At 39.4% G+C, this 52,274-nt stretch overlaps 8 protein-coding genes and 1 non-coding gene across 12 annotated transcripts; 6 read left to right on the top strand and 3 right to left on the bottom strand.

Moving 5' to 3' along the window:
• The first annotated feature begins 17,202 nt into the window (after positions 1-17,202).
• LOC132793045 (uncharacterized) lies at positions 17,203-19,125 on the top strand. 2 transcript variants are annotated; one of them, XM_060802642.1, is made up of 4 exons: positions 17,203-17,481; positions 17,945-18,326; positions 18,391-18,527; positions 18,594-19,125. In XM_060802642.1, the coding sequence occupies exons 1-4, from the start codon at positions 17,356-17,358 to the stop codon at positions 18,681-18,683; spliced, it is 735 nt and encodes a 244-aa protein (XP_060658625.1). In that variant the 5' UTR covers positions 17,203-17,355; the 3' UTR covers positions 18,684-19,125. The 2 variants fall into 2 exon arrangements, with proteins under 2 accessions (XP_060658625.1, XP_060658624.1); XM_060802641.1 differs by having other exon boundaries at positions 17,204-17,481; positions 18,591-19,123.
• On the bottom strand, positions 17,565-17,805 carry LOC132794612 (U11 spliceosomal RNA). Its single transcript, XR_009633283.1, has one exon. It is a non-coding gene; the product is annotated as a U11 spliceosomal RNA (small nuclear RNA).
• A 312-nt stretch (positions 19,126-19,437) lies between the features above and the next one.
• LOC132788651 (gustatory and odorant receptor 63a) lies at positions 19,438-21,714 on the bottom strand. Of its 2 annotated transcripts, none has more exons than XM_060796160.1 (4): positions 21,565-21,714; positions 20,971-21,439; positions 20,765-20,914; positions 19,438-20,688 (listed from the first exon to the last, which is right to left on the bottom strand). In XM_060796160.1, exons 2-4 carry the CDS (start codon positions 21,214-21,216, stop codon positions 19,570-19,572), a joined length of 1,515 nt encoding a protein of 504 aa, XP_060652143.1. In that variant the 5' UTR covers positions 21,217-21,439; positions 21,565-21,714; the 3' UTR covers positions 19,438-19,569. The 2 variants fall into 2 exon arrangements, with proteins under 2 accessions (XP_060652143.1, XP_060652142.1); XM_060796159.1 differs by having other exon boundaries at positions 20,971-21,465.
• On the top strand, positions 21,698-23,300 carry LOC132788652 (hsp90 co-chaperone Cdc37). Its single transcript, XM_060796161.1, has 4 exons — positions 21,698-21,851; positions 21,911-22,114; positions 22,182-22,841; positions 22,905-23,300. The coding sequence occupies exons 1-4, from the start codon at positions 21,819-21,821 to the stop codon at positions 23,205-23,207; spliced, it is 1,200 nt and encodes a 399-aa protein (XP_060652144.1). The 5' UTR covers positions 21,698-21,818; the 3' UTR covers positions 23,208-23,300.
• A 149-nt stretch (positions 23,301-23,449) lies between these two features.
• Positions 23,450-24,738, top strand: LOC132788653 (dnaJ homolog subfamily B member 13). Its single transcript, XM_060796162.1, has 2 exons — positions 23,450-24,479; positions 24,536-24,738. The coding sequence occupies exons 1-2, from the start codon at positions 23,495-23,497 to the stop codon at positions 24,649-24,651; spliced, it is 1,101 nt and encodes a 366-aa protein (XP_060652145.1). The 5' UTR covers positions 23,450-23,494; the 3' UTR covers positions 24,652-24,738.
• A 79-nt stretch (positions 24,739-24,817) lies between these two features.
• LOC132788650 (patj homolog) lies at positions 24,818-27,972 on the top strand. Its single transcript, XM_060796157.1, has 3 exons — positions 24,818-24,972; positions 25,037-26,669; positions 26,725-27,972. The coding sequence occupies exons 2-3, from the start codon at positions 25,158-25,160 to the stop codon at positions 27,790-27,792; spliced, it is 2,580 nt and encodes an 859-aa protein (XP_060652140.1). The 5' UTR covers positions 24,818-24,972; positions 25,037-25,157; the 3' UTR covers positions 27,793-27,972.
• Positions 27,973-28,071: 99 nt separating this feature from the next.
• Positions 28,072-28,631, bottom strand: LOC132788654 (protein JTB). Its single transcript, XM_060796163.1, has one exon. The coding sequence runs from the start codon at positions 28,534-28,536 to the stop codon at positions 28,072-28,074; it is 465 nt and encodes a 154-aa protein (XP_060652146.1). The 5' UTR covers positions 28,537-28,631.
• A 400-nt stretch (positions 28,632-29,031) lies between these two features.
• Positions 29,032-32,699, top strand: LOC132791337 (GATA zinc finger domain-containing protein 10). Of its 2 annotated transcripts, none has more exons than XM_060800209.1 (4): positions 29,032-29,273; positions 29,580-29,714; positions 31,430-32,050; positions 32,109-32,699. In XM_060800209.1, the coding sequence occupies exons 1-4, from the start codon at positions 29,156-29,158 to the stop codon at positions 32,510-32,512; spliced, it is 1,278 nt and encodes a 425-aa protein (XP_060656192.1). In that variant the 5' UTR covers positions 29,032-29,155; the 3' UTR covers positions 32,513-32,699. The 2 variants fall into 2 exon arrangements, with proteins under 2 accessions (XP_060656192.1, XP_060656190.1); XM_060800207.1 differs by lacking the exons at positions 31,430-32,050; positions 32,109-32,699 and adding exons at positions 29,994-30,698; positions 30,757-31,358 and having other exon boundaries at positions 29,034-29,273.
• Positions 32,700-35,878: 3,179 nt separating this feature from the next.
• Positions 35,879-50,699, top strand: LOC132792557 (uncharacterized). Its single transcript, XM_060801981.1, has 5 exons — positions 35,879-36,022; positions 38,230-38,303; positions 49,132-49,331; positions 49,395-49,698; positions 50,206-50,699. Exons 2-5 carry the CDS (start codon positions 38,301-38,303, stop codon positions 50,563-50,565), a joined length of 867 nt encoding a protein of 288 aa, XP_060657964.1. The 5' UTR covers positions 35,879-36,022; positions 38,230-38,300; the 3' UTR covers positions 50,566-50,699.
• Positions 50,700-52,274: the final 1,575 nt, after the last annotated feature.

Below are 52,274 nucleotides of genomic sequence, written 5' to 3' on the forward strand. Positions count from 1 at the left end.
ACTGGCGACAAATTGGCGGTGTTAGTGCATATGTGGGTGTTTTCCATGTGGCAAGGATTCGAGTGGAACTAGAAGCAGAGCAGCAGAATGTTGCCTTGCCGCTGCCCATCTGCCGCCTTGTGCGGCATAAATGTTGCACGCGGCGTATGAGCAATTTGAAGTTGCGCTGCAAGCCTTGAATTGACATAGTAAAGAGTTTTGCGGCAACTTTAAAATGGCGCCGTCGACGACAAAATCAATTGAGACACTTATCCACATGGGGTTGAATTTTGTATACGAATTTCAATGTGGCAATGGGGGATGCTTGTTAAAGTAATGGGGTACAAATTATTTGCTCATATAGAAGTGGGCGTATTATACATGACTAAAGTGCAAATAAAGTTGTATATCTGTGTGTATGTTTAAAATGAATAATTCTTGGTCTATTTTTATTATTTTAATGAAATATATAACGAGTTAAATCACTTAAAACTAATTTGGTAAAGTATCGTGAACAAATAAAATCATCATTTAAATGATTTGGATTATCCAAATAATTTTCTTTTATATCTAATTTCACATTGTTCATATTGAAGTTGTCGTATTTATTAACTAATTGAAAATGTGAGTAACTTTCTATTTGTTAATATAACAAAACGAAACTTACTTTTGCACTTTTTTCCTTTTTTTCACAATAGTAAAATAGTATTAGCTAAATATAAAAACAAGTTCTGTCGATTTCTTATTTCTATATATGTAGAAGTGCCCATATTAAAGTAAAAATAAATCGTAAGTAATTAAGTAATAAGTTGCTGTTTTTGAGAGTTTATTTTGATTAATAATCTAATATTCACTTTTGTATGACTTGCTTAAAAATTATTTGGTAAAGTAGCGAAAATATTTCTATTTCTGTATTGAGCTTCTATGTATGTATTTTTAAAAAACATTCTTTGGTTAAGTTTTAAAATTAAATTTTTCAGTTCTCAGCCAAATATTGTATTGATAATTTTCAACAAATTTTAAACTTCCTTAGGATATTCTTGCTGCACTTTATAATCGTCTTTCTGAAGAACAAATGTAGCTGATAATCGAATTGAGCAGTAAGGAATTTATAACCAGTGGGAATTCTCACAATTTAAATTGAATTTCTTAGAATTATTCGCACTTTCAAAGCAACCGTATTCAAGTCCTTTCCCAACGCAGTAATCAAAAGGCGCTACACTTGATCATTCCCCCCCCCCCCCAATTTTCCAACTATATTGTGTTAACATTCGCTCCATAAATACCCACGAAAGTCAAACATGATAACATCATAAAGGCAATATTCAGACTTCATTAGAAGTAAACTGAGTTCAAAGGTGAGAATAGCCAAATCAAATAGAGAGGCTAGAGTAACAAAGCGCCAACTGCAACCAGAAAAGGTCTAAAGCGCCGCCTTCGTCATCGTCATCGTCTTACCCTTCTTCGCCACTCTCACTTCGATCTGCAGGTTAAACTTCAGGCCAGGCGCTAACTGCGAGGTGTGAAAACTGGGCAGAGATTCCCGTGAAAGAGTCCAATCCGTTTAATTGTATTTGTAATTTTCATGCATTTTACGACGCTTTGAACAATTTGACGCCAACTTTTAAATCAAATATGGCGCCGACTGAAGAAAATATAAAAAAAAGTTGCTCAACATATTTTTTGTTTTTGGTTGCTGAAACAAAAGGCAGCCGTCGCTCATTTGCATTGCCGATCGAAAAGGAGTGGAAGTGGGTGGCAACAGAAACCAGGAGGGGAGGGGGAAGGGTTCGGCAACACTAACAGGATACGCCAGTGAAGCACCAATAATCCTTTTAATAAATATGATATCGCAAAGGACCAAAAAAAGCCACAACGGCAACGACAGCAACGACTCTGCCATCTCTCTCAGTTTTATCCCAGTTTTCCCCTCTCACTCGTTTCCTGCTGCTGTGTCGGCATCATTTGCATTTTATGCAAATTTCACAGCAGACAGCAGAACATAGTAAACGTTCCAAAGGATACACAGCCAACAGCAGCAGCAGCAGAAGTAAGAGCAGGAGCAACAGGAGCAGAATCGGAGATAGGAGGCAGTTGGCAGCCTCTCTACAAAGCGAATATGTAAATGGGAAAGTACTGATGTTTTTTAAAAGCTTCCAAAAATAAACAACATAAAAATGCGCAAAATACGAAATGGAAATGGAAAATGGAAAATGTAAAATTCACAAAATGCATATTTGCTCTTTGTTATAGACGATGGCCAAAATGGGGCAGTAACGATTGCCCATCAAACTGGAGACCAGAATATATTCGGTTAAGAGAGAACTGTTTTGGAATATAAATGGGAAAATATATTTATGATTGAAGTTTTGGATTTTAAGTGAGAACTTGATTGTTAAAGTATTGTTTTGCTTAGTAAAATTAAGTACAATATTTAGGAAAGGTGAAGAGCCAATAAAACTAAATATAAATATTTAAAATTTATAAAAATACATAAAACATGGAAGGATTAATTTGAAGGATTAAGCAACATATGTTGCTACTTATGGAATTATTGTTGAAGATATTTACAAAGGTACAAAATATAAAACAGGATTGTAATCTAGAAATTATATAATACTTCCAAATGCAATATAGTCATATAACAATTTAGAAATGAAAGTTAAAGCAACATTAATTTATGCTAAGTTAATTTAATTATTACAATTGTAGCTTAGCGATACAATTTATTTAACTGTTCAAGATTATATATTTTTTTCTTGTTTTTTCATAATTGTAATATATATTATTGTACATGTTTATTAAATTGCTTATGTTGATCTCTACTTTTATTATGTCTTTTGTAAGGATATCTGAAATTTGATATTATTAAATTTCTAATATCAACTTCTTTTATTTCATTGTTTGAATTGCACCTTAGAAATAAATTATACTATTTTCTTATTTCTAATATTTTTCAATTTATTTTTGTTACAGCTTTTCATGTTGCTTGGGATGATCGCTTCTTATACTTAGTTTGATGTAAGGATGTCCGAAATTTCATATTTAATAATTGCTAATACCAAATTTATATAATTTTTATACAAAATTGTGTAATAGCTATTTGATTTTATTCTATGTCCAATTTTTTGTTTAACTTTTTATATTATTTTTCGTTACAGTTTTTATGTTATTAGTTTTGATCTATAAGTCAAGTTAGTTAGGTAAGCATATTCAAAAATTAACATAAATTAATTTCTAATACAATTCAAAAGTGTATTTCATGACTCGTGTTTATTCGACTATTGAATGTTTGCTTTGTTTTTTACTTGTTTGTTGGAAAATATTGTCGAATATTTTGAGAGGCGAAAGCATCACAAGCACACACACACTGCTACCTACATCAAATAGACTCTCACACACATATGCTTACGTAAACACACACACATACACAGAGAAAGCGCAATAGGAAGTATGAAGGAGAGAGTAAGAGAGAGGGGAGCAGGCAGCAAGGGGAAAGACGGAGATAGCTGCAACATTTTGCACATATTTACATGCAAATTGTTTGCTTTAAAATATGCACAAAGTTTTCTTTCACATTTTGCTCGTTTTTATTTCTGTATTTTTTTGATTTCATTTTTCCTGTTTGGCAAATATGAATGACAAACGGAAAGAAAAAATCAAAACTGACAACTCGAGAAAAAGTTTTGCATCGCAAAAAGTTGCGCCACCCTTAGCTACAAAATTTGTGGGGCGTGGCAGTGGCACTTAAATAATTACGCAACCACAACCGCTTTTCCCTTTTCCTCTTTTCCTCTTTCCCTTTTTCCCCCATCCAAAGTGTCGCGACGTCTGCGGGACACCTGCAAAGCGTCACCGCAATCAAAGGCCATTGATCCTGTTGCACAATAATAAATAAATAAATTATAATCATAAAGCTGGCATTTTTTTTATCGCCTAATCAGTAACAACAATTGGCGCAATTTGCCGCAATGATAATCATCGGGCAAACAAATATGCAAAAATTGATAAATTTATGAAAAACCGAAAGTGCAAATGGGCGTAAAGTGGAAAATAAAACTAAATCCGTTCCAGCAAAAAAAAAAGAAAACACAGAAAAAGGGGTTGGTCAAACGGATTGAGTTTGAAACTGCGGCCAGCCACGCGTTAAATTCGATTTGTTAATTTACGAATCCGCAAAACTATTTGAACTGTGTGTGTGTGTGTGTGTGTGTGTGTGTGTGTGTGAGGGTGTTGCCATGGTAGGCGGCAACGAGGCACCAGGAAACGGGACGAGGAATAGTCTGCATTGTGGCAAGCAAGAGGAGAGGAGAGAAAGCGAGTGCAGTCAATTGGACTGGGAGTTACAAGTTGTTATTATTTATGAGGCAAGTTCTCATGTTTCAATTGACAACGACAAAAATATAATTGTGATACATTTCAATTCACAGTTATTTTTTTGTGCAGCAGCCACAGCAACAGCCACAGCAACAACGACAATAAAATCAATTGAAATGTTGGCAAACATGTCAAAATAAATTATATAGCACATGTGTGTAAAAGTGTGGGTTGTTTACCAGTTGGGTGGTATAAAGTACAGAGTGTGTATAAATGTGTGTGTGTGTGTTTGGGTGTTATGCAAGTGGCAACCACAAAAACCGAATTTTAATTTGCACGCTTGCAGCATTTGTTAGTCAAACTGGTTGAAGGTGGTGACGGCATTTCTCATCCCCTCTCCTGCAAAACCGAATTCAATTCAAACCCTAAAACTTCAACTGGCAACACAAAAAAAAAAAAAAAAAAAGAAAACCTCAAACCCTTAGGGATCTAAGCGGCTTACAAAATGCTCAACTCAACGGCAGACAGGAAACGAAACCCACAAAACCAAACTGAGAAGCTGCTCCCGGCATCCCTTTACACTTCGCCTCCTCACCTCCTCCTCCTTCTGCTCCTGCTCGAGAGAATTGCGCAACTTTTACGCCTATTTGCGGGCATAATTAAGTTAAAGCCCAACAAAAGAACAAGCACAAAGCGCACAGGGCAAAAGTCGAGAGTGCACTTTGAAAATCGAGCAAAAAGCGAACGATAGATTTAGAGAGGGAGAGCAATATACTCTATATATAGCCTATCCTCAGACATTGTTCCATTTCCCACAGTTCCAGTTACAGTTTCGACACCTTGCGGGCCGAAGAGCAGCCGAGGAGCAGCCGCGGGTCTCTCGACTTTCGGACATGAGCATAGCATGCTAAGGTAAGGTTAACCCATCATAAATCAACGGGACACGAGAAAGATCATTAAAACCGAATCTCGCTATCATAATAAAGAAATCACACGAGAAAACAAACCTGGGCAAAAGTCTCGTCTTGACTCCAACTCCAACTCCATTCCACTCGACTCGACTTGAGTCTGGGGGCTCTGTTTTTTTTCATTTGATCGCTCAATCAAAATGATAAATGAAAATTAATATTTCTTAATATTGTTTACAAAGTGAGAATTATACACACAGATCCAATGATCTTTGCATTGCCACCAACAACAACGACAAACACAGCTTTAAATGTAAAGTAATGTGCAAAGCTTAGGCACTTTTTTGGGGCATCATTAAAAAATAGATAGAAATGAGTTTGTTGGTGACTACTGAAGTTGGGATACTCTATAAATTGAAAAATGAGTATTATGTTAGAATGGTTTAGGAAGAATGTTTAATCAAATATATATTATATTTTTGATTTATATTTAAAAATGCGGAATACTATATGTTGTGACAAAAAATTGTTACCCTATATTATAATATTCTATTGTAAAATTATTCATAATTTGATGAAATTCAAAATTAGAATATAGAATACATTAAAGGAGCTGTTTTGAAATTATATTTAGAAAAGTAATTTAAAAAATGTAGTAATGCCATTTAAAGAATAGTTTTATTTATTCGAAATTTATGGTTTGTAATTTTGAAAAATACTTAGCTTAAAATACAATATTCCATTCTAAACTCATGTTTAAAGAAATTCGAAATTTAAATATATAATAAATTGCATACTATAAAAAAAATAATAACTATTAATAATAGTAAAACAAACAGATAATTAGATTGACATTATTTCCTACATCATTGTAAATTCCATACTTATATGATATTCATTTTCTAAAAAAAATATTTAAAAAATCTTAATTTTTTAATTCTATTTTATTGAAACTAGGTTCTATCTTCTCTTTTTACTCCTATCCTATATATTTTAGATTGTTTATTTACAACATTATAAAATTCATTTGAAAGCTAGTTTCTAAACATATTATTTAGCAAATGGAATAAATTATTGTTTTAATTTAAAAATGTTTCCCAGATAATAAAAGACATATGTATACAGAAATCAACGCAGAAAGTCAGCTAGCCCTGAGGCAAGTGTATGAGATGGGATTTGGGTAATAAGTATGTAAGTATATGCCATTTGTGGGAAAAGGCGCTGTTGTGGTCAATATTTCATGGTGGGGCCATTGTGTTTGATAAGAATTATTGCAACATATCAATCATGAGGTTAAGTGGATCTCGTTGCGGGCCGTGAAATGTGACGGGGCATGCATCAAGAGGCACGCAAAGGGCGCACAGCACACAGAGAGCGATTGTAAGGGAAAAGTCCAGCCACAAAATGAAAACATTAAAAACAACAGTCCAAAAATTTAACTAAACAACTCGAACAGCAACAACAACAACAATAGCAACAGCAATAATAATAACACCAACAACTGTGGCAACATTCATCAACATCAAAAACAAACAAAAAGGCGCGAGTCAAAGCCAACAAACAAATAAACAGCGAGAGAGCGACAGAGAGAGAGAGCGAGATACTGAGACGAAGATGAAGATAGAGATGGAGATGGAGTGCGGTTGGAAGAGAAGAGTTTTAGCCGCGGACGCTAGAGGAGAGGAGTGAGAGAGCCCAGCCCAGCAATTTATTGCGGCTAGTTGAGACGTCTCGATGTTTGGATAATGTCGGTTACTTTTTGGCTTTTGTTGCATGCTACAACCACGCTGATGGTTTGGCTTTCGTCTTGCGACTACCCGTTGACTTTGACGCCGCGTTTTGGCGGTTGTCGCGGTTTCTCGACTCGTGAGTTATTGCCACGCACTTTGACCGATTAATTGACTTACAGCCGGAATGAACATTACAGCTCAGTACTTAGGCCAAGCAATGGGGTTCCAATTAGAGTTCGCTGGAGATGCAGCTGCAAGTGCGTAAGGTATCAAACAGCTGGGATAGCTACAAAATATTGTTGCATTATAAATCAGAGAACTAAAACAGATAAGTTTTAAGAGTTGTTGTTGAGTTCAGTCAAAACTCACCCTTATTGTGTGTGAACACTCGACTTAAGTAAATTAGCAACAATATCAACAAAAAGTGCTTCGATCCGCATTGACAGCGACTCCTCTCACGCTTGGACGCAGCTTTGTTCGCCTAATCGTGGCACGTGCTTCAACATACATAATCATAGGGCTGACAACAACGAACACAACAACAACAACAACAACAAAATAGAAAATGTAAATAAAAGAGTGGCAAAGGCAAAGGCAAAGGGTCGCTGCTGGAGTGGCAGTCACATAAAGATAATCCAATCTTATGCTGCTAATTTCACAGAGCATCAAATCTCGTGTGTGTGTATGTGTGTCTGTGTATGTGTGTGTGGCAATGTGGTTAGTGGAGGGACTTTGATGGCAACTGGGTCGAGGCACTTGAAACTCTGAAAAACTTTGACAAAAGCAAAACCAGAGCCCAGAATAAATAAATTCGATTATGTGAGCCAGTCGCCGGTTGCTAGTGGGAGTTGTTGCCACCACAGGGTGGCGCTATTGTGCCACTTCTTCCCCTGCCTCATGCTGCGCTGCCTCAAGCTGGCTAATTCTAATTCGTTTATTAAGTTCGTTGCGCCTTTTTTGGCTCGCTTTGCATAGTTGGAAGCGTCCTTTAGCGCACATAAAATATGAAAACTCAATAACGCCGCCAGGCAGTTGCTGCTACTTTTACTCTTGCAACTTAATTGTGCGTCCACGCACCTGTTGGGGTGGCAGCAACAGCAACAACAGCAGCAGCAGCAGCAACAGCGCAGCACGTGCAACAGTGTGGCAACAGCGAGACGCCACGGCAGTCTTTGCCACGCACGAGCTGCATTTGCAAAGTGGGCGTGCATAATTTATGTTAATTCGCCTGAGAAAGCCAACTCAATTCAGCCTTCCAGGCAGCAACACAACTTTTACTGCAACAACTACAAATGCAACATAGTATACATATGTGCTAGTGTGTGTGTGTGTTTGTGTGTGTGTAGTTGCCGCCAAGTCAGCCAGCTAATGAGTGTAAAAATGAGATGCAAATCTAACCGCCGAAACGTAATAAACATGTCTATTTTTTTATGATTTCCTTTAACCAACAATTCCACGAGGTGAAATTTAAATGTCTCAGGTGCTCTTCACCTTAAAGTTTACTACTTACTGTTTTTTAGTAAACTACTTACTATATTATATTTTGTTTTGAGATAGTTAAAAAAGTAATAACAATACAAATTATAGTATGGTCTATTTTAGTATATAGTAACTACATATATACTACTTACTGTTCTATAGTATAAGATAAGATAAGAAGAAAAGAAGAGAAGTAAAGTAATTTACGTACTATAATAAATTATATATTTAATATTTTATAGAAAGTAGCTTACTATTGAACTGTAAGTATAGTATAAATATACTATAGTTTCTATATACTAAAATATACCACAATTTAGTGTAAATACTATTTTATCTCAAGAAAAATAGAATAGTAAAAATGAAAATGTTTTTTAGAAACTTAAGACAACATATTTTGAAAACATTTTAAACTAGTTTTAATTATCCTAATAAAAGAAATGAGTATTAATAAATGCAACCATAGAAAATAAATTATTACCTTTTGTAGTAATATACTATAGTTTATATAGTAATATAGTATACATATGTACATTATGTTTAAATTCTAAACAACATTTAGTTTTAAATTATTTTTAAGTTCTTGTACTCTTCTTTAAGCTTAAACTTCATACTTCACCAAAAAAAACAAACATATTTAAATTCAACAAAATAATAAATTATAAACCATATATAACATAGCAAATATTTTACACATTTTCATATTTACATAAGTTCGGATTATTTAAAAAATATATTAGAATTAATTTTATGTCACTAGAAATAAAATTGAATATTGATATTAGTTTTCTTAAGTAATGAATGTAAAAAACATATCTCTACATATGTATTACTGAAGTGAAAGCCTTAGAAATGGAATAACATCAGTTAGAAGGCGTTCTCTAAATACGAAAATACAGTGCAAAATTATAGATTTAGAAAGATTGTTTGTGCGATTGTTTCTTTCAGAAATTAGAAAAGTTTAATGAGCAAAGACTTACACCAAACCCTTAGAACCATTCAACATGAAATCTGATAGTTTGGTATTATATACATAGTGTTATACTTTCATAGTACACTTCTTAAAGGTATACTATATAACTGAAAATAAGAAACTCTTTGCCTTAGTTGCGAAACCTAAAGTTGATGAGCTGGTCAAAGGGTTGAAAAACCCAACGTTGCACAACGCAACGCAACGCTTCACGGTCTGCGTCGCTTCGCGGCTGTCGTCAATTGGCGGCAACATCATAATTATTATTATATTATGTTATATACGACCATATGCATACGCATGTCAGCGTTGTGGTCTGACAATCAGCCCGAAAGTGATTAAAGTTAATTTTTTAGGTGTTTCTTCTGTATTTTTTTTTTAAAGGGGTTTGCTGTGGCAATTAAAAGATCATTGTGCGGGTCGTGCACTTCATTAAATGTCAATTTGTTGAAGTTCATTGACAGCTCTAATAACTTCATTAGGTGTTTGTTACTTTTTGTTAAAGGGTTGACACATTTTCCCTTAACAAAAAAGTCGAAAGTCGACATTTTGTAATCTAAGCAAAATAACCCGCATGGGAATTATCAAATACCATTCTTTATATTTAAGTTATACAGTTGCCAGCTCCTTGACCGGGGCAATCTATGGTGAAAGAATTGCTCAACACTTGCGCAAAAGTTTGTTGCTGATTTTTTATGAATTTCCTATTTTCAATTTGCTTTTCTTTTTTCGTCGACATTATTCACACTGCAGTGATTTCACAAAAAATACAACGACACACACAAACACACAGCGCTTGAGATACATTCAAAGAGCCACTGAAAAATGTGTAGGAAAAAATGGAAAAGCGGATGGATAAAAAAAAAGGACGAGCGACAAGCATAAACCCCAAAGGACACAGAAAAACTTTGCTGCTTTGTACAAAATTCATAAAACTTCCGCTTGGTCAGATTGGGGGCGCACGTGGGCGTGGCAGCTACAGCTGCCAGCTGGGTCAGCTTGCTAAAGGCGGTGGCGGAGGTGGAAAAGGGGGGTGACTGGGTAAACAACAAAATGGCGCATTTTAAAGCGCAGAACCCCAAGGAAAAGCTCGCAGAGAAAAAGAGATAGAGAAACAGAGCTGAGCATGAAAATTTCCCATGCTAAACAGCTCAGAAATTTTTCCTTTTACTTTGTGCAAACTTGGCGCCCCGTCGCCATTTTTATTTTATTTTACTTTTTCCATGTCGCTCCATCTCTTTCGCTCCGCTGGGGGTTGCATGCGTGCGGCCTGCTCTGCCTCTTCCCTGTCGCCCCTTGCGTGTCATGTGTTTTTTTGGGGGGTTGAAGATGTTGCCTCAAGCAAAAATAAACAAAAATCAAAGTTGCAAATAAGAAGAAACTACAAAGTAAGTTAACATAAAAAGTTCGACGCCTTCGCCTTCGCCTTCGCCTTGTTTTTCCGAAGTTTGCCTCCTCCGTTGTGTGTGTGTGGAGGAGTTTGGGGATGCGGCGGGATACTTAGCTACCCCCAAAAAAAAGAGAGACGCACAATGTGTTGGGAGGGATTCACACAAAAGATTTTGTCGAGCACTTTTGGGCAGCAACAAAAGCCGGAAACAGCACGGGAAGACGCAGCGGCAACGCTGGCAACATCCTCTCAAGTGCTTCCTTCACTCGTGCTGCGGCTCCTTTGCTCAGCATGCAGCCAGCGATGTTGCCGCTCAGTCAAGCGCAAGGACGAGGCAGAGCACGACACAGAACGAGAACGAGAACGAGAACGAGACCAAGAACGACTTAGCTATAGAGCTGCTGGCAAGCAAACCCAAATGCCTGACTGCCTGACTGGCTGCTGACTGCTTCTCCTTGGGCATGCTGATCACGTCTATTTATTGTGCACATAATATGGGCGCACTGTGCTCTGTCCTGTCCTTCAGTTCCTCCCTCCCTCGCTTTAGCTTTCTCTCTGTGTAATCCTCGCTCCTCTCCACTTGCTCCTCCGGCTACGTGCGACGCATGCATCGCTGGACACGCTGCTGCTGGCTCCACTGAGTCGCTTTTCCTCCCTCCCTCCCTTCTCTAAACTTTACTTTTTTTGCGCCCTGTTCCTATTTCTATTCCTTTTTCTGCTCCTGCACAGAAATTCAATTATCGTGAATGCGAATTTTTGCCCGATTCCGATTCCGCTTCGCATGTTTTGTTTCAGCATCGAAGACTCGGCGAACTTTCAGCGTATCAGCATTTTATTTGCTGTTGATTTATGCAACGTTCCACCCGCCTTGCCCTCTCCTTCCCACCTCTTCTTTTGCTCTTTTCCCACCCATCTTCTAAATGTATCCCACCGCCCAACTCCCCGCTGTTCACTCAAACAATCGCTGCCTTTGCTCTGCTTCTATCGCTGCCTCTGCTGCTGCTGCCAGCTCTGTTGAATATTTGCCAAGTATGCTGATTGAATTTTTTCCAGTTGACTAAATGATATCAAGGATATTTGCCCAAGCTAGAGCCCCGGTGACAGCTCCTGAGCCGCACTGGGAGCAATCCTCACAATGCCTTTAAGGTGTCCATCAAGCTCAACTCGAATTTTAGTGACAGTTGTTTCGAGTTTAAACTCAAGTTTAAAAATATCTAAAGACATTGAACAATTTACCCTAAAAATTACATAAATTCATTTAAATATAATACAGGAAAAGTATAGATATTTTCTTTAGTCGTATGAATACAATTATTTATATTTATTGCCTAAAAGATTATCTTAGAAAAATATAATTAGTTTATTTTTCAAATGTAGTTTCAGCTTTTAGATACTCTTAGAAAAATATAATTAAAATTTCGAATTTCATTATAAAACCTAAAGTATTTTTTACTATAATTTGTAAACTAAATTAGCAGGATTGTAAAACTTAAGAATATTTCATTTCCAAACTTCATGAACAAAATTAATCTGGCAACTAAGATTCATCTAGCAAATAAATTTTAAAAATAATAAAAAAAGTTATTAATAAAACAAAGAACCGAAAGCGATTAGAGAAGATTTTCTAATAGTAAGAGATGAAAAATAAAAAAAATAAAAATTAATATGCTTCGAAATAAAAAATACTAAAAATATCATAAAATTGAATTTATATAAAACTAGTAAAAATCTACAATCTCAACAAATTCTTAAATCATTTCTTAACTCCATCTTTTATATGAAGAAAATCATAATTTAACAGTAAAATGAGATATATTACGAAGAACTAATTTATAATATGTACCAAATAAGTTTAGTTAGCAATTAGACTCTGGTAATTGATATTGATACTGCAGCATCTTGGTAAATTTGAATATGAGAATGTAACACGCAAGCCGATGAATACTGGCACTCTCTGTGTTATGTAACAAAGTCTGCCCACATTGATAGTGTGCAATTAAATTGCAATTTGTTGCTTATTCAGCCGCATCACACATCGCAACTGTGTGTGACAAACTATGTTAGGAGAGCCTGAGCATTATCCTGTCTGTCAGTTTGCCGATGGCGATGATGCGACAAACGAGAAGCAGAAGCAGAAGCAGTCCAAGAGATATGCTAGATAAATGCCATGCACACTTGTATTATCAATTTTCAATATTTAGACAGAGACAACTACTACTAATAATCACGTTTGTTGAGCGTAAAGCGAGCATACATTTTGTAAATACATCCTGGGAGAGAGGGGAAGGAAGAGTCGCGTTGGGGTGTAATTAACACTTTGTGCCGTCGAGCAAATCGAGCGAGGCTAAACTCTGACTGACTCTGGCCACCATCATCATCATCACCATCAGCATCATCGAATGTGCAATAATTACTATGCCCAACATGCAGCACAGGAGTGTTGTCCTGTTTTCCTCCTGCCGTCTGTTCTCTGAAGTGGGTGGCGGACACTCGTCGACTCATCGACTCGTTGTTGTGTTGGCGGGGTGCTATAAAAGGCGTTAAATTGACACAATTGAACACACCCTTGAGATTCGAGGGCTACAATTCGCCCCCATCTGTGCTTGTTTGCCATGTTGTTTGTGTTGTTGCTGCCTCAAGAGGGAGCGAGTGCGTTTAATCGGAAATGCTAACATCTTCATCATCATTGCACATAATCGAGCTCACGTTGAAAAACTGACAAGCGACATCCCAAAATCGCGCACTCTTCTCCAATTCACAAAAATTTTCCATATTCGATGCAAACTTCGGGTGACGCATTGTTAGCAACACGCTGCGTTGTTTGTGCCATGCAAATATGTGTAACAATTGATATTGATGGGTGACTCCAAAACGTGACTAACATGAGATATATAGCCTGAAGGCAACACTTGGCTTACACATATGCGTACACTTGGCTTAACATTAGGCATAATTTCTTAGAAAAACACTTAGTAACTTTGATACCAAGTGTAATCCTGAGAGGATGATTGCCCTAAGGTATCGCCAAGATTTGGTGAACAGGTAACTTTATGAGATACATATTCCCAAAAAAAAAAGAATACTCCTTGGAATACATATTTGTTTTTTAAGTATTTGAGAAGCTTACTCATATTTAGTTACACTATTATTAATAAATATAATAGTAATCTTTTATGAACAAATAGAATAAAGTATGTATGATGGAGATACAAGACTTTGGACTGATTTTTCAATGTTCTTCATAAGTCTTATTCGAATAAACTGACTTCTAAGTACAATTTCGTTTCTTCAAGATCAGCTGTTTTCTATACAATTCCCATTCCTTCTGCGGATTTTGTCATTTTTGCCAACGAAAAGCTCTACATAACTTTAAGGGTACATTGAAATACTAGATTTCGGTTTAGAGAATTGAATTGAGCACATATTAGTTAGTCAATATCTTATAAATTACTTTATGGGGAGATTGAAAAATGGTTCCTTAGTCTAAGGCTTACTATAATCATTAAATATTTAAATTAACATGATTAAATTGTACATGATTTGAGAGTTAAATAAAATGAAGTTGTAAAGTGATTGTAAAGTTGTAAAGTAATTTACTTGAATGAAATCATTAAATTAAACTGATCGCATTAAATTATAAAAGTAATAAGTTTCTAAATGTTTAAGGATACTCAAAATTGTGAAATCTCTTAAAGTGAATTAAAAACCTAAGATTTTTTCCAAATCAATAGTTCATAAATTGAATAGTCATAGATGCTCTAAAATTCATTGTCTCTTTTAATAAATTTTCCTTTCATTTCTAGACTTATTTCATTTAAAATTTCTAGTAAGAAAATTTTTAGACTTATAATTTATTATAGTTTTTAAATTTATATGATATATTATTATTTTGCTAGTTTATTTTCTTCTTGAATTTTCTAATCACATAAAATTCATATGCTCTTATATAATAAATCATAATTCGATCGTCGCATCTTTTTTTAATTAAAATCCACTTCGAAATGATTGCTACCAATTCGGTTTTTAGATAAGAACAAAATCGCAGAGCAACTAAATTTGTTTTCGAGTATTTAGAATTTCGTTTAACCGACTACCAGATCGATTTCAATTGCAGCCTGCAGCCTGAGCAACAGACTGTCAAAACAGGCAAACAAATTGTGCAAATAAGTCGAGTAAATGTTATTTATGCTCGAGCGATTGCAGTGATTAAATAACTAAGCAAAACGAAACCCCTAGAGATCGAATTACAAATAGTTAAATGACATGAAAGTGCAGCAGATTCAGTCAGACTGAAGTTGTTGCCAACTTGCAACAGCAACAGTCATCGTTGCTGCTGCAATGTGGTGCATATTAATGGCCCGAAGGTGTGCATGCCAATTGTCATGCGCTGAAATGCTTGTTAACAACAGCGATTGCTTTTCGAATCGGCTCCCACTCGAATGGTCAAGTTTTCAGTTTTCTTTTCCTTTTTTTCATTTTTTAATCAAAGCTTCCTCTTGCAGCTTAAGCTGTTGCTGTTGTGGCTGCAACTGTTGCAGCTCCTCCCCCGTGGCAATAACGCCACACATTTGTAATGTTGCTTCTGTTTCAGCCGTTTAAAGTGGCTCTCAAGTTTTGGCTTGCAACGCTTGCTTAGAAGCATTTTACAAGTTACTTTAAGGCAATCAATTTGTAGCCAAGTTGTTGCTTCTGCTGTTGCTGCTGCTGCTGCAGTTGGGTTGAGAGGGGGGCGAAAAACCAATCAAAAGAGCGTTGCGAACGCAAATTGAACGGCAAATAGCTGGAAGATGATATTTCAATACTTGAAGAGCCGGCCTCTGTTGAGGCCATAAATTATGAACGGGGCGACGCCTGCGCGTAGTTGCTTACTTTTTTGCAGTTATGATTATCGCGCCAAGTTCTTCTCTGCAGTGAAGTCTCGAGTTCAGGTTGCGAGTCAGGTTGAGCTTAACGCATTCAGAACAGCGCGCGTTTGCGTTCGCGTTGTTGTGTGCAAACAAATGTAAAAAATTTTTAATTGACTTTTGGATTTGCGCCACCGCCAGTTGCACTTTTTATGGCCCCTCGCGTGCATGCAGCTTAAAAGTTAATAAAACACGCCCAATGATAACAAGCCGCAAACAACAATGCCAACAACAACACAAAGCAGCAACAACCAGAAGAAAAGAGCAATGCATATTTTGCCCCTGAGGTCTTCATCATCTTCATCATGATGATGGTGGTGCTGGTGGTTGAAACATTGTGAGTGCTCCATCGCATCATCCTCGCCAGCTCGTAGAAAAACAATCAATTAAGCGTGCAAGTAGCTGACACAGGAGGAGCGCCAGTTGCCATTGGCAACAGTCAGTGGCACGACTCCAACTCTTCGACTCTTTTAGACTACGACTCTGATTCTTCTGGCCACAAAGTACCTCATCCAGCAACTGCTTCGTCGGCCTGGCCAATTTTATGGCCTGCTTTGGCAAAATTTATGTTACATTTTTATAGTTCAGTGTAAATTGACTTTTAAAATGTAAAATTTATCATAGCAAACGGCCCGCAGCGGTAGGAACCACATTTTAATTGCTTTATTTCGGATGTGCCGCCAACATCTGGCAACACTGGCCACAACAAAAAAGCTTTTGCGCTAAAAGCTTTGCATTGTCTCACGGCGATAAACATCTGCGCGACTGTAAAGCTTAAAAACAACCCCTAAAAGCTTCGAAAGTTAAAGTGTTTAGTGGTGAACGTTATTGAAATACTCTTCAATTTGGTTAACATACAGATAAATGATATAATTTTATAAATTCAAATGTAAGTTCATAATCCCGAAAATATATTTTTTGTCAGCCAAAAAGATTATCTATCTTTAACCCAAATATCAACTATTAACTCATTAAAAATACATAAAACTACAATATTATTTGCGAGTTCCACTTTAATTTTACCGTGTTTGTTATGTGTTATTAGAAATTGTATACTATATTATAAAATTCTTGTTTTTTTATAGTTTTTAGTTTTCAACGTGATTTGACAAATTTTTATTATAGTAAATCATAGAGTAAATCTTTCTTTAGCCAGTAGCCTTATTAGCTAAGAGATAAAGAATCCGTATCTCATGAATATCAATAATTTGTAACGGTATTTTAAGGCAATTTAACTAAGATAGTTTTCAGTTCAGTATCTATTTTGTGGAGATATACTTTATGATACATTTTTAGCAAGTATTATCACCTCCAGTCTCTACTAAAATTCCAAATCAAACAAATCAGTTCGTATACTTGATATACCCTCGCTGCGAAAGAGTTGTTGCACATGCAAAACAAACATTCGAAAGCTCACCGAATATCAAAACAGACCTTGGGAATGTACGATGCGCCTCCGCCGCGCTTCCGCGAAAAGCTCTCGCAAGTTTCAATTTAATGTACGTACGTGGGAGCCACAAATGAAGCGCCAACCCTTAAGTTGTCATTGGCAATTGGATGACGAAACGATTGCGACGAGTCGCAGCCAGTGGCAAAGTAATATACTTTAGTTGAGTGAAAGAAAAATCCATAAATTGATTAAAAAGTAAACAAATAAGTGGAAAACACACGCGAAATAATGTTGCTGCCAACGGTCAGCACAGGTGGCAAGTGGAGCTGTCGCCGCATCTGGGAAATGATGATGTCCCCCATATCACCGCGTAATCTGCGGACCACAGCATTGCTGACGAGCATCTACCAGCTGGTAAGTGTTGTTATTGCATTGATTGCGACGACGATGATGCACATAAGCTCCCACGCACGCACTTATGTAATGGATTAATCAAGTGGGGCACAGCGCACGGACACAAAACAATGCCATAAAATGTGCAGCCGCAAACCCCAAACAAAAAAAATTATGCACTGGATATGCAAAGCCATACCCCACTGAGCACGTTAGAAACCCATCGAAGGCGGCAATTTAGCGCACGCCCCCGCCCAACAAGGGGCGAATGGATGAGCCAACGGCGCAATGCGTCTGCACTATTGCTCCTGACATTAGAACATGCCAAAGACGAGCGCCCTTTTTAAAGCGCGAGCGTCAAACGTGGCTGGTGTCGTTGTGCACATAGCTTAAACCACTTGCGAATTATTAGCGCCAAAATTGCAAAATATTGTGCAACACTGAAAGTATCCGAAATTCATGCGTGAATTTTAAATCCTTCCAGCTCATCGCGCATTCCATTCTGTTTGTGGTGCTCCTTTGTTTGGCGCATGCAGAACAAATGCGATTGCTGCTTGATCTGGACATTGCGGATCAGAAGGATAGTGGCTTCTACAATATGTCTCCGTTCCACAACGACATGCGTCTCAAGACGGCCGCTCAACTCGCCGATGCTACCGAAAATGCACTTTATGTGCTGGCCAGCATTACAATAGTCTATGCTCTGAGTACCATTGCTCTCTTCTTTGGGGTCTACAAGAATAAGCCGGGCTTGATCATACCTTGGCTGGTTATGGAGTTTCTGGGCGTAATCGCTGCTGGAGTTTTTGTCTTTATGCTAAAGGATACGAAATTACCCATGATATTTGGCGGACAGTGTTTGTACTGTAAGTTCTTATTTCGATTTCAAGTTTTGGTTCAAACTTAAGATCAGCTGGTTACTTTTTGCAGTTGTCGTTAGTTATTCGCTGCTCTGCATGGATGCAGTCAAGTGGTATGTAATGCACAGCTTCTACCAAAGTCTGCGTACAATGAACAAATTGCGAGAGATCGCTACGGTTGCTATTCCTTGTCCAGCTCCAGGCACTGTAAGTCATAACCCAAAACTTAACTTATACAGATTAAAATGCAATATGAACTGTCTTCCATAGCAGATTCCTTATCAGTTCCGTCGTGAGCACATGTACCTGGGCAGCAATGGATACAAACACATTCTAACCGAATCGCCAGATGGACAGTGTTAAGTCCAAGTTAACGCTAATAAAAACGCTTCAAAATACTACGATGATCGATCAGAACCCTAAACCACAACGCCCTCGAACTTCCAGCATCTAAGTGTCTTAAATTCCGTTTGGTTTTTCATTGTAAATTTAAGTTTTTTGGAACGTGTGTGATATGGAATAACCACAGATAACTATTTTATATAGAGAAAATGGATCGAGAGGCAAAGAGATACATAGATAGGAATATGTAAACAAATGGCATATTCTTACGGCAATACAAACAGATAACACGATGATAATTAGCAAATGTGCAATAAATGCGATACATGCATTAACTATTTTCTATATAGCGCTTAAAGTTCCCTTCCCCCATATAAATATATATATATATACATTTAATCTTATCATGTAGTAGTTGTTGAAATTGCAACTTTATTTTAATTTAAATAAATCGAACATAACAAAAATGTTGTTGAATATAATATTAATCAAGTTGACTATTGCTGGATTCGAACCGGAGATCTTTATTGAGTGAAAGCTCGCTACTTTATACACTGCGCCACAGCAGCGAAGGAAGCGTCGAAGACAAAATGTGAAAAAGTAATTCATTGTATGTGCATCTCTTTTGCACTTATTCAAAGCTTATTGGGAATTTGTTGCTCTAATAATTCCAGTCGAATTGCATATAAAAACAAACGAGTTTTAAATTATTTCTTTAACAAAATTAAATCATGTCAATTGGATTTAAAGAATACACACATTTTTGTATTTTTCGTTTATTGTAAAATTTATTCTAAGCAGTTCTAAGTTTAATATTCAATTGTTGCCTAATTTGCTGTGCATTCACTATTTTGTTTGTTTATTCCTATTCCTAGTCGCATCACAAATCGTGCTACCTTGACCCAGTTCAACCCTTTCGACCACGCCCAGATCGGGTAACTGCTGCCACCGTTGTTGTGGTTGGTGGTGCCACAGAGGTGCTGGTGCTGGTGGCAGCCAGCAAGGTCATGTCATTAGACAAACTATCCATCAGCATATCGACGACTGTGACATTCGACGTGGCATCGCCATCGCCCTTGTCCGTTGGAATGCTGATCTGGAACTGCAGCAACACAACCAAATAGGTGACCATTGTGGTGAGCAGACCCTTGAAGAGAGTGCGATTAACATCAAAGAATCCGCCACAATTGATGTTCGATGGATTCATTTCGGTGGCACGCAAAAACATATTAATCTCTGTCTGGGCATCTGAGTTCATCCAGTTCAGCTCGACCATCAGCAGTTTCTTTTGGAAATTGGTGCGCACATTGACGGATGCATAGTGCGCCTCATCGCAAATGTAGAAGAGTAGTCCAATATTCCACAGCGCTGTGATGGTCAGACCAATATCCTTGATGCCAAATCCCTCCGACAGCTGCGACAATAGCCCATAAATTGACAGCGTAATGATAAAGAACAAATATAGACTCATGAATACAAATGTATAACAGAGCGCGTTGCCAGTGTCGCGGGTCAACTTGCTCAGCCGTAGCCACAAGACGCGATAGTCTGCGACCATGGCAGCGGGACCAATGTGTTTCAACGCCTTCTGAAAGCGCTCGGCCAGCAGATAAGCCGTTGTGCTGATTCCTTCGCAGATGAGAAACCACCAGGCGCCCAGCATGGCCGTCAAATTATCCAGTATGCAGTAGGGCACAACTTGATTGAGGTTCAAGTCCGACATAGTGATGTGTATAATAACCACCGATAGCACCGACAGTATTGGTAAGACTATGGCAATATAGACGCCCTTCTGGCGGAGATTCAGTGGCAAGCTGTGTCCAGAGATCTGATAGTACAGTACTTCAAAGTCATCCCAATCGTTGAACAAACGCGCTATCTTCTTGGCCTCCCACCACAGAATTGGTATTATAATAATGGGTAGTATGTTGACCAGAAACAAGTAAGCGATGACTGCCTCCTCGAAGGGGCCGCTCAGGGAGCGTACAATGTGAATGCGATTGTTGGCCACATAACCAACATAACACTGCCGACATAGTAAAAGTAATAGAAATGATTATTAGGGAAAACCCTTCTGACTAAGCAGCTTCTGACTGACTTACCGACAACAGAACGAAGAAAACTACAGAATAGAGAAATGCTCCCGAGTTCAAAGCAAACTTGGCACGAGCAGGACCACGGCGTACAATAGGCAGAACACCGATGATCCGCAGAAACCAGTTAACCGGCGCAATGTTGCGATAAAAAACACTCTGTCAGACAATTCAAATAAATACGTATAATTACACAATTTTATAATTGTTCTCACCGGTATAAAATCATTACTAATCGAGCCCACGGTGCTCACCGAACTTCTCTTGCCATTTCCTGGTGCCTGGTAACCACTATCCAAACGTTCAGCCAGCCCAATGGAATACTTGCGTACGCCATGTAGGTAGGCCTGCGCATTTCCACTGTTTATGGGCTTGGCATTCAGGAATACCGTGTCCGGTTTTTTACGTCTATAGTAGCTGGCCATTGTTAACGAACTGTGAGTCCTTATGATTGACTCCATGCTAGGCTAGCGCCTTTAGTCCCAGACATTGCCATTAAAAATGCATTTAACCTCGCCCTCTATTTGTTTCTCATTGTTTACATTGCAAGAACAACTTGAGTTTCCTGTTGATTTCGCTTGTTTGTCTTCTGCATGCATTAACCTTAACCGTGTGTCCCAATTTCAAATTAATGTCAATGGCGCGCACTTGCCCGAACCTCGTCAACATCACTGTTTCACAACACTGTCAATGCAATCGATAAATAATCCCTGCCCAACAGCCATGATTATTGAAAGTTATGACGCGTGTGTGTTGTGATTAAATTCTTTTTTTTTTTTGTAAATTCATTAATTTACAAACGACTTTACCTGCATTTGCCATAAATAATAGAACATGCTGTTTCCATTTAAAATTTTTTTTTTTTAAATATAAGTAAATCCCGTGATGTGTGACCAGCTTGCTTTTATGTCAGTGATATATAACAATATATTTTTCCACCTAAATTTCTATCTATTTCAAGTTTGAGCTTCCGGTCACTCTGATTGGCACAAATATTTCTAGAATTTTTGCAAATTAAGCCGAATTTTATTGTTTTCACAATCCGAAACACGGAACAGTTAAAATGGTCGACTACAGCAAATGGAAAAATATTGAAGTGAGTATTTCGATACACAAGTGTAAAGATTGTTCACAACACAAACTCCCAACGTGCAGATTTCGGATGATGAGGATGAAACACACCCGAACATTGATACCCCTTCATTGTTCCGCTGGCGGCATCAGGCACGAGTTGAACGCATGGCGGAGTCGGAGAAAGAGAAGGAGGACATGAAAGCGAAACGCCAGAGTTACCAGGCCCGCTTGATGGACGTCAAGGAACGCATCAGCAAGAAAGACGGTGACGAGGCCGCACTAAAGGTGAAATGGGTGCAACCACCATTTATTTATTCAATTAGTCATCTCTCACATTGTTGTGTTATCGCAGAAAGAGTTGGATAAGATTGAAAACGAAGGCAAAGACCTCGATCGTCAGGAGAACGAATTGCTCAAGAAAGACAAGAAGACGCCATGGAATGTGGACACAATCAGCAAACCTGGTTTCGAAAAGACCGTCATCAACAAGAGGGCCGGTCGCAAACCCGATGAGAATCTGAGCGAAGAGGAGCGCGAGCAGCACCTCAAACAGTTCGTAAAGGACAATGAGAAGCTGTGTAAGGAATACGGCATGCTGCGCAAATACGATGCATCCAAGCGTTTTCTGCAGAGCAACCTACATTTGGTGTGCGAGGAGACAGCAAACTATTTGGTCATTTGGTCCATCAATTTGGAGATGGAGGAGAAGCACGAGCTGATGGCTCATGTGGCGCATCAGTGCATTTGCATGCAATACATACTTGAGCTGGCCAAACAACTGGACGTCGATCCGCGTGCCTGTGTCAGCTCGTTCTTCCAGAAGATTGAACATTGTGGTGTCGAGTATCGCCAACAGTTTGAGAGTGAGATCGAGGGATTCAAGGGACGCATTCAGAAACGTGCCCAAGAGAAAATTCAAGAAGCTGTGGCACAAGCAGAGGAGGAGGAGCGCCAGGAAAATATGGGACCCGGGGGCCTTCATCCAGCTGATGTGTTTGAAACGCTGCCCGATGTAAGTTTGCGACTTTACCAAGTTAATATAAATCCGTTTAACTATTATTTATTTTGTTTACAGGAACTGAAGGCTTGCTTTGAGTCGCGTGATATTGAGCTGCTGCAGAAGACAATTGCCACAATGCCCGTAGATGAGGCCAAGTATCATATGAAGCGATGTGTTGACTCTGGTCTTTGGGTGCCCAATGAAGGCGAAGCGCCCTTCAAAGATGATAAGGGCGATGAAGCTTCCGGCAGTAAAACTGACGAGAAGAAGCAGGAGGAAAAGGAGCAAAAAACTACCTCGCCAAGCGCCAAGAAAGCAGAGGAGAAGGAGAAAGAGGAGCCCATCTATACAGGCGTTAGCACTGAGGATGTCGATTGATTGATTGTCGTCCCTTAAAACCGATGCAGATTAATGGATTATGCTTAAATTATAAGTCGTACTATACTATAAAAACAAAACAACAACATAAACTACTCATTCGTTGACAATTGTACTCATGCATTTCCGATTCTGATTCAGAGTTCAGTTTGTATATAATTTGAGCCAAAACAAATTCTCAGTACTCAGTAAACTGAGTTTGAGATTTCAATAAACAAAACAAAAGCATCAAGCTATCAACGTAAATAAGAATTGTTTATTATTCGAATATTATATTTTCCTTAACAATGAATCGTCCTGAACTGGATTACTATGCGGTGCTGGACATGCCGCGCAGCGCGAGCAAGGAGCAATTAACTTTGGCTTATCGTCGCCTCGCAGTTCGTCTCTGCCCGCATCGCGACAAGAAGTACGAGCAGGACTTTGTGCCTCTGGCCCAAGAAGGAAAACTGACACATCTGTCGCCCATGTCTGAGTTTAAGCAATGGGCTTATATCAATATGGCGTTCGATGTACTTGGCCATGATCTATATCGGGCGATCTATGATCGTTATGGCGAAGCAGGTCTCTTCGAGGGTGTCATGCTGCCCAATGGCTATTTTCCGCCCTATCAATATCATGGCGATCACATGAAGGTCTACGAGGCTGTCTTTGCCAGCTACTCGCCCTATGCTAACCTCATAGATGCGGTAACCAATCCACCGAGTCTTTATGCAACTCGTGAGCATGGCATTGGTGTGCGGCACAAGGATACGAATACCGAACGCATCATTCATTTGTCGTTGGAGGAGGTGCGCACGGGTTGTGTGAAGCTAATGCATGTGTGGCGTCAGGAGATCGTAGACATCAAGGAGTCGCGACTGGAGAAGCGAAAGCATACGCTCAAGCTGAACATACAACCAGGTACGACGGCAGGCACACGGTACTGCTTCAAGGAAGAGGGCGATCGTTATCCAACCACAATCCCGGGTGATATCATCTTCATTGCGGCCGATAAGCCGCATCCCGTCTTCGAGCGCCGCAATATGCATGATCTGGTCTATCGCTATAACATAACGTTGTGTCAGGCGTTCACGGGATTCATCTTTTTCGTCCAGACATTGGACAAGCGCCAGTTGAAGATTGTCGTCACGGATGTGGTGACTCCAGGCTATCAGAAGATTGTACCGTGTGAGGGATTACCGAAGTGTCGTAATCTGGATGCCGTGTCTGCCATTAAGCATGCCAATAAGCGATTTGAAGACTTTGGCGATCTCATTATTGAGTTTAACTGTAAGCACTTAAACAACAGCAATCTTATATTTCACTTCCAACGAACAATTTTCTAGACATATTCCCCAAATACTTGACGCCAGAAATGAAGGCGATGACGCGGCAGTTCTTCACGGAGTTCCAGAAGCATGAGCAGGCATTAGAAGCTCAAGAAAAGGAGCACCTATCGTGAATGATTTCTGTTATATTTATTTTAATGCAGCAATAAACAAAATTGAAGTGGTTCAAAATTTGCTACATAGCGCGCATTCACAATAGCATTACCGTTTTTGGTATATTTCCATATATTCCGGTCACACTGAGTTGCATTCCTATAGGCAGCCATAAAAAATCGATGTATTGTCATCGCTAATAGGCAGCTACAAATCACAGAGCATAATTAACAAAAAGAAAAAAACGAAAAAACAACGAAACAGAAAAATAAAAGCAATAACGAAATACGAAAACGAGGCAGCTGATTAAACAAGGAAGTCACCAATTGCAGTTCCAGCTGGTGAGCAAGCAGAGATAAGTAAAATAAGACTTGAAACTATTGAGGCTGCATAATTCAATTACAGACACCTGACAACACGACACGCCCCCCGCCCTCAACGGAATTACGCTCGACTGCAAAGTGGAAGAGGAAGCAGAAGCTGGGGCAAGTTGACCGCACCCACAACAAAACATAAAACATAAAAAATGCATTTGAGCGCCGATATCTCAAGTGCTTTGCAGCAAATCGAAGCTGTCAAAAAGGGCATCGATGACTCTGACGATGCTAAACTGCAAATGCAGACGACGGAGAGTCTCAACACCATCTTGGGTATTCTCACAGATCCCGTATTTCGCACCATCGCCCATGTGCAGGAATCGCTCTTTGAACTTGGCATCCAATTAGGTCAACATCCTTCCATGTTGCCCAATGACTTTGACATCGATGTCTCCGGGAATCTGGTGCTTAGCCTAAATGGTGGCGAGGTGATGTATGATTCCTCGGCGCCTGCCAGTCCAGATAAGTCCACTTCGACTGCTGGAGAATTGGAAGCCCGACCCCAGAGCCAAAATTCCAAGACAGCAGCCAATGCGGATTTGTATGCCACGGATTACGCGCAAATCCAAGCAATTGAACTGGTCAACGATGGCACTGGACTTGGATTTGGCATTATTGGAGCCCGCAACTCGGGCGTGATTGTCAAGACAATTTTGCCAGGCGGCGTGGCGGATCGTGATGGCCGGTTAAGGTCTGGAGATCACATACTCCAGATTGGCGATGTGAATTTGCACGAAATGGTTTCGGAGCAAGTGGCCGCTGTGCTGCGCCAGTCGGGCACGCATGTCCGTCTCGTGGTGGTGCGTCCGATTGAGCAGTCACTGCCGACGCCACAATATGCCTTGGAACCGGGCAGTGCTGTGGTACCTACGCGTGTCCTTGTTGATCCTGCAGAGCTGGAACGTTATCTCATCTCGACTGGCTACCCAGAGATCTTTGGTGAGAGTTCAACGGCATCCACGCCACAAACAACCACGGAAGATGAGCGTTTTGTGTATCGTGGCGAGACATCGATGCTCATCGATCCTAGCATTGATTTGGAAGAGTTGCTGGCATTGCCTGAGACGGAGAAGTTGCAAGTGGAGTTGAAAAAAGATGCCAATGGCTTGGGTATCACCATTGCCGGCTATGTTTGCGAAAAGGAGGAGTTATCGGGCATCTTTGTGAAGAGCGTCTCGCCGGGATCAGCTGCAGACTTGAGTGGACGGATACGCGTCAACGATCGCATCATCGAGGTGGATGGTCAATCGTTGCAGGGCTATTCTAATCACCAGGCAGTTGAGCTGCTCAAGAAGTCCGGTCAAGTGGTGAATCTGCGACTCGAACGATATTTGCGTGGACCCAAATACGAGCAACTGCAACAGGCCATTGCAGCGAATGCCAACGAGAAGTTGCCCACTAGCAGTGCACCTGGCACGCCTTGCCGAGCTCCCTTGCCCACTCCTGTAGTCACCTCGAGCTCTGCCGTCGAACTGGAGGATGAAACGCTGCCAGCGCCAGAGGCATTTATGATGACCACGCCGCCTTCCAGCTCTTTGGCCACTACGACGACGCTAAGCAGCTTTGGCGCTGGCAAGCAGCTGGTTGCTGTGCGGGATTCGATCGAAGGCACCACCAAGATTGTGCCCACGGAAGTTGTGCAGCTGGCGGACAAACAGGAGGTGTGTGTTTCTCTTCTTCATTTTGTTCATTGCTTAACTTTTTATGTCTCTGTAGACCGCTGTGCATGCCAAGAATGCGAGCTTAATCACGCGTCACAAGTACTACACGGATCCAGATCTTAGCGAGGAGATGGAGGCCGACATTGTGCGCAAGTGGCAAAAGATTGTGGGCGCCGACATGGAGGTGATCGTGGCGCAGATTAAAAAGTTTGCTGTCGGTGGATTGGGCATTTCGCTGGAGGGCACCGTCGATGTCGAAGGTGGCCGCGAGGTGCGTCCTCATCATTATATACGCTCTATACTGCCCGATGGTCCGGTGGGCGTCAATGGCGTCTTGCGCTCAGGTGACGAACTCTTGGAGGTGAACGGCGAACGTTTGCTGGGTATGAATCATTTGGAAGTGGTGGCCATACTGAAGGAGCTGCCACTGGATGTGCGCATGGTTTGTGGACGTAGCAAAGCCACCACACTGTTGCCCTTCTCCGACGACACTCTCAAGAAGCTGAGCAATAACTTTGAGAATCTGCTGCCGGCCACCGATCGTCTGGTCAAGGCGAAATCTGATGGCAGTTTGGCTACAGCGGGATCGGTTGCTGATGCTGATAATGTGGCTGTGGCAGCAGCATCGTTTAACAAGCTCAAATCTCGTTCGTTGGAGCCACTCACCGGACTGGCGATGTGGTCATCGCAGCCACAAATCATTGAGCTGCTGAAGGGTGATCGCGGTTTGGGCTTCTCTATTTTGGACTATCAGGATCCCTTGGACTCGAATGATACATTGATTGTAATACGCTCGCTAGTGCCCGGTGGCGTTGCCCAGCTGGATGGCCGATTGATACCAGGCGATCGTCTGCTGTTTGTCAACTCAATTAATCTGGAAAATGCTTCGTTGGATCAGGCAGTGCAGGCATTGAAAGGTGCACCAAAGGGAGTGGTCCGCATTGGCGTTGCCAAGCCGCTGCCCATGACCGATAATTCGCTGAAGGCGTGCAGCAATGCGAGCGACGAGACCCTAGAGCAGCAGCAACAATCACCGCCAGCGTTGCCCACAGCAGCGCCGCCTCCGCCGCCAATTGAGGCCAAGGGACCAGAGCCTGATCTGATACCCGATTGGCGCAATTAAATGCTGAAGCATTCAAGTTATTTGTTGCGTAGTGTTGTTGACCAGAACCGCTCGAGCAGCGGTTCAGCTCAGTGCTGCAATTCCGAATCTACATTTATCGCAATATTTTCCCCACATTCCAATTTAGTATTAGTCATATGAATTTAATTGTACTTAACTTAATGCCTAAATAAATTATATGCAATTCGTTTACAAACAAACGTTCAAAATATGTACACAGTGAATTGGGAGAGATTTGAGTATCCTTGTTTTCCTGATCCTACTCCTGATCTTCATGGGTTACTGCACCCGATTCAACTGGCGTTCGATGCGCATATAATTGCGGCGGGAGAGCACTCGATCTCGAGCATAGCTTGCCAAATATGTGATTACGCCCATCACAAAGGTAAACAGCTCGAACTTGAGGAAGTTGCGCTGCTCGATTAACGCCACACGATCACAGCTCTTCGTCACAATTTCGCCACTCTGACAGCGCAACACCTCCTTGTAGTGTGTGTGTATGCATACGCCCAAACTGCGGCTGACGATGTCGAAGTCTGAGCACGGATGACACTCCTGGACCACGGTGTAGGGCTCGTGTTTCCAGCACGTCGAATTATTCTCAATCACAAACTGCTGGTTACGACGTCGTGCCACGCTGCCCTCCGCAGCGTATCGGGATTCCACAATCAGCACTAAAATGGTGACGAGGGTGAGGGCGCCAAGGCCCAGGACCATGTGATGCCTCTGGCAGTTCTCGAGCATTGTGTGCACAATTATAAAATTAACTAATTCGTAAATTCGTCGTCGTCGATGTGTCTGTTTTTTGTGTCTGTTTTTTCACAGCTGTTTAACCAGGGCTGGAAACAATGAGTCATCTGTATATGTTTGTACTTGGTTTAATTCGATACCATTTGTCTTTCCGATACCATTTTAAATAAACTGTTATTTTATAATGATATTAAATTCACTTTTACAACATTTATGATGTGTTTATGTTTTAATATTATTATATGCAAGAATATGAATAACATGTGTTATATAAATAACAGATAAGTAACTGAATTATATTTATTATTGTTGCGCTTCCGCTCATTACTTAATTTTTTTTCAAATTATTTATGTAATATCAACAATGTTTTAAAAAAATTAAAAGTTATATAATTCGAGCTGATATTTTATTTATACTCAAATGGCGTACCCAGCATCGCCGCGAGCGATGCATCGATAACCAGCTATCGATAACTGTTGCTGTTTACGAACAAGTAAAACATGCAAATAGCAAGGAAGGGACAGAGACCAAAACAATTACGAAGATAGCCCCCAAAGAGAAACGTGGAAAATTTATGAAAAACTGTGAAAATTGTGTGGTGGCGCATTGAAAATGGTGCTGCGATCGGGAATTATAATTCCATTTCAATTTCGCGATACTAAGAAGCTGCTCATGATTGGCGTGCCCGAGGAGAATCGAAATTTAAACATATGGGACTTGAAGAATGTTGGTAAGCTTTTTTTGGTTGGCGGGGGCCAGAAGAGGCGCAGCTGCTGCAGGTGCAGGGGTGCTGGGGTGCAGGTGTTGTTGCGGGGGTCAAAAGCAGCGCACGCTGCTTGTGCCTCATGCCCTGGGCAGGTCGTTAAACTTAATTGCCTTTTAGAATGTACACATATGTATCTCTATATGCTTGTGTGCGTGTGTTGATATAGAGAGGAGCAACACCCCAAAAAAAAAGCAAAAAAAAACGTGCATAGTAAATACATAAATACTGAACTGGACATTGGAATTTAATTGAATTTTTGTGTGTTTGTAGTGCGTGCTGCATTTGGCATATACAATTTCGAGTTTCGCAACAAAAAGATTGGCTTCAACATACCCGATGAACTACTACTGCATTATTTGGCCCAACGTCACGACCTCACCAATTTCGTTATAGAAATCAGCCAAGGTAAGTACTATCTATGTATAAGTACATATGATAAGTTTAGCCGCGTTCTACACTAGCGTTTAAGCCAACCCCCAAACCCAATTAACCATTTTTTGTGGACACATATAGTTGTGTGTGTGCTCTATATAGTATGTGCTGATATATATCCCAGCATATACGTATTATATATATAGAGTGATCTGTGTATATAGACGCGGCAACCGTAAACGTGCTTTGCTTGTAAGTCTCTGCCAAATTGCCTTGTAATAAAACTCGCATTGAAAATGCTTCCTCTTGCAGCCCTAGACGATGGTCATGCCAAGGAGCTGCTCTCCTACGAGCCCTCCTGCTCGATGGCGGCCCTCAAGCAGCAGCAGCAGCAACAACACCAACAGCAACAACAGCAGCAGCAACATCATCATCCACATTCACATCCCCATCAACATCATCAGGTGCCACTGCCACAACGCTCCAACGAAAGTCATACACATGAGTACGTAGCAAGCGGAGCAGCTGCAGCTGCATCCGCAACATTACCGGGCTCGCAACCAAATTCACCAGCTTTGGGCGTATGCAACGAACCCGTCGATTCACCGCTGGAGCATGCCAACAATTCCAATTCGGATCATGCAGACACAGCACAAAAACAACAACTGCGCATTGTTTCCAGCTATTCGGAACGCACACCTGAATCGTTAACACAATCCATTGATCCCATGGACATAATACCCAAAGCTGAGTCTGAATCCGAAGTGGAACGTGCAGCGCGTGCTGCACGCTTTCAGGCCAGAGAACATCAACAGCAGCAACAGCACCAGCAGCAGCAGCGACAACAGCAGGAGCAGCAGCACGCCCAAGCCTTGCAACAGGAGGCACAGGCGTTGCAGCATGTGCTGCCCAGCCAACAGTTCTTCACCAACTATGCGCACAGTCTGCCCTCAATGACGGCACCAAATACTTCCCAGCAGCCTCCTTATACGCCTGGTCTGATGAGTCGCTTTAGAAGTGAGTATTAAACTTGAATAATATCTCAATCTCTTCTAAATTATCGAATACTTTATAGAACGTGGTGAACGCATGTCGAAGGATCAAAAGGAGCTGTATGTGAAATTCTTTGAGGATAATCCCTGCATGTTGTCGAACCATCGTCGTCACGATGGACTCACCGAGCCACTCTGGGCCAAATTGGCACACATGTTGAACAGCGTGCCGCAGGGCGCCGTCAAGAATGTGGAGGATTGGAAGCAGACGTTTGATGCCTGGCGTTATCGCATTTTTATGTACACACGCTACAACTCCAAGCTGAGCATGTCGGAGACGAGTGACCCAAAGAACTTTAAACCGCTGACAGCCACCGATCAGAAGGCGTATGCCATGTGGACCAGTCACAAGCACATTGCACCGCCGGACTATGAGAAAATGGATATGTTTGTGCCGCTGGACGAGAGCACAACGGCGACCAACAGCTACGACTATTGAGCCAAAAAGCCCCGGGACACCAGTGCAAAAAAAAAAAAACTGTTAAACGATGACGACGCCGATAATGTTGATCATGCTAATGATCACGATAAGGATGAAATTGAAGATAATGTGTACTTTAACTAATACTAAGCGCTAAATACATTATGTTTAAGCAAACATAAATACAAAACAAGCTGTTTCCATCACAGGCGTAGCTTTAAGTGCCATTTTGCTATTGTTCTTCTCATGTCTAATTGCTTTCTTGTTGCTTGCAGTATACGATGCCGCCCTGGAGAGTTATGTGCTGCATCCGCAATGTCGTTGTGGCGCCCAGAAACTCCTTAACGAATCGCCTGCGCCGGAGGAACCTACGAATTTGTGCCAGACGAACAATGTGATCGATGCCGCTCCCTCAACGTCGAACATTGTGTTGCCCAACTGTGACGATGACGATCAGGAAACCATGAAGTATCGCATTGATAAGGCGAGCAGCGGTGCAGCTTCTGCTGAGTTGGGCATGCCTGCCTACGAGCCGTGTTCACCGAAAATGGATTATGATACGCAAGATGAATTGCCGGATTCGCCGCACTCGCAACAACATCAACAACAACAACAGTTGCAGCAGGTTGCGATGGTGTCGTTACCACCGCCACCGTCCACACATCATCAGCATCATCATCAGCACGAGGAGGAGCAACAGCAGCTGTTGCAGGATCGCATACAGCACGAGTTCTTGCTGCAGCAGCAACATCAGCATCAACATTTACAGCAACAGCATTTGGCACTGCTGCAGCAACAGGAGCAGCAACAACACCAACAGCAGCAGCACCAACAACAACAACAGCAACAAGGCGTCAACATGGCAATCACAGCAACGGGCACAAATAACATTCGACGTATGTATTAGTACGCTGAAAAGTATGCTATATTAATAATTTCTCAATGATTTTACAGAACGTAAGGAACGCATGTCAAAACGCCAAAAGGAATTGTATGTGCACTTTTTGCAACAACATCAGTTCATCAACGATCATAGACGCAACGATCCTGTGCTCGATCCCTACTGGCTAAAGCTGGCCAATCTGTTGAACGCTGTGCCACAGGGCGCCGTCAAGCATGTGACGGAATGGAAGCAAACCTTTGACAATTGGCGCTATCGTATCTTCCTCTATGCGCGCTACAATTCCAAATTGCAGGACGAGGAGGCGCAGAATCCTCGCAACTTTAAGCCGCTGACACGCACCGATAAACAGGCCTACAACATGTGGATACGTAATTCGGATACGGCGCCACCAGATCTAGATAAAATGCGAAATGTCTTCTGCAACATGGAAGAGAGCACCACGCACCAGGACTAGAAGATGTATCGAAGAAGATAACGAAGTACTTGAGGAGACGTTTTCACAAATTGCCATTGTCGTAGTCTGTAAGAGATTGGTTTTTTTCCATTTTTATTATTTTACCATTTGTTTTTTTCGTGTTAAATGTGTGCGTTTTTTGTATAGCTGAAAATGTATTTTGCCTTTTCGTTGTTACACTAATATACATTAAAAAATAAGTATACAATTATGTGTTGAGATGAGATAATCTAAAGTCCAGATTTTACATCCCTTTTTGTGAGAGAGAACCTTGAACCTCAAGATATAATTTCTGTGTCATTTTTCAGCGAAGTTGACAAACTCCTTTCGATTCCATCGATACGTGTGCAGCGACTTTTGCAAGTTTCTATGACTCTACGACATTTGTATATGTTTGTACTTCCCTATCTAAGAAACATGTATCAAGATCTAGACACCTACGTCTCTGGGCCTCTTATGCGTTGATTAATTTGCTGCCCCCGGGGCGTACAGCATCGCAATCTGTGGGTACTTGTCGCACGAGCTTCGATAGCTGCCGCTGCCGCTGCTGCTGCTGTTCGAAACTAATCCGGCGATCATTAATTAACTGTTCAATCAAATCCGATACACTCAATGTGCTGTCGGTCGACTGTCGCTTTGCCGTTTTGGCGCTACAGAGAACGCTCTGGGGATTATTGGTTGCTTACTCCGACTCTTGCAAAAACAAAAGTTCTCGTTTATTATATACATTCCATATACTATTCAAATTTAACAATAATTTCTTCTTTTCAAATCAGTTCTGCTGGTTGGTCATTGTCAGGAATAATTTAGTTGACTCTGATTACTTTTATTTATGGCATTTGTTGTGCGCAACAAGCTAAATACAATAATATATATATTGCAGAAATCGTGTTTATAAATAACACACAAATGTGTTTGTTACATAAATTAATAACTTAAATGAGCACTGCTCCGATACCTCGTAAACTATTCACTTGTCTAATCGACTGTCCCATTGTCGATTTGTCCACCCGCCTCCTCCGTCTGTCCGTCTTTCTGACTGTCTGGCCGTCTGTCCGTTATCTTCAGCGGCAATTGCCATTACTAATAAAGATAAATGATTGTGTGCTCATTAAAAGGAAAAAAAAAATGTTTCAAAGGCATTGAGCCAGGTTATTGGCTGTTGGCGATTCTGTGACTATTCACTTTACGTTTTGCGGTTCTCTCTCTTTCTCTCTGTGGCTAAAGCTGTCATGTTATATCCATATCCACCATGCCGATAACTGTAGCATTCAGTCAAGCGTTCAAGATCAATACACGAATATGCTACGTGTGTATTCTCAAATATTATTTGCATACATGGCTTTCAGCTCAGCTCCACTCCACTCAACTTAGCTGTAGGCCGTGCCAGTTGACAGCCTCAACTGGGTGGCGTTCGATTTATAAGTTATGACAGGCCGCGGAAAACAATGCAACGAGTAGCTCAAGTAGCGCAGCAACACTTCATGCATAAAACATGATCAAACCTTATACGAGAGAATATTTATATTGAAGCATTGTGTTATATAGAGCACAACGCAATGGCAATCGGCGAGATAAAGGACAGTTACAAAGTTAAACCAAATCGGAAGACAGCATATTGCAAAAGCTAATAAAAAAAGCAATTTATAATTTATGTACTTTTTAATTAACCTCATTGATAACAAAACAAGTGTGCTAACTTGCTTTACATGCAAATATCAATTTCAAGAATTGTCTGCAGCCTTGCTCAATCTTTACAAACAGCAACAGCACAAAAAATTGTTCATAAATTAACCTGTCACTTTCAATAGTTTACAAAAATTACCATCAGATTATTTCGCCTCAAAAATTCTCCCACACTCTCTAAATGGGAGGAAAAAAAACAACAACTGCTGCAAGCAGTAGCTGCCACTTGCTGCTGCAAGTGCAGCCCACAAAATCATCAGATCAATCATAAATACTCGGGCGAGCAGCAACAAACAAAATGCTATAAACAAAATATATGAAAAAAATAAAAACGATAAAGAGATTGAGATCTTTTTGTAAGACCTGTTTTATCCAATGAGATACCGAGAGTACTCTAAGTATCATATATGCAGTACTTTATTCGCTGGAGAGCAAGTTGTCAAGCGATTGCGATTCGAGCAGACATTTCTGTTGATTTACTATTGGAACAAATAGTACATAATTGCAAAAACTTGTGTATGCTAATCGATTGATTGATATGCCTTTATAATTACATATTTACATTTTAATTACGACACTTTAAGTGCCCTGAACCTGAACTACATACGTGAGGCATGTGAATGTGTCTGCGAAACAATTCAATCTTCAAACCTTTTCGGAAGTGTAGGAAATTGAATTTGAACATAATATAAATTTGATAATGCGCTTTAAAATTCTTAAGCAGAAATTTACACAAATTTATTGAACAAAAAGTGAACACATTAATGAAATAAATTTGGTTGGATTTGCATTAATACTTTTGTGTGTTTTTGTTGAGTCATTGCCGGTTGTTGGCGATGATATCACTGCGTTGTACTTATTTGTTAATGTAAAATATGTTGAATGGTCTGAGAATGGTAAGAAGCCAATAACACAATCGAACAAGCAATTAAATGAACGACAAGTTGATGTCTCACTTATCGCCAGATAGTCAGATAGTCAGAGTCTTCGTTTAGCCCATTTTCAATGTCGCTCACGTAGTTGTTCGAGTAGGCCTAATTGTTATGGCTAAAAGAGGTCAGGGATATTAGCCGAGTCTCACGTGTGTGCGTGAGCTTAAAAGAGAGAGAGAGCAATGGCCGGTGCAATTTTTGGGTATCCTGTCGAACGGGTTCATCAATTCATTTGTCCATCATTAACATATTCGAGTACATAAACGTACACACACTACAGTGCAGTATGTTTAACGAAATTCCTGATGTAATTTGTTGCCGTCGCCGCTGCTAAAAATACTACAACATTCGGCATTCGGTATTCGGATTGGCTTAATTAATAAACAATAAATAAATTTTATATGCTCGGCATGCAACTCTACCCACCTTTCATTAAGCAAATGCAAATGAGACAAAAAGCACATCGCGCACAAAAAAAAAATCATCGTCTTAGCAACATGTCCAGCCGGAAGCTGCCCTAGCAACATTTTGCAAGTCGCAAGCGTACGAGGCGAAAAACTCGCTTTGGCAACAATGAAAAACCAAAACAAAACCAAAAACGAAAAAAAGAAAAATACATAATACAGCCGAACTGTTCGGCAACATCGGCTCGTGCTTCGGTCGGTGCTGTGAAACCAGCTGATGCACACAACACAACGGAGTCAACGTCGGCGTCGGCGAATCGGGAGACCTGAGACCTGAGACTTAGTGCTGATGCTACCACATTTGCTGCTTTCAGTGTGGCCCGTGTCTCCAATGTGTTTTGTCACGCTTTAAGCGCTGCCCTCGGTAACAAACACTCTCAACAACGAAGCATCAATAGCAGCAAACATAATACGAAAAAGCAAAAAACGTATGTGCCCAGTGTCAACTGTTGTTGCAAATTTGTAATTAAATTTGAATTGAAAAAACATAAAATTAACAGAGTTCAAGTTGCATGCACATCAAGACAGTCAGACAGTGCAGTTGTTCTATTTGAGTGCAGTGTAAAATGGAAAAAATGTAACCAAAAAACGTTTAAACAATAAGTCGCAAGACATAAAAATTCCTTGCCCGCAGCTAAACAAAAGACTTAGGCAACGAACTTGCGTGCAGTTATGCAGCCATTGCCCGTAGGCAGACAGCCAGGCGGCCACTCGAACCACAGCCCAAAAACTAAAAACTAAAAAAAATGAAGAAAAATTGAAAAGAAACACTCAACTGCTGTCAAAGCCGTGTTAAATTTATGCAAATAAATAAATCAATGCAAGCTAGAGCCTGAAAAGGAGGCGTTGTTGTCGTTGTCATTGCTGTTTTCTGTTGCCGCTGCCGTTGTCGTCGTTGTCGATTTTTCACTGTGCTGCACGCACAAAAAAGCTATTACTCGTAATCATATTTGCAGTCGCCGCCTCAAAACATTTTGTCGAGCCGCATTTTAAGGCCGCATAAATCACATGTATGCAAAGTTCGCCCACTAACCAAAAGAGGAAGGGAAGGGAAAAATGTAGCACTATAATTGTTACTAAATTAAAATATTTAAGCAAAAAAATTAAACACTTAAATCAAGTTTTGTGCTAAGTTGAAACGCCTTGAAATGAGATTTGTTTTTAAAGGCCTCAGCAAACTTCGACTCATAGTCGTACTTATGTTGTTTATGTGCCGGAAACGTTTGCTCAAAACATTGTGGATAATTGCCCAGCACTTACAGTAGGTACTCGAACATAAAGTCTCTTCTTAGTTTGTAATATGCTAACTAGTATTGGGTAATGGCAAATCGTAAAAGGAATTCGTTTATAGAACTGGAAATGTCAATCAACAGCATCAATCGAGAGAGCTAGTAAAATGCAAATCTATCAATTAAAACTTATTCTAGTTCTAGTTACTTGTTGCACTTGGCACTTTGATTGAACAAGTTGTGAATTAATTAAAACATTAACGCATCTTAAACAAAACTAGTTAATCGAGAATATAAAGTAAACCAATTCCAATTCCATTTTCATTTCCATTTTGAATAAGGTCACGCAGGCATTTACACCTCAAGCACGTCTCCGCAAAACTTTATTGGGGCCATAAAGATTTAACTCAGGGATATGTCTCATTCGATATCGAGGAACCTTAACAACTCTTGTGCTAAAATATTGGTCTACATTGTCACGTTTTTTTTCGATTTTGCGAGCTATAAGCGTGACATGGTCAGACATCATTCTTTGGTTTTTGTGCGCGGAAATTTACGATGCCAAATTTTTTCGAGAGAGACTCGTCGGAATCGCCGGCACTTTAAATGCGTGGCATGTGCGCACATTTGGTTGCATTTTGCGACACTGAAAGACCAAAAACAAAGCAAACGGCAACAACTTCAATTGAAACCAATTTAAAATTACTCGCACTTTTAAATTAAAAGTAACCGCAACACAATCAAAAAAAAAAATACAAAATTGTCATTTAAATTGTTATTTACGCAGGCGAACTCGATGTCAACGCCAGGTTGTTGGCCAAAAAATACAAAAATACTTGACTAGGTCAGTTTGTAAGCGTAAAAAACGTGGTTTATTATCAGGTGTCACTTCGATCGAGATCTATAGTAGACGAGTGTGCGCAATTGAGACTGCTGTGAAAATTGTCAGCGTCACCAAGGCAAACAATCGTGGCGCCCAATCGGAGTCACATTCACTGTGGGGCAGTAGGGTCCAGATTCGATTGCATAATGAGTGCGGACAGTTCATTTGATATTGCATCAAATCTGATTTGATCGAGCGACCATCGTCATCGTCATCGTCCATTCAACAGGCGAACAATGGCAGCGCGTCTACAATTACACATTAGTTTTAGTCCACGTCCGAATACGAGTCAAAGTCTCAATGAAAACGTTGTCATAACTAGCGGCAGCTGTGCAACTAATAACAAACATTATTAAACAACGAAAATAGAGGACAGCAACTGTGCTTCAATCTCTGACAAATGCAACGACAACGACAACGACCCTCAAAAGGCAACTCGATTACTCGATTATGCGTATAACAATGAATGAATTGAATACATATTGAATAACAAACAATACAAATGCATTTCAACTATTTACAGCAAAATCGGCTTAGAAGTTTTTAATTTCATTCAAAGTTTTCAATTACAAAAACCAACAACTAAAAACAAAAATGGTAAGTTAAACCAACAAAATCATTTCTCTTCTTCAACTACAAAAATATATTTGAAATATTTTTAATTGATAATTTATGGTGAACTCGCGACTGGGAGCAAACGTCTGAACACATGTGAATGTGTAATTACTACTCAGTTACGAGTGGTTGGAGTGTGCGCTTGCTCACAGCATTTCTCACACTTTATATTTAAATATTTAATAAGCTCAGCCACACGATCTGATTAAATTAGCAGGCGCAACCACAGAAAACGGAAAACAAACAAAAAGTGTCACACATGCCGCCGACTGAACGGCGAACGAAGCGCTGTGCATATAAATCTTGATGAGAAGGCAAACTGACAAACTCACGAAATGAGACAAAAGTCGAGAGCAGGCATTATTGCCACAGCATACAGAAAATTGCTATAAAAGTTATGAGTAGTATTATTATATCTCGTCATCATCAGACTAATCAATGACTGAGTGCTATGTGTATCATGTTTTGTGCCTTAGCTTTGGCTTTACAAGGGTATTCAAACATTTTTCAAGTTTTTATTTGCGATTTTATTCGTGTTGTTGCTGCTGTGGCTGCTGCCAACAATTGACTGAAGGCAATGACCCACAATTGTTGTTGTTGTTGCTGCTGCTAATAAGTATTGTCTGTTGTTGCTTATTGTTTGCAATATTCTTTGGTCTACTGAGTGTGTGTGTGATATACCGTTAAACAATGGAAGAAGCTTCTGTCGATTTATTATTGACTTTTGTCGTTGGTTCGTGTCTTAAGTCTTTTGTTTTACACCTTTTCTTTACTTGCGCGTACACACACCGGAAACGTGTTTGTAGTCTTGGTGAAATCAGCGTCATTAATTGTCAATAAAAACACAAAAAAAACAGAAATAAATCTTAGCGAGTATTTTGTGCAACATCATTTGAGTAATTAACGTTTCATCTTCGTTTTCTTCTGCTTTTGATGTTAATTGAATTTCTGTTTAGCTTATATATTTTTTTGGGCAATTTGTTTGCGCGATTTGCCCGCATAATGAAACATGCTTGTTATATGCAATTTATGTACGAATACAACTTCCTCGATTAGATTAAGTAATTTGCTGATGATTTTGAAATGAATCTTGAATTTTTATTTATGAAACGCTTCACACTCATATCTAAATGCCATTAAATATTTCTATGCAATACAATTTGTCAGACAATTAAGTTATGGGAACGAGTCGAATTCCATAGTCTATCATCCATTGTGATGCTAATTCATTTTTCGAGGCCTCCTATTGGTTAACTCAATATGAGCATGTAATTAGAAAATATTTATGTGTTTTCTTGTTTTTGTTTTCGTATTTATGATGATTGAATTGTTTTTTGACCAACAAACAAAGCACAAAAATTGTAAATTGAAAATGCATGCATAAATGTTTATGCAAAGTGGCAGTTAACAGTTCTGCATTTAAAATGAATGTATTATGCAAAATTTGCAACGTAAATTATGCAAATTACCGAGGGAGTTTGTTGATATTGTTTTCTAGCTTGTTTGTTTGTTTTAGAAATATGTTGTTAGCCCGCCTCGAATCAATAATACTACTTGACCAAATCGAATGCAATGTTTTTCAATGGGCTGGCAATTTAGTTTTAACGGTAGCACATTGACCTCTTGGCCAGTTATGGAAGCGAGATATGCCATCGATATGCTACTCACTGACAAAAAACTTTAAACTCAACAAAAACTGCACTGTGGGCTATTTCATTGTCCATTTGAGCAGGCTGAAAGCGCTTTGATTTATTTATTTATTTTCCATTTTCACAACACACAAAAAATTCCAGACAGACGTCGAAAAGTTCAAACAGTTAAGTGCCTGACAGGCATTAACTTTTGGGTTTGTAACCGCTGATTAGCAGTTGCTATAGTCGTAGTCGCTGCGTTGCAGATTTATGATTAGCGCCCAGTTAGCCTCAGAGCAACAACAAGATGAAGAAAACAAAAACACAAAAAAAGACGCAGCGCAGTGCCCTACTCAAAATGCAAGTTATTATGTTTTTGAAGGTTTTTGCGAAATGGTTACGCCCCCAAATGCCACAAATTCAATGAGCCTCGCTGATATCGCGTCGTACCAATCAGACAGACAGACAGACAGACGGACCTGCAATGTTGCAATTTATTGAATATTATTTCTACCGGATGATGATGCTGCTGCTGCAGTTCAACATATTTCCATTTATGTTGAAAGAATTCTAATTAATGTATTTTTATAGTAATTAATTTTTGACACGCCACTTGCATGTTAAGCTCTAAAGTGAAATCCTCACGGAGGTCAAGTTTACAGATGCCTGGGAACTTCAGAACCAGCTTCACAACTTCAGCAGAGATTATAAGAGATTCAGCTTAAGCTAAAAAGAACAGCATTGAGCTGTCTTTTGGGCTGAATGAATTTCAAATTTCATTAACCCCAAAAAAACATTTGCGCATTAATGGGCAACGTAATTGAAATCAACATGATGTCTATTTATTTAAAAAAGTTGTTTTTTTTTGTATTAAATTTCGCTTATTTGTACGTTTATTTGGCTGATTGACTCCCACGTATTTGGCGTTTGACTTTTGCCATTGCAAATCACTTTTTGGGCATCAATACTTTGAATCTCTCAAAATACATTCGTCTCGTCGTATATAAATATAAATGTATTTATTATTCTTTTGTTAAGCAAAATACGCATTTGTATGGATGGTTGAGTTGCTTATAAATAGCCTGGGAACATGCTGGCAATTAATCAAAGTGCATAAGCACATTTTATTTTTTCTTTGATTCGGCGGCGATTTGATTTTGTGTCTGGAATGTGTGCAAAAATTGATGGATGGCTCTGCGCTGCTGTTGGGATAAAGGTCTTTGGGGTGTTTAACGAAATTTGCCCACGATGAGTTGGCTATTATTTCCTACAACTACTACAACTGACATTCTAAAAATGGAATGGGATTGTACCACTATAGATAAACCGATGCCAATCAACTATCACAGCTCAAGCATCTTCTTGAGAATGCGATACACGACATCGATACCATCGCAAACAGACAATCACAACCGCCATCGCCATCGTCAGCTCGATCGCCATCTTCATCACATTTCTGTGTTCCGAATACTACATTCGAAAAACGTATAAAATGCCTCACAAGGTTGTGTCGGCAAACTAAACTGTGCAAGTGAGACTTGAATTATGGCTAATACTTGACTTGGCTGACGAGGAAGCTGTGTGTGGAACAATGCTGTTTCTGCATTACTGATACACATTCGAGTACAACAAGTAGTGAAGTGTAACGAACCGCAATTGAAACCGTAGCCAAGACCAAATCCAAATCCGAAAAACCGATCAATGACTAAGACCAAAGGCGAGAGACCCGATGCCAAAAAAAAAAAATCAAGTGAGCAAGCTGCTCGACTGTGACATACCCGTTACTCATTGTGAATAATAGCAAAACAGTGCGGTATTAATTTTAAAATATACCTAATCAATATACCACAACAATACTAAAAATATGCCAAACGATATATTTGGTATCTTATATAGTGCTTCATTCAAAATATAGCATAGAGTACTAAAATATACCAGATTGTAAGTAAAAGTAACTAAGCTTCTACAATTTTTAACTGTTAAAAATCAAATTTTCAGGAATTATGAAGACTATGCTTATTATTGTCTGTACATAAATTACGACTTTAGCTTAAAAAGTCCGCTCTTTACTCAATTGTTGTGATTTTTTTGGAACGGAAGTGGGTGTGTGCAAAAATACAAAAACTGTCACAAGAAAAACAAATATATCTCTTATAGACTCTGAGATCTAGGTGTTCATACAGATGGACATGGCTATATCCTGTCGATATATTATTACACAAAGTAATAACACCCTTCCACCCTATGGGTATCGGGTATCAGAAATAATTCGAAACAAATGTTTCAGCTGTTAAAACATGAAACTTGTTTTGTTTTTCGATCTTTTTTCGAATTTTTTTTGTCTTCTTGGCGCGTTCAAATTGGCCAATATTAAGCTGTGACAAATGAGCGCAGCCGCCAAAAATGAAACCAACTACCAAGCTAACAACAGACAACTACTACAACAACTACTACTGTCAGCTTCTACATAGCTATCAGAAATGTTTGGCGTTAAAAAGCCATGTCGAAAATTTAACGCCAGCTTAGATCGCGCATGCGCAGCGTTGGCCACAGTTGTCTGTTAGCTGACGGTAGCATTGTGGGGGCGATGTGTCATGTTTGTTGTTTGTTTCTTTCGGTTTTGATTTTTGTTGTTTGTTTTGGTTTTTGTTGTGGCGTTCAAGGTCGAGCGATTCAGTGCGCTAATTGATGGATGCCTGCAATGAGCGACAATTTGCCAAGCCTTGAACTTCTACACTAAAGAAGCGACTAAGCAAACAACTCTAATTGAAGAGAGGCTAGGCCAGGCCATTATACCCCCACAAAGTCGATGCGGTGCTTTATATGCAAATCAGGCAGTCAGGCAGTCAGTCAGTCGCATTTACCTCTGCCACGACGTTGTAATGCTGGCAAGCAACTAATTACTTGACACGCTTCGGCTGCTTGAAGCCAGATGAAGTCATTTTGTTGCTGCCATCTTAAACCCTTTGCTTTGTGTGTGATTCTCGATGTGTAAAGTAAACGTCGACGCTGACGTTGAAGGTTAGCAGTCAACTAGCCAGCCAGCCAGTCAGCCAGCCAGGCAGTCTGTCGACAAGTTAGCGAGTCAGCTGTGACTGAAGAACGCGTTCCATAAGCTGACTTTGCTTCTGCTTCTGCCGGATGTTTCTTCTTTGATTCAGCATTTGCGCAAAAAAGCGATTAACATGTAAATTTAATGACCATGTACCATGGAGATTACAATGTAGAACGCTCAATTTATGGTTCATATTTTTGATTTTGACGCATTCACAGCACACCCCTTCTAATATAATAATATATAGAATCTGCGTACTTTTCATTTTCAATCTGCATACCGGAATACGTATCATATACGATATATATTGTATGTATTGCTTTACTAAGTCAAGCTGACATTTCCTGTTTTCCCACAGTAATATGACGCGGCAAATGTTTGTATTAAAGTCATACCTTTATGACTGTGTTAATCACTTATAACTCTTTTCCTTTTAATAAACCTTTGTTTAGGGCTAAAGTGATAAATTAACAAGTTAGTCACACAAAAAGTGCTTCCTCAAACCGAACCCTTTAAAAACAGTCACTTTGCTGACTAATATGCTTTTGAAACTTGTTTGAAATATGCCTAAATAATGTACTTTTTCAATAGCCATTTCTTTAAATAATAAAATGTTAAAAATTTAACATTATTATACGCACTAACTATAGAGTAGAAGGTTATTATAATATTGTGGCTCCAGCCAAAGTATGGAACAGAAAGGAGTCATTTTGTACCCTATGAAGTAATTATATTATAATATAAAAAATAAGTGCAGTTTTTAATAATTTAATACTGTACTATTTTCCTTTTATTGGAAATGTCAAGCACACTTTCTTACTTGTTTTGTTTTTTAATTAGTTGTGTCATCAAAAACAGCTTAAACCGATTAGATTATATAGCTAATCGTATTATATTTTCATCTCAACAGAATTAGCGTAGCCCCCAAGCAAGTGTTAAAGCTTTACAAATCAAAATATTCTCTTGGCTATAAATCAAGTCAAACAATAAGCGTCGAAAGAGTTATCATTTAAAGAGCTGAAAGAAATCGAAAATCAAATTTGGCAGTTCATTGAATATTTAATTGCTTAAAGTCAGATCCACATTGAAAGTGATTTGATTAATGAGTTTATTCTTCTTCCACGCGAATTACAATTAAACTTTCCTAATCATGCTGTGCTATTGTTTTGCTCTATGATCTTTTCACCTTTTTGGCTCACTTTCATCACCCACATTTGATATGGAGATATTTGTATGTGTGTATATCATTTTCATAACGTAAGCAATTATCAAATATTCATTATTCATTTATCATATACGCTTTATCTCATTTATTACTATTATGCAACTGGGCGCCCGCATTGTGAGCTTGCAAAACTTTATTACAATGCAGCACAAAATGTGATATTTATTGAACTCGTTTAGCCAAAAACACCAAAGAAAAAAAAAACCGAATTCCCCAACAATGTATTCATTTTCTCCATATCAATAATTAAATTGCAGTTCGAAGCAGCGGCCCGCAGAAAAGTCGAAAAAAATAGAAAAATTGGATAACGGCATTGCCCTCATGGCTGAGAAGTGAATTATTATTTCAATTAGGGCGTTTAAAAAATGATTATGGCATACTTATTATAATCGTATTACACTTTGAACGCGCCAATTGGTAGAAATTCGCTGAATATTCCAGCACAATATTATTTTTTATTTTTATTTTCTGTTGATAATGTTGTGTAATAAAAGACAATGCGCATTGCACTCGACCAGATAAAAGATTGGACCACACCGCCGGACAGCTGGCGCCCTGGCTGCTGTTTTGGCCACAATCGCCCCCGCTTGGCCACATTAAATTAAATCTAAGCTTGACCCAAAAAGTGCAATTCGACTACCACAGTTAGTCGTACTACTTAAACGGTTATTTTTTTTGTGTCTGCAAAATTTCGCAAAAATGAACAGCAACCAGCAAAAAAAAATAAGCACTTAATTTGCGCGCCGAAAATCAACTGAGAAGCGAAATCGAAATGGCCAAGCAAAGTTATTTGATAATAAATGATTATTTTCGTGCTAAACTGCGTTAATCACAGATAATGATAATGCCATGTAATGTGCGCTGTACTCGCAAAAACTCAAGCTCAAACTCAAACTCGTACTCGTAGTTTACGTTTGTTGCCTGCCTTTTTTTATTGATTGTTTTTAATTAGTCTGTTGCTGTTGTTGTTGTTGTTATTGTTATTACCGCTGTTGTGGTTAGAATTTGGCACGCCCCGTCCGCCTTAATCGTCGGAGCAGCGCCTTCCTGCTCATTACGCCAATACAAGACAAGACAAGCCAAAGGAGGCGGCTTTGGAGGCGGAGGCGCAGAGTCTGATATCAAAGAGGGAGTGCCGTCCAATTAATGTGATCCACACAACAGCAACAGCAGCAGCTGCCTCTGTAATGTGCTCCAAGTTCATTCAACTGTCAGGTTATTTTGGAACCTTTTTTGCTAAGCCGACAAACGCACAGTTCCCAGCCCAGATGATATGCCCATTGTGCGCACGCGCAACTTTTAATTAACATGAAAAACTGGCAAAAACTATGTGAAAGAGTTGGCCAAAGAAAACTTTGCAAGTACCCAAAAGTTGCGCTGTCAATTGAATGAATACTCCGTACACTCAGCGAAAGACACAAAGCAACTAATTAGAGATGATAAAAAATAAGTTCACCCATAAAACTGCTTCTACGAAATGCTGTAAATGTTAGTTACTTTTGTAGTCAGTATTTCGCTTTATTCCTTTTCTTTTTAATTGTTCTTAATTGCATTTAACAACATTATTCCAGTCGCGCTTTCTTCTTCTATCATTAGTACTGCGTCGCATCTTTTTATATTTATTACATATCAATTTAATTCTCTCGATTATTTCAGAAACTAGTCCTGGAACAAATATTTGAGTATAAACTATTTTGCATATGAACTATCAATATAACAATTCAATCCTCAACGTAAAAAAAAACTTCGGTTTTAACTTTTAACTCCTTGACTTCACATCCGCTAAAGGCGTTTAGAAACGGTTTGTAATCGGATTTGGTTTACAGACCAGTTTTTTTCAAGTGTAAAAGTAGTTAAATTTTTGAAGTTAAGTGAATTTCAAGTTCATGGTCACTGTCATTATTGTCTCGGAAGTGACAAGAGCCCAGACAAGCTCAAGCGCTGATCATAATTGAGTGTCCATTGTTACAAAATTATACCATTTTTTTTTCTTCTTTTTTTTAAGCCGTCATGCTGCTTGACAAACTGTAGCTGTAGAGCTACAAACTGCGCCATTAAATTGTGTCTTAAGAGCCCAGCATGTCTGTTGGCTTTTGACAATTGATTGCAGTCGACAATTGAATCAGCAATAACACCTTTTATAATCCCCCTCAATTTGATATGCAACTAAAGTTATTTAATTAGCGCAGTGATAACTATCATTAAATGTGTATTGAACCAGTTTTCACGTAATTTGAACTTGGTTAAATGTCAAATTTCGTAATTTAATGTTGTCACTCGCTAGTGTAATTAAACTAGGCCTAGAGTTCAGTTATCGACTAACATGTCATAAACTTGATCATTAAATTCGACTTTATTTTTAACGCTTTGGAATCAAATTTCGGCTAATCGATCGCTTTGTTAAAAAGTGCCATTGATTATGCACAGCACAATGTCGACATTGCAGCAATTGTGAATATTTATTGACTTGTTCAGCCATCAAAAGCGCATAAATATCGCAACTGAAATGTCAATGGAATACTTAGAAAATCAATCAGTCCATGAGTGTACTTCGCAGAAAGTACTTTAGTGAAGTGCGAATACCCTGACTGAATTCCAAAGTAAATTACATACACTACATTGATAAATAAAATAAAATACAAATTTTGTAAAAATAACTAGTATTACAAGAATGAATTAAAAAAAATTACTTAGTTATTATAACCAATAAAATGTATGTCACTAAACTGAATATTTAATTTAGTCAAAACAACTAGCATTTCAAAATATATGCAGCAATTAATTTTTATCTGTCATCTATAGAATTCGTAAATGTTGTAAACTTTAATTAATATGTTCATCTAGAAGCACAGTCATAACTGGATTGACTCGCTGCTGGTGATCAAGATCTTGCGTTAAGATTGACATACAGTTACTGTTATTTGCCTGCAGTTTATTTTTATTTGTTTTTTTTGCGCACAACAAGGCTTGGTCTTGAATTGACGGTGTGTGGTTTTTAATGGAGCCCATTAAAGCCGAACATGTATTTTTCTTACTGTTACATATGTATTTATAAATACACGTAGTTGCACAGGTATTTTACACCCTTTTACAGAGCAGACAACAACAAATAAAAGGATTGTAGTCTGGTTAATTGGGGGCCATAAGAGAACGTCTGCCTTTCGCTTTAGAAGAATGCTTAGCATAAACCTTTCACTCACTTAAGAACTGCTGCAGAAAATTGAAAAGGCATCATATTTAAGAGTTGATAAATATGTCTGATAACTAAGCCAACTTAGAGTGGCAGATGAGGAATTTATATTGAAGAAATATACAAATTCATTACGTACCCTTATGTTTGTTATACCCCGCACATCAATCAAACTACATGCAGGGTATCAAGACAAATGCTGGCACATTACAAATTCACAAACTTTGCCAACTTTATTTATAGTGTTGCAGCTAAAAAGTGAACACCATCTCAGAGTGAGTCAAAAACGCCATGCACCGTTCACTCATTTGCTTACATGTCTATCGTAATTGTTAAAGTTGACACATTCAATTTGCAACATTCAGCGAATTCTCATCTGCCGCCAAAAAGCCATTCGAAAATGGAGCCGAACATGAAAATAATAAAGAGGAGCACAAGCAGCAATAACTCAGCCAGACAGTCACCCACATAAGCAGACACATAGACAGTCACACTCAACACACACACAGAGAGACATTCGATTATTTGTTGTATGCAGGTGGCATCGATAAATCACAGGTATCGATATCTTTTGTGCATAATGTCAAAAGCGCCGACCGATTGACAAATTGGCAACATACAAATTTTGGCCAAGGATAGCGTTGATTGCCGATTTACCGATTATGCCGGTTGTCTGTGATTTTTTTTTGTTAAAGTCTGGCGAGTCTGCAACCAAAGTGTAATGATAATCAGTCTCCCTCATTTCTTCACTGCTGTTCACAGCGCATTTAGCACCTTTCGCGCGTTTAAAGCGCGTTTTTGTGGCGTTTTAAATCGCATTAGCATGTTTAACGGCTCCTAATTGATCATTAGCGGCAAAAAGCACTTGCGGTCTTGGAACCCGGCGACAATGTGCACAATGCATAAATAAATAATAAAGAGTAATAAAGGCAACAATGTTTAAGCTTTCAAACGGTCTTTATAAACGTACTACAATAAAAATTAATTCATAAAAAAAGAGACCATAAAAAATCGCACCTTTTTTTAAGGCTTTCATGAATGCAAACGTAATTAATCAACATTAAATCCATTATCAAACAAACTAATTCAATTAGCAAAGAAAATATTTTCAATATAAATATTTATATGAGGCAAATAATAATAAATAAATCAACGCCACACAAAAAATGACTAGCAATTTTTCAACAAACAATTTCTAACGCAGCAGCGTCTTTAACATGTTGAATTATGTCAGTGTGTTGGGAAATTTTCACATTAATAACAGCAACAACAAGCGAGTGTAAGCGACACCAGAGACAAAACAATGCGCGAAACAATGCCATAAAGTGAACAACAATTTGTTGTTCGTTGTCGTTTTTGTTGTGTGCGTATAAACTTGACATTGTTGTAATGTTGTCGTGTAATTAATGTATTATTAAATTGAATTTTGAGGCTTTTCAAAACGTATCGAGTTCAAGTGCGTCGTCATCTAAATAAAGCGCATTTAATTGGTTTAAAGCAGTGCACAAATGCAACTGTGCTAAATGTTGCAATCGGATAAGCTAAATGGCAAGAGCGAGTCTTTGCAAATTTTTATGTGTGTGTGGCAGGTGCAAACAAATTTGTGCAACATGTTACCAAATCGAAGCGCATGTCGCAACACGACAGGCCACAAAACGACATCAACATTCTAACCATTCACTTGTTTCTCATTTTCTTGTCTGTTGCAGCACTCAATTTGCCTGCTGCTGCTAGTCATCTGCCTTGGTGCGAGCTGCCACGCGATACGCGTCGACTGGGGCACGAACACTGGCCCGATTGTGCCACCGCCGCCGCGCACCACGCCCACGCCGCCACGCCTGCCATACCGCGAGCCAGCGCCCGTCTGGGAGGATCAAAGCGATGATATACCCAACCCGCAGCCATATGTGTAAGTGGCATTTAAGTTAGCATATCTTTGCAGCCAAGTAATGCATTATGTTTACAACTTTAGTTATGTGCTGCCGCCTCCTTCACGTCCACGCACTTGGATCATACCCGCCGGACCCTATGCCCCGCCCAACTACAACAATCTGCCGCCCAAGCGCGGCAACTATGGCGAACTCTTGACTCCGTACAGCTCGCCAGCTGATGCGGTAGCGGGAACTGTCGCAGTGCCTGGATTGGCGGCGCAATATGTGCCTGGAGTGGGCATCAAGTATACGGCGATTGTGCCCAGCAAGCAACAGGGCAAATACAATGCAAAGACCAAGAAATACAAGGCCTACGAGAAGGCCAAGTATGCGCCATGGAACTATGTAAGACAATATGATAATCGCAAGCGTTATCTGCGCTACTGATGTGCATTGTACATACATATATACGTATATATATATATTTAAGAAGAGAGTATAAGTGAAGTCGTTGTCGTTTTATTGTGTAAATTGCGTGTACAACAACCGATTAAAGCCAAAATGAAAAATAACTACAACAAACAACAAACATCTAACGAAACCCCAACCAACAACAACTTAACGCTTTTGACACTTTTATAAATGAATTTTGCACAAGAGCCGTCTCCTACATAGACAAACATACACAACACACATACAGCCACAGCCAGACACGCACACCCACAAGTCGCCACCACTTGCCACAAGTCGCCCCCACTTGCCACCAATCGCCACTCTCAACTCTCAACTCGCCATTGCAACAGCAGCAACATTTGCTTTCATGCACCTCACCAACCAAAAAAAAAAAAACAACAACAACAACACATTCATATCCATGTCCATGTCATAATCACGTGCATCATTTCTTTGCAGTTGCAGCTGCTGCCGGTGGAGGAGAAGCCGTTGGATTGGCAAGCGCCAGAGGAGTTGCCACCACAGTCACTCAGCTCCTCCACAACAACAGCAGAGCCCAGCAGCAGCAGCAGCAGCAGCAGCAGTCCAACTGCAACCAACTCCGAGACAACAACGTTAGCAACATCTTCAACGACAACAGCAACTGCAACATCAACGACAACATCAACAACAACAACGACGACGCCAAAGCCCACAGCAACAGCTAAGCTGGCACACGAGAAGAGCGCCTATCTGAAGAAGCACAACAAGCTGAAGAAGCTGCTTGAAAAAATGCAGGCTCAAAACAACTCAGCCCAAACGATGCTCATCTCAAGTTGAGTGAGCACAAACACTAAACAAAAGAAAAAGATGCGAAATAAAACTGGGAAAAATAAGAAAAAAACAACAACAAACACAAAATTTAATTTAAGACTTGCCCAAAATTTGTAAATACATAATAATAATAATAATAATAATAAATCGAATAATCTTTCGTTAACTCCTTTTGATTGCTTGGCTGCTCGGAACGGACAATTCGATTACATAAAAAATCGAAAGACTCAGGCAACAAACTTGCGTGCAGTGGCAACGGCGTTAAATTGTGCTTTAATTGCACACGCCGCATGGCAAAAGGGTAAATACTCACTTATTCGTAGTCGTATTCGTATTCGAACACCCAAAGACCCCATCGACCAGCGAGCATAGAGCAAAGCACTAGCGGCAAGGTAAACTCTGTTGCGCTGTCAAAGAAATAACGGTCGAGTCAGTGAGTGTGCGAGTGTGAGTTAACTGAAAACGATGATTGGTACTTTCTTGAACGGCTTTTCGTAGCCGACAGCTAAACGCAATTAGCCAACTTACTAGGCAATTAGTTAGCGCAGCGCGCCGGCTTCTCGGGGGCCCATCATTTAAATGTCGGTCCCCAGTCTTGATCACAGAGCGGCCAACTGGCCAACTGGCGACCCTGACCACGGCGTCACCACTGCAACACATCAACGACATCATTAGTCGCACTAGCGGCAGCAGCTAAACAAGAACAACAACAATAGTAACAATAAAACTGTCTGCGCATAACTGATACTATTTGTTTGTTTTTTGCAAATTGCAGGAGTCATTAACCAGCGCTAATTTTCGTCTGCTTTGTCAACGAGTTTTGCATTGTGTTTTGTTTTATTTAGTTAGTTTTTTATATTAATCACAAAGAGGAGTTCGGCGACCATTAATAATAATTAAAGATACGAATTCAAAGCCACTTTTCTCTGCATTACACAAAACTCTTTAATTAATTCCAATTAGTTACAAATTGACACCAATTTGCTTGTTTGACCGTTTTGGAGTTAATTATTGCCTTGAAGTGTGTGTGGGTTTTGTTTTTTGTATTTTTATTGTATTTTATTGTATTTTATTTATAAATTAAATATATGATGATAATGCTGTGACAATTAACATTTAGTTACTACAATAAAAATGCAATGAATTTATGACAAATAAATAATTTGAATTGTTCTTTAAGTGACAATTTTTATGCATATATTAGATAAGCTTTAAACGCTGTCATACAAAAGTTTATTCACTTATATAGCTGATATATCTGAAATATTTGCATTTCAATTATTCACTTTTAAGATATACAAAATTTGATACACATAATTTGCAATTCTAAATGGAAACAGGGCAAAAGAAAACATTTCAAAGACATAATTCAGTTTTTGAAATCAATTAACTTATTTCGATTTGTTTGTACTTTTACAAATGTTTTAAATGTTGTCTTGCTTGTATACAATCCGAATCAATTAAATATTGTTAATTTACGACCGTAGCAATGAAGACAGATTTGAATATTTTGAATAACTCGATTCACGTTCAAGCATCTCTTAAGGATTCTCCTGCTTCCGTTTTGAAATTCCACTGTCTGACTGTGGTTGTGGTTGGGCTTCATGTTGGGCAATGACAGCAACGAAGCCACACGGCGCCTGACTTGGCCACCTCTCACCTGGCATTCACCAGCATTTGGCTCCAGGTGATTGTGGTTGCCATAAACAAGATTC

This window comes from Drosophila nasuta, chromosome 3, assembly GCF_023558535.2.
Source record: "Drosophila nasuta strain 15112-1781.00 chromosome 3, ASM2355853v1, whole genome shotgun sequence".
NCBI classification, from domain to species: Eukaryota; Metazoa; Arthropoda; class Insecta; order Diptera; family Drosophilidae; genus Drosophila; species Drosophila nasuta.

Coding starts and splice junctions, on each gene's coding strand:
- LOC132793045 (XM_060802641.1), top strand. CDS start 17,356: ATGTTGCTGCCAACGGTCAGCACAGGTGGCAAGTGGAGCTGTCGCCGC. Junction 18,327..18,390: donor TGGCGGACAGTGTTTGTACT/GTAAGTTCTTAT, acceptor TACTTTTTGCAG/TTGTCGTTAGTTATTCGCTG. Junction 18,528..18,590: donor CTTGTCCAGCTCCAGGCACT/GTAAGTCATAAC, acceptor TGTCTTCCATAG/CAGATTCCTTATCAGTTCCG.
- LOC132792557 (XM_060801981.1), top strand. Junction 49,332..49,394: donor CCCAACCCGCAGCCATATGT/GTAAGTGGCATT, acceptor TTACAACTTTAG/TTATGTGCTGCCGCCTCCTT. Junction 49,699..50,205: donor AGTATGCGCCATGGAACTAT/GTAAGACAATAT, acceptor ATTTCTTTGCAG/TTGCAGCTGCTGCCGGTGGA.
- LOC132788651 (XM_060796160.1), bottom strand. CDS start 21,216: ATGGAGTCAATCATAAGGACTCACAGTTCGTTAACAATGGCCAGCTAC. Junction 20,915..20,970: donor TTAGTAATGATTTTATACCG/GTGAGAACAATT, acceptor ATTGTCTGACAG/AGTGTTTTTTATCGCAACAT. Junction 20,689..20,764: donor TTTTCTTCGTTCTGTTGTCG/GTAAGTCAGTCA, acceptor CTATGTCGGCAG/TGTTATGTTGGTTATGTGGC.
- LOC132791337 (XM_060800207.1), top strand. CDS start 29,156: ATGGTGCTGCGATCGGGAATTATAATTCCATTTCAATTTCGCGATACT. Junction 29,715..29,993: donor CGTTATAGAAATCAGCCAAG/GTAAGTACTATC, acceptor TTCCTCTTGCAG/CCCTAGACGATGGTCATGCC. Junction 30,699..30,756: donor TCTGATGAGTCGCTTTAGAA/GTGAGTATTAAA, acceptor AATACTTTATAG/AACGTGGTGAACGCATGTCG.
- LOC132788654 (XM_060796163.1), bottom strand. CDS start 28,536: ATGCTCGAGAACTGCCAGAGGCATCACATGGTCCTGGGCCTTGGCGCC.
- LOC132788650 (XM_060796157.1), top strand. CDS start 25,158: ATGCATTTGAGCGCCGATATCTCAAGTGCTTTGCAGCAAATCGAAGCT. Junction 26,670..26,724: donor AGCTGGCGGACAAACAGGAG/GTGTGTGTTTCT, acceptor ATGTCTCTGTAG/ACCGCTGTGCATGCCAAGAA.
- LOC132788652 (XM_060796161.1), top strand. CDS start 21,819: ATGGTCGACTACAGCAAATGGAAAAATATTGAA. Junction 22,115..22,181: donor GTGACGAGGCCGCACTAAAG/GTGAAATGGGTG, acceptor GTGTTATCGCAG/AAAGAGTTGGATAAGATTGA. Junction 22,842..22,904: donor TGTTTGAAACGCTGCCCGAT/GTAAGTTTGCGA, acceptor TTTTGTTTACAG/GAACTGAAGGCTTGCTTTGA.
- LOC132788653 (XM_060796162.1), top strand. CDS start 23,495: ATGAATCGTCCTGAACTGGATTACTATGCGGTGCTGGACATGCCGCGC. Junction 24,480..24,535: donor TCTCATTATTGAGTTTAACT/GTAAGCACTTAA, acceptor ACAATTTTCTAG/ACATATTCCCCAAATACTTG.